At 38.2% G+C, this 71,439-nt stretch overlaps 5 protein-coding genes across 11 annotated transcripts; all 5 read right to left on the bottom strand.

Moving 5' to 3' along the window:
- Positions 1-10,872: 10,872 nt before the first annotated feature.
- On the bottom strand, positions 10,873-13,296 carry LOC122000744 (FCS-Like Zinc finger 10-like). 3 transcript variants are annotated; one of them, XM_042555185.1, is made up of 3 exons: positions 13,066-13,296; positions 11,449-12,495; positions 10,873-11,354 (listed from the first exon to the last, which is right to left on the bottom strand). In XM_042555185.1, the coding sequence occupies exons 2-3, from the start codon at positions 12,438-12,440 to the stop codon at positions 11,195-11,197; spliced, it is 1,152 nt and encodes a 383-aa protein (XP_042411119.1). In that variant the 5' UTR covers positions 12,441-12,495; positions 13,066-13,296; the 3' UTR covers positions 10,873-11,194. The 3 variants fall into 3 exon arrangements, with proteins under 3 accessions (XP_042411119.1, XP_042411120.1, XP_042411121.1); XM_042555186.1 differs by having other exon boundaries at positions 12,971-13,296; XM_042555187.1 differs by having other exon boundaries at positions 11,228-11,368.
- Positions 13,297-36,566: 23,270 nt separating this feature from the next.
- LOC122000746 (aldehyde dehydrogenase family 2 member C4-like) lies at positions 36,567-40,951 on the bottom strand. Of its 2 annotated transcripts, none has more exons than XM_042555193.1 (11): positions 40,777-40,951; positions 39,584-40,192; positions 38,766-38,965; positions 38,525-38,667; positions 38,041-38,424; positions 37,881-37,970; positions 37,639-37,812; positions 37,424-37,564; positions 37,199-37,336; positions 37,064-37,125; positions 36,567-36,979 (listed from the first exon to the last, which is right to left on the bottom strand). In XM_042555193.1, the coding sequence occupies exons 3-11, from the start codon at positions 38,842-38,844 to the stop codon at positions 36,706-36,708; spliced, it is 1,485 nt and encodes a 494-aa protein (XP_042411127.1). In that variant the 5' UTR covers positions 38,845-38,965; positions 39,584-40,192; positions 40,777-40,951; the 3' UTR covers positions 36,567-36,705. The 2 variants fall into 2 exon arrangements, with proteins under 2 accessions (XP_042411127.1, XP_042411128.1); XM_042555194.1 differs by having other exon boundaries at positions 37,427-37,564; positions 40,777-40,949.
- On the bottom strand, positions 39,350-40,029 carry LOC122001965. The gene is made up of 2 exons (XM_042556959.1): positions 39,584-40,029; positions 39,350-39,416 (listed from the first exon to the last, which is right to left on the bottom strand). Exons 1-2 carry the CDS (start codon positions 40,027-40,029, stop codon positions 39,350-39,352), a joined length of 513 nt encoding a protein of 170 aa, XP_042412893.1.
- An 803-nt stretch (positions 40,952-41,754) lies between the features above and the next one.
- Positions 41,755-50,353, bottom strand: LOC122000745 (protein GIGANTEA-like). Of its 4 annotated transcripts, XM_042555191.1 has the most exons (16): positions 50,170-50,353; positions 49,544-49,671; positions 49,232-49,393; positions 48,439-48,510; positions 48,279-48,333; positions 48,026-48,168; positions 47,656-47,927; positions 47,126-47,184; positions 46,471-46,711; positions 46,248-46,398; positions 44,995-45,192; positions 43,265-44,761; positions 43,000-43,068; positions 42,650-42,868; positions 42,346-42,438; positions 41,755-42,248 (listed from the first exon to the last, which is right to left on the bottom strand). In XM_042555191.1, exons 3-16 carry the CDS (start codon positions 49,316-49,318, stop codon positions 41,946-41,948), a joined length of 3,459 nt encoding a protein of 1,152 aa, XP_042411125.1. In that variant the 5' UTR covers positions 49,319-49,393; positions 49,544-49,671; positions 50,170-50,353; the 3' UTR covers positions 41,755-41,945. The 4 variants fall into 4 exon arrangements, with proteins under 4 accessions (XP_042411125.1, XP_042411126.1, XP_042411124.1 ...); XM_042555192.1 differs by lacking the exon at positions 49,544-49,671 and having other exon boundaries at positions 49,232-49,352; XM_042555190.1 differs by lacking the exon at positions 49,544-49,671.
- Positions 50,354-51,525: 1,172 nt separating this feature from the next.
- LOC122000747 (probable WRKY transcription factor 48) lies at positions 51,526-55,547 on the bottom strand. The gene is made up of 3 exons (XM_042555195.1): positions 55,134-55,547; positions 54,704-54,976; positions 51,526-51,856 (listed from the first exon to the last, which is right to left on the bottom strand). The coding sequence occupies exons 1-3, from the start codon at positions 55,367-55,369 to the stop codon at positions 51,685-51,687; spliced, it is 681 nt and encodes a 226-aa protein (XP_042411129.1). The 5' UTR covers positions 55,370-55,547; the 3' UTR covers positions 51,526-51,684.
- Between the last annotated feature and the right edge of the window lie 15,892 nt (positions 55,548-71,439).

Here is a 71,439-nt window from a genome sequence, read left to right on the forward strand (position 1 = left end):
ATAACCTGAAATAGATCTTCTACTATCCAAGCATCCAGCAAAATCGGAGTCTGAATATCCAATCACCTCCAGATGATCTGATCTCCGATACGTGAGCATATGTCCTTTAGTTCTTTGCAAATACCGTATCACTCTCTTTACCGCTTTCCAGTGTGATGGTCCTGAGTTACTAATATATCTGCTTAATATCCCCACTATAAATATTATATCTGGTCAAGTATAAACTTGTGCATACATGAGACTTCCCACTGCTGACGCATATGGAAATTACTCCATCTCCTTTATTTCAAGTTCAAGCTGTGGACACTGCTACAAGCTGAACTTGTTACCTCTTGACACAGGTGTGTCACCGGGTATACAGTTTTGCATACCATACCTTATAAGCACCTTTTCAATATAGACTTGTTGTGAAAGTCCAAGAATGCTTCTTGAACGATCACGATAGATCTGTATGCCTAAAATAAAGGATGCTTCACCAAGATCTTTCATTTCAAAATTACCAGATAGGAATGACTTAGTTTGAAGCAACATATCCTTATTAATGCTTGTAAGTAATATATCATCCATATACAAAACAAGTATAACAAAGTTGCTCCCACTGAACTTGACATATATGCACTGATCAACGGGGTTCTCTTTAAATCTAAATGAGATAACCACTTGATCAAATTTTCTGTACCACTGATGGAGCGCCTGCTTTAAACCATAAATGGACTTCTTTAATCTACATACTAGGTGCTTTGAGTCCTTAGACTCAAAGTTCTCTGGTTATACTATATATATAGACTCCTCTATGTCTCTATTGAGGAATGCAGTCTTTACGTCCATTTGATGTAGCTCTAAATCATAATGAGCTACAAGTGTCATGATTACCCTAAGGGAGTCTTTCATCGACACAGGAGAGAAAGTCTTCTTATAATCAATGGTTTCTTTCTGAGTGAATCCCTTAGCAACAATACGAGTCTTATACTTTTTGACGTTGCCCCTTGAATCCTGCTTGGTTTTAAATATCCATTTACAGCCAATGGACTTATTTCCTTCAGGCAATTCGATAAGTTCCCAAACGTCATTGTCCGCCATAGACTTCAACTCTTCTTGCATGGCGTTGATCCACCTTTCAAGATTAGAGCATTGTTTAACTTCTTTGAAAGATGTAAGATTACTCTCCAACCATGTGTCAAAATCGTGCTCTTTGAGATAAATATAATCACAAGAATTCATGGTTCTCCGTTCCCTTGTGGATCGCTTTAAAGGTACTTGTGTTTGAGGTGGTTGAGGTACTTGCTCATCAATATGAGGCAATACTTCAATTTCAGTGGCAGGTTCCTCCAATTGCATTGAAGATGTCATGAGAATATCTTGGTTCACTATGCTCACTGGATGTGTGATACCTATAATATGCGGTATGATAATCATACCGCTACTGATCGCACTAGTAGTAACTATAGGAAGATTGCCAATGCTTTCCTCAAAAGATACTTTCCTGATTTTATTACTTCCACTGTCTTCAATAAACTTGGCATTTTCCATTTCGAAGAAGAATCTATTAGAGGAATCATAAAATTTATACCCTCTTAACTTCTTAGAGTATCCTACAAAATTACAGCTAACCGTTCTTGAGTCTAATTTTCTTTCATTAGACTTGTAAGGCCTAGCTTCAGTTGGGCAACCTTAGACATGTAAGTACCTAATGCTAGGTTTCTTACCTGTCCACATCTCGAATGAGATTTTAGTTACTGTCTTACTAGGTACTCTATTAAGTAAGTAAACTACAGTCTTGAGTGTTTCACCCCACAAGGATTCTGGTAGAGAAGTTAAAACTATCATACTTCTTACCATGTCTTTTAGGGTTCGATTGTAATGCTCAGTTACACCATTCTGACTGGGTGTACGAGGCATGGTATACTAAGGCACAATTTCACACTCAGCAAGGTAATTCGCAAAAGGTCCTGCACGTTGTTCACCTGATCCATCATATCGACCATAATATTCACTTCCACGGTCGGATCAGATAGCTTTAATTTTCTTACTTAGTTGAAGTTCAACTTCGGCTTTGAAAATTTTGAACATGTCGAAAGATTGTGATTTCTCATGAATAAGGTACAGATAACCAAATCTGGAATAGTCATCTATGAAGCTAATAAAATATGTGTGTCCATTCCAAGATGCCTTAGGGAATGATCCACATATATCCGTATGTATTAGCTCCACAACATCACTATAATGGTTAGCCCCCTTATTTATTTTGTTAGTAGTCTTCCCCTTGATACACTCTATGCAAACATCAAAGTCTAACATGTCAAGGGAATCAAGAATTTCATGTGACATTAACCTTTCTAGGCGTTGTTTGGATATATGTCTTAAATGTCTATGCCACAACATGGAAGAATTCTCGTCGGAGTACCTATACTATGCATTATTACATTGTCAACTGTAAGAGTAAAATTGTTTAATTTATAAAGCTTATCAACTAAGGAACCATGTCAGCTAACATTGAATTAAAGAAAATATTGAAAATTCCATTTCTAAATGAACAAGAATAACTTGATTTATCCAAACAAAAAATTGAAATTAAATTCCATCAAGAAGACGGTATAATAAATGTATTTTCTAAATCTATAAAAACATTGGTTCCTAAACAAAGTCTAAAATTAAACACCAATCGACTTGACTTTAGTCTTCTTTCCATTTCCTATATAGATGTATCTTTCACCATCAAGCGAAAATCGTCTCCTGAGACAACTTTATATAGTGGCACTTATGTGAGTAGCAGCACCGGTATCTATCCATTAAGTGTCAGTGGGTACTATAACTAAATTAACTTCCGAACTAACAAAATTTTGAATACTTCCAGAATCTGCAGTCTGCTTTCCTTTTCCTTTATTGATCCTCTTTCTCTTCTTGCTTGAACCTTGAGATCTAGATGCTAGGTGAGCACTTTCAGGTGTCTCAAGCCTCAGTCTCTCCCTTATGTTTCCTTTTCTAGTATACCACATGGTTACCAACTTCGTAAGAAGTGTGGTAGTCTCGATCTTTTCATTTGGGGTGAATCGATTTGTCAATTGATCCAAGAAACTCCTAGCATCTCCTCCCTCGGTTATTGAGCCATTTATTGGTGTCGGTATGGAGAGCTTCATGATACTCAGACATATGCAATTTGATTTTTCCCACAGCTGAAATTCAACCCTCTGCTATATAGTGCTAGCACTGGTCAGAGGTGCGAGATGATCATTTCTTAATGCATAGTCTAAGTTCATGTAGCCTAAGACTACGGTCACGTATTCTTTCCATTCAGTAAAATTTGAACCAGTTGGTGTTGGATGTTATTAATGTTGACAGTTACAGATTGTACTGAAATTAAATAGAGAAATTTATGTAAACTCACGATTTAACTTAAGCCAAGAACATATAAGTAATATAAAATTATGCAAATAAAATAAAATTTTAAATGCATATAAATGAGCTCTTTATAAGATACTAAGTACAACATAATGTGTCTTCTTTTGGGCCGACACATTATTTATTAGCGATACTCTCTAATATAACTCAAATTTTAATTGGCCACACAATGTGTCTTTCTTTAGGACGACTCATTGTGCGCATAATATGATAGATATTTTATATGACTTATATTTTGGTCCATAACTCACAGTAACCTTAATCGGTCACATAACATGTCTTCCTTTGGGTTGACATATTTTGTGCATGATCTGAACAAAATAATATTTTGTTCTATAGTTGTAAGCTACTTTATGCATATATCTGACATAAAAGTAACATTTCTTTAGGCCGATTACTTTTAGCATAGATATACGTCTACCAACACAAAATGCTCTAAACCTACCTAAGGTGTCTTCCTTTGGGCCGATATATTATTTCAACTTAGTAGCACTTTGTGTGAATAGACTCAAGAAAATTCTAGAAACTTAATTCGAACAGAAATTACTTAATCAACCTTAACAAATCTAAATTAGACTTATCAATCGATTGATATCACATGACAATCGATTAGTTTTATTCAATCGGTTATCACAATCTATTTAAAAGTCTAAAATATACGACTACATGATTATATATAGAACCCTTCCTTGCGAACATAAAGTTTTTCTTTATGTTCTATAATGAAATAGTATATATTACTATTCAATATTTTAATCACAGAGCCGTAACTTCCATAAGGCTAGAGAGGCAACCGCCTCAGGGCCCATCCCAATAAAGGGCCCATTTTTTTTAATTATACCTAAAACAAAATGAGAGGCATAGACCCTAAATGGTCGTTAAACCTATTCTCACGCCTTCGAGGCACGCACCGATGCATGACTCTTCTTTGAATGCAATTTCTTCTCTAGTGTTGCTCTTCTTTGCATATGATTTCTTCTCCAGTGTTCTTTTCTACCAATGCATGGATTCACTAAATAAGAGGTAATTCTAATCTTCTTCTTTGACCATCTTCTTCGTCTTGCAAGACGCGTCACCACTTGTATCCTAATCGTGCAACAATAGTCGTTTGTGCGACCTAATCACGTCAATTCTCACCGTGGCTATCTCATGCAACACAAGCTGGTGGTTGGCTTTTGCTTGTGTAACCTAGTTGCACGGCGTGGTGGTTGTTGCACGCTACCCCGGTCGCTTGTGCGAACGACAACCTAATTGCATGGTGGTTACTGCTTGTCGTCTTGCTACTACCAGCCACTGCATTGGTCTCAGTGTTACATGATACACTAAATGAACTATCAATATTATAGATTGAGAAAGAAATAGTCCGACAATTAGATTATTCAGATTTTATAAATATTTTTATCTCTAAAATAGCTAAACAAGTAGTGTTTATAATAATATATTATTTTTGATTTATTTATGTATTTAGTATATTTATTATTTGTAAATTGAATTTTATCATTATTTATCGTAATAAAAAGATCATTTTTTATATGTGTTTCAGGCCTGTCGAATACAGATACGGCTCTGAATTAATCATTGCATTAAAATTTTTTTAATGAAATTGTTTTTTAAATTATTGACATACTGTTTCGTTAAAATAGTTTTTTTAACAATAAATCTGATTTTAAAAAAACGTTTAATTATAGAAAAAGCACACTGTTTCAACGTTTTTTTTATTATTTTGTTTGTTTCATGGTGAAATATTATGGCAATTTTTTTAAAATTTTATTTATGAAACATTAATTTTTTCCCATTAAATAGAAAATTTACTGTTTCATAACGAAACATTAAAAAAAACTTAATTAATTAAAAACAATCTCAATCGATTAAAATTGACGTAGTCGCGAGTTTGAGGTTGTTTATCTATTGAATTTTCATTTCTGTTCAAAATTTTAATCTAGACAATCGATTGTTCGACCAAAACAATCGATTGAATCATCACAATTTTATCTAAAATTAGATTAAACAATGTTGATTTTTTTTCGTTGTTCTTCGTAAAAACACGAAAACTTTGAAAAACAAATCTATCTTATTTTTCTCTTATATAATTTTTGATGATTAAAAATTTATATTAACTAGAAAAAACTTGATCTAGCATACAAACAACAAATCGACGAAAAACTTAAACTTTATTGTCTATGAAAACGACTAAAAAGAACTTGTGGCTCTTATACCAATTGATAGTTCTGACAAAAACCTAAGCCGCATGAATTTTAGACAATCAAAATAAGAATTCCAATAGGAAAACCAAGAACATATGAGCATAGATCTTTGTTTCATCGAGAACATACATAAGAAAGTAAATACTGTAATTACAAACAACCTAAATGCAGCGGAATTGTCATTGTTCTTCATGTAGAGCTCGTCGATCCAACAATCCTGCGGAAGAAGAAGAAGGAGAAGAAAGTTGACCTTCCGGAAGAGTTAGGGTTGACGGCGTCGAATCCTCTTCGTCAATGGGGAACGAAGCGACATCTCAAAGATGCCCTAATCCTCTGGAGATTAACCCATTATATAGTGCACATCTATTATCAGCCCATAGATAATTATAGATGTGGGACTATTAGTCCATATATATACTGAACATTTATTATCAACAAATAGATGAATATAGATGTGAGACTATAGGTTCTACACATATGAGATTCACATCGAATTACCCGAAACCCACTAGACATAAGTTAGATCACTTTAAAGGGTTCAGATCGTATTCACGTGTGTAACTTACAAATAAATCCATCTAATAGAAATAATTATATCCAACTTGTAAATCCAAGAGGTAGCCTAGAGTACCTAATTGGACGATTTGTAGGATTTTTCTTCAAAAATGGAAAGCCAGAGGACTTCATAGTTAAACCATTAGAAATGGCTCCCGATGGCAATATAGTGTCAACTGCAGATGGCAACACTACATCTATAGTTGTAATCTGAATGGAGAATATGTTGTCGATATCCATATTAACAGAAGTTCACAATATATGTGAGAACGATTGAGGTTGCAAGATACTTGAGCTTTCTTGCAATACCTGCTTATTCAAATGCCCATTTTCTATTATATTCATATTCTTAATACCATTTGATAGGCATGCTTCTTGTTTTGAGAACCATTTGTTATTTGGTAGTGCTGGCACATGAATTCGACCAAAATTTGGAGAAAAATGTCTAGCTAGCATGCCCTGATCATACAGAAAAGATTCTTGTAAGGGGTTGATTAAATTAAAAGCAGTTAACTTACTATCTGCATACTTCTCAGGGGTAGTAAGCTTGAACACAATTTATTCGTAAGCCTAAGGTATCTTCCTTTGAAACCAGTAAGCATCAATGACTTGGACACTGATAGTTATAACCCTCATTAATTTCATCCATGTGGATGTCATTAATTCCACTCATATGCATATCACTAGCAATTTGTTCTTGAATATCATCATCATCTTTTGATTCCTCTAGTTCTGGGTCATATTCACTTTCTTCTTGAAGATACATATCAACTTTATCAATTTCATCATTATCATAAATTAGATCACCAAATATTTCAATCTTATTGTCAACATTGCCATCATACTTAATGTTGTCAAGAACTGCATTCTCAGGGTTGTCTTTGCCACCCAAGAGGAATGAGGACATAGAGGCGCTGCAGGGCCGACGTTCTCTCAAAGTTGTAGGTGACGGGGTGATTGATCTCAAATCTCTCGACATCAAACTTGTGCTTTGACATCTCTTCTTAATTGGAAATTAAGGATGTTTCAAAAGGGGAATAAAATAACATATGATCTTTATGATCATGTACTGCTAGACACTGGGATAACTCCGTAACTTGTCTCTATAGATCTTCAAGTATTTCGTCTTGGGTGCTACGATCATAGTGCAAGAATTGCTCAGCCGGAACCTACCTTTCACGATTATGACCATGACTACGACAACTTCCATTAGAACTAAGACTCTGATACCAACTAACATAGGGGAGAAAATCTCTGTCTGTGACATTTCAATAGAGGTTCTATAGAAAGCGCAAGAAGAGGGGGGGGGGGGGGTTCACCAACAAAGAAAAGTCACTTCTAGGTTTAAACGAAAAAAAAGGATAAAATCTAAACTAATTTTTAGAAAAGAAAACTAATCCTAAAATTTAAAAAATAAATAAATGAAAAAGTTAAAAGGCCAAATCTAGAGTTCGTCAAAAGACATAGCGTAACACGTATGTATTAGGGGGCATGGGTTGGTCATGTCGGCTACTAGAAAGGTGATTCCACCTCGTCCGGACTCCGAATAGAATTCAATCGCATTAGGTGGCCACGGGCTAGTCATCTTCCTTATCAGTAGTCTTGATCCTCCTTCTTGAAAATCCAAAAGGTATGCTGGTAGTCTCGTTTTCTTCTCGTCATAGCTCAAAGATGAACATAGCCTTATCGTAAGACATAAATTGGTCATGCTGCTAGATGTTCCTATATCAGAAGACTAACTTCCCTCAGTGGGAACTTAGATATGATCAAACGGGCTCAGTATATGCATCCTCGCGATTAAAGGACAGGTTTTTGATCATATCTTAGTCTCAGAGGATTCATCTCAATCTCAAACTATCTCTCAATTTCGGCGTTAGACTCCTCCTTAGTCTTAGACTCCGTCTCAGCCTCAATCTTCCTCACGACAACAGATTCCCTCTCAGTCTCGATAGTACACTCCACCTCAGTTTTAGACTCCCTTTTAGTATCGACATCAGACTCCCCCTTAGTCTTAGACTATCTCTCAGTCTCGGTAACATACTCCATCTCAGTCTTAGACTCCCTTTCGGCAATAGATTCCCTCTTAGTCTTGATAGTACACTCTATCTCAGTCTCAGACTAACTCTCAGTTTCAAACTACCTCTCAGTCTCGATAGCTAACTCACCCTTAGTTTCAGACTCTGTCTCAGACTTCCTCATGATAACAAATTCCCTCTCAATTTTGGCGGTACACTTCATCTCAGTCTCAAACTCTCTCTGAGTCTCAAACTCCATCTCAGGCTTAGACTCAGTCTTAGCAACAAGTTTCTTTCTAGTCCCTATCTCAATCATCAAAATCACCCCTATCTTAGCTTAGTTGCCAATGGTCTCCCTCAAAGGCAGATCCCAACATCATCTCAGTCTTGATCTTCGACCCTAACTTCAAATATTTCCTAAGTCACTCTACATTGATGTCACCCTTTTTCATCTTAGAGACATGCCTATGTCTTATATAGACTCGTCAATAGTGACTGTGAATATTCTAAGACGTGTGGTATCCTGAGAATAGAGGAACAATTACAAGGTTGTCAGACTTGATCTCATAGATACCTCCTACTGACACGTGGCGGTTTATGAATGAGAAGATAACCAACGATAGTCAAATCTGATCCCCTCCTCAATCCCTACAGTGATGATATTCTTGTTGATGTGAAGATACTTTTGATAAGACCATATAACCACTTACAAAGGTAATGACAAGGGTTCCAATTTCTCTCCAACTCCGCCATGTTCTACCTTTCTTCTTCACATTCGTTCTTCAACATACCACCTCACGTAAATCCTAACTTGAGCATCGGAGCAGTCCCAGAATTCATCCCTCACTAGTCTAACACTCCATTTGAGTGTGTCTCGGGTTCTTTCATCCCCTTCACTGACGATCTCCAGAACTCACATGCGTCAATAAATTCGTTAACTGGTGACTTAACCATCAATAATATTTGACTGAACAATCCTAAAGAATTTGGTTACAACTTTTATTACAAAGCTGGAGAAGGCCAGAGATTATAAAATACACAGGATTGTTTGAAGAATAAAAGATTTAATAGGGAATTATCTTTATTTTTTTATTAAATTTTAGTATGCTATTAGTGGTAATCTAAGCAAATTTTTACTAATTGAGATCACAGGAGTGAAACTACAGTACGTTAATTCCTTGCGATTTCACACTTCCAAACAGGCTAATGAGCTTTGGAAATTACTTATCCAGACAAACCAAGAGGAATCAGATGCTGCCATCTAATTGAGATGAACATTACGAAGAAGAAAAAGAAGAAAAGAAGAAAATACGACAGACAAGTGACTTCCAAGTCAAAGCGATGTGATCTATCCCACGACAAGAACCAATCCATGGACATGATAGTTGCTCATTCACGAGTCCTTTCAATTGAATATTGTAAGGCAATGTACATCAAATGATGCGAATAAGCAACCACTTGTTTTGTTTGTTTCCTACATCAATAATGAAATAAGCCTAGTTGCATCCATGAATTATTTCAAACATTAGTTCTTAAATGTACTATATCATCCAATAAGTAACATGTGACAGAAAGCAAAGCCATTTGGCTTCTGTAAGCTCCCACCGTAACATAAATTAGGTTACAATGATGATTGATTGGATGCCACTAAAATCGGAGTCTGCACTAGAAGACAAACTAAATTATTTGTAGCGTGGTACGTGGTGTCTAAAAACTAACTCGAATGAAATTACGGAAAACTGAGTTGAGGTAAGATTCATTGATATCTATAATTACTGATCTTGTCCGATAATTGAAGAAATGGAGACGGGAGACGGGAGACGGGACATTCTTGTCAACCTTCTAGAGACTTTGTTCTTGCCTACAACATAAGTAATGTTAGTATCGAGTCAAGAAAAAGATCTCCGTCGATGACCCTCTGACGCTTAAGTTAGTCTCCGACGACGCAAAAAGCAAAGGGAATTGTAGCGCAATTGTAGAGATCGCGAGAAAAATATACCTACGCTGATGCCTAGACCTCCATTTATATATGGCTCATGTAGCGTGTGTGCTTGCTTCTTAAAGCGGGCACACAATCCCAAACTTTCCCTGAAGAAATATGTCAGTAAAATGTCCCTGACACAGTACCTTAATGAATCGAGCATATTTCTGAAGTGACAGTGGAACTTTCCGCCGTACGATCCTCTGTCTGACCATGCCGTCCATCAACGATACTAACTCCTAAAAAGATGTCGAAAGATATCCTGTTATGTCTGTTATCTAGTCGAACGGACTGGCCACTCGATTGAAAAGTCCCTTGTTTAGATGTCGTCCGCTTCTAGGCCGAGCGGGATGATTGCTCAGCTAAAAGTCCCTTGTTCATGTGTCGTCTGTTTCTGGACCGAGCGAGAAAGTCGCTCGGCTTGGCCTGTACGCGTCCTTTGAGCGTCGATTTAATTACTTCATGTCGGAGATGATGGGTCGACGTTTAACCTCCGATCGAGCTGTCCCATCCGACCGGCCAAGACTCTCCGTCTATCGACCGTCTTGACTCTGACTTTTGTTAATCTCCACCGTGACAATAGGACGGGGCTGTTAAACTCCACCGTGACAATGGGATGGAACCCCTCCTGATTATCGTATCAATTGTATTTTATGGAATATGATACATTGTTCTTAAGGGACAGTCGACAAACAAACAATGTTTTGGCGCACATACATTAATTCGTTCGAGATCAGAATTGCTAACAAGGAAGCTGCAAAAAATGGCGAGCCATCATACTCTTGTCTTGCACCTTTTGTGATAGAAATTATTACAGAAGACCTTTCTTCAGAAAGAGGGTAACTTGCCTACTGTTTCCAATGCATCAATGGAGGCATGTACGCTGAGATCGAATCAGCAAACAAACGAATGTACATGGTGATCGCCCATGGCTGCTAAAGAACATTCACATGTACAGCTCTTGATAGACAAATGATCACAGACTGTTTTACCATAGCAATCTCGGCGTCGTTGATTGAGTGCGAGTTGCAAATTGAAAATCAACTGGCCCATTCGGCCATGGTCGTGCCTTCCAAAAACATCTCCTCGTGGAAGGAAGAACCCGTAGGAGAATATGAAGCGATAGGAGCCTTCTCCGACTCTTCATCGTTCAAAATTTCCTTTTCACGGCAGTCGCTGCTGCAGAAAGCTCTATCACCCCTGCAATATATATACTGAAGAATTCAGAAGGTTTGAATACCTCTTAGAGCATGAATGCTGAAAAAATAGTTATTTGAACAATTGTAGGACTGACCTGTACATGTAAATATCTTTCCCCTCTTCCAGCTTCTCCTTGCAATGGAAACAGAAGCTTAGAAAGTCATTGGAAGAGCAAGCAAAAGAATGTTCAGAGGGCTTCAAAACCCAGGCACAACGTTCTTGGTCTTTACCATTCTTATTCTTAAAATTCTCCGAAGGAAAACTGGGGCTTTCAATAATACAATCTCCAAAAATGTGGGTTGTTTTAGGATTTGGGCCATGGGATATAATGCGAGTGTAGTCTTCGGATTCCTCCATTTCGCTTGTAGAGAGGGACGTGATGGACCTAGAGTATTTGTCAAAATTTATATTCTCCATTGTGCTCTTTGAATCTAATGGAAATACTTCAGAATTGGAGAGCGGAGAGGATGATCCACTAATTTCTGCAGAGCAAGACCTCAACAATCCAAAACCCCTGCGTTCTGATTCAGCTCCTTTGGAGTCGATGCTCATCCTCGAGCTCCTACGGAGTTCGGTTGATTTATTGTAAAATTGTGAACGAATCCCGTAGTCCTTTGGCAAAGATTTGGGGGTTTCACCAGATGAGTTGGTGTGAGATTTGGAGCATGAAATGTTAATTCTCATCTGTGGACCAAACAGGATGTTCCCACTCGCTGACAGTCCCATGGCCTCCCCGGAAGACTTGGTCTCATCACTCAGAACGTCCACTAGACTCAGGCCTACCTTGTCGCTGCCCCAGCACTTGGGCTTCCAATCAAGGCTGGTTGATTTAGGGAAGCCGAGAAAAGAGCTGCCGAGGTTGGAGCAGTTCTTGAAGTCCAAGGGGGAAGTGGGGCTCTTGACTGATTCACAATCCGATAGGCCTTTGGTGTTGAACCCGACAAAGAGGCCAGGGACACTGAAGAGCGAGGTGTTCCTGGCCTTGTGCATCAGGCAATGAGAGGAGAAGCGAAAGTCTGGGAAGGAATCAGAAGATAGCTGCCCTGTGCTCTGATCTTTATGGACCTTGTTCATTACCCTCAGCATTTCTCGAAGGCTCTTCTCTCTTGCTCTTCCCAGCTCTGCTTTCAAGACGATGATCCTGAATACAAATGAACCAAGGAGCTAGTTCAGTGAGCCATTCAAGAGTTCAAGAGGAAAAGATATCGATTTTTCAGAGAATATCTAAAAGAAACATCTTTCTTTTCTCGGGCAGTGAAAGTTGAATTTTTCTTCTTTTTTTTTCAAAAAAAAAATGTTCAAATGAAGGATAACCTGCAATCTTCCGCATCAACAAAGATCATTGAAATTTAGCCAAAATCTTTCGACGTAGTAGAAAATGAACAAAGATAAAGCAGAATATCAATCAGAGAGGAAAAGAAGAAAAGAAGCCCTTGATCAGATTAACAAGATCATGCCTATTTAGAGTTTCATTTTAACTGCAAAAGAAGAAGAAGAAGAAGAAGAAGAAGAAGATCATTCCAAAGAGAACATATACGTCAAATTAATAGTTGAAACAGAAGAAACTAGTGTATCTTCCTAAAATGCAACAAAATCAGCTCCCAACAAAACCATACTGATGTAAAATGCCCTGAGTTTATCCCGATCCTTCAAGAAACGCGCCGATTGAAATGAGAAACAAGTGCGTAAACGAGCAGGGGGAACATCCCACCTGTGTTTTGTTTCCTTCCCCCTTGTTCTTCCTCACGCAGAGTGGTCTCGTCTGGATGCAAGAGACTTCTCAGACGGACACGGTGACGGAGCGTGCAGAGAGGAGAAGGCAATAAAAATAGGCAGGAAGCAGCAAAGGCATCAATGCTAGCTTCCACTGTACACCTCTTCTCTCTCGTCCGGATTTGTCTGCATGCATCAAATCGAAGCAGTAGATCGAGCTGCGTGGCTTCGGGCATACTCATCCCATTCATCCACTGTTACAAAATACGCATCTGGCTACGCTCGATGCCACCGACGTAGAATAGTACGATCAGGAACGTGTCTCCCTCAGCTTCTCACAAATTACTTTTAAGAGCTAACAAAAAACATATACGAGATAAAAAAATACAATAAATTTCCTGTCAGTCCTGAGTGGATTCACTGCTTTTTGTAAGTCCTTCCAGAATAGAAAAAAGCAAGCGCAGTGAATACAAATAAAGGACGTTTACAAGCTTGTAAATAGGACGATTCCACTCACCTTAACCAAAAGATAGTTTGACACTTTACTAGGTCAAGAAAACAATGATGAGCCTTGTGCACTGAAGATTTCAAAGTTACCGTCTACTAGAATTATACAAGTTAAGACATACTTGGATTAACAATTTTGCTTTTTCTTTTTTTTTTTATGAAATAAATTTTGCTTTTTTCAAAATGATTAAAGGAAGAGAGAGAAGTAGCACAATCATAAGGAAGGACGGACTTTGGTATGAGCTTTAATCATGTCTTCACACGGACATGTGACTAGTCAGTCTTTGGTACATCAGCAGCATTCAGCAATGCCGGACCTTGTTTCGATTTATTTTTCCTTTTTTATCTTTTCTTTTAACTCCATTTTTTTTTTTAAAAAAAATATTTTTTACTTTTATTTTCGAGCTTTGATTTCCGCTTTAGTCACTTTCCGTGACTTTTGAGCCTTCACGATTTCAGTTTCTCGCCCAGCAGAGAGGAGGACAACCGACGAGGACGCCAATCACGAGGCGAATCCAACGTCTTCCGTCGTAGATTCCTTGGACGTTACTGGCAACTGGACGGCTGGGATCTGCGGATTCAGAAGGCACCATCACTGGCCCAGGGGCTGTCGGGCCCAACCCGCACGTGCGTAGCACCGGCGGATCGGGGTTTGCGTTCGAGGGATCAAATGGACGGCCTTGATCATCCGATAATTTAATCGTGGTATTTGAGTTTATTTTTCTCTTTTATATTTTATTTTATTGGAAAAAAAAGGAAGTAATAATTACCGCGAGGTGGCCCGCTTCACGGGACACGAGATATTCCTACGTATTTAAAGGCGGATTCATTTTTCTATAATTAGATTGAAACGTAGAGGAAAGTGAAGTTCCTATTTAATACGGCTTAACCTAATTATTAGATCAGTAGCTTAGTAACTAAATTTTGGAATAGGTTTTGAAAAATATTTATTATATTATTCATACGTGAAAATTTATTTCTAAACAAATCAGGCCTAATTATACTCGACCACTTGAGCTGACTTGATTCAGCTGGCATAAACTTTAGGTGGGCCGACCAATTAGCTAGATGGAGAAGATGGAGAATAGACAGGAGATTTATAAGATAAACAAAAGGCCATCTAGAAAGCATTGCAAGTGAGAGTGTGTTTTTTGAATCGAACAGTGAGCTCAAGAACTCTTACTTACTGCATCGTTTAACCTACTGCTGCATCCTTTGACTGGCAGTTGCTGCATGCAACGTCGACGACGGGTTTGTGCAGTCCCGTCACTGAAGTTTCTTGCAAACCAAGACTAGCGATAGCTAGCTCCAGCAGCAGGTTTGCATTGAAAGATTAGGTTGTTGTTGCCGGGGAAAAGATACAGACAAGTTCTGCAGCTGACCTCAGGATGACATGCAAATTCTTCGAAGGTATATGGGCATGGTATGCGAGCGTTCACAGTGAGTTACATTACTTTTCCGTAAGTATTTATGGTATCTATTTTTATATTACTTTTTAAATATCATATTATTTAAATATTTAAAATTTTATAATAAAATATTTTATCAATTAAATATTTATAAATCTCACCCATTAAATACCTTATTTTCAAATATCATCAACTTCACAATTAAATATTTTACCAATCAAATATTTATGGATCACACGACTATTTTATTAACTTACATCTAATTTTATATTTAAATAAAATTAATATATATTTTTAATATATAAAATTTACATTTTTTCCAAAAACTCTAAGAAAACGTTAATTAAATTTTTAAAAATAAAAGAAATGGTAATCCACTATTTGATGGCCCCCATACAAGAGAAATCACTAGGTATAAATTTTGTTTGGTCATTTTTAATCATCCTATGAAATATCCCCTCCAATAAGGGATATTTGAGAGGGGGATATTTGAAGAAATATCCCCTATAAATACCTCCATTGGAGATGCTCTGAGAAATGATGCGCAGAGAGAATAAGTATGAGTCAACATATCCCATGTGAATAAAAAAAGAAAAAATATAAATTATTATGATCTGAACATAACATAAAGAGAATGGTCGTTTTCTCCGAACCTAACCTAAAGAGAATCATCGCTTCTCCCTTCTCCTCCACCCACGTCCACAGGACCTCCTCCACAGGCGCACGAAGTAGAGAAGCAACGCCGCAAAGCTCCTCCACCTCGCCACTTCTCCCTTCTCTTCCACAAGCGCATGAAACAGAGAAACGACGCTGTGAAGCTCCTCCACCTCACTGTTTCTCCCTTCTCCTCTACCTCGCCACTTCTCCCTTCTCCTCCACGGGCGCACGAAGCAGAGAAGTGATGTCGCAAATTAAAGCTCCTCCACCTTGCCGCTTCTCCCTTCTCCTCCACCTCACCGCTTCTCCCTTCTCCTCCACCCACGACCACAGGAACTCCACGAGCGCATGAAGCAGAGAAGCGAGGCCATGAAGCTCCTCCACGGCCTAAGCCCTAAAACTCCTCCACCAGCAAAACTCCTCAACGATAATTTTGTTTGTATGATATTGAAATGGGAATATGAAATGATTAAGCTATATATGAGATGATTGACTTGGGTTTTGAACTTAATGTGACTCATATCACTAATGTTAAGCTTTTGTGTGAAATGTGATGAATAATAAGCACATAATATGCTTGATAAGACTCATATCACTAATTTTGGCTAACAACAATTGCCAACCAAATATGTTTGTTATATTCTCATCTTCAGTTTGTTTTCCAATGATGTTCTTAAACATTTCTTTGTGCTATTGTTTATTTATATTTGCTAATAAATATTTTGTTTGAATTTAGGTTGTAAAATTGTTGTGAAACAAGAACTATTAATTGAGGATGATGTGCAAGGGTGATTCTTCAAGCTCAAATGCAATTGATACTCCATAAGTTGGGATGTATTTTCATATGAAGAAGAAGTTCGTGATTTTTACAAATCTTATGCCCAAGGTCTTGATTTTAGTATTTCAAAATTGGATTCCAAAAAAAGAGATGATGGCCAAATGAAGTATTTTTCGTTCGGATGCTCTAAAAATGATAAGACCGGTCCTAGAGTGAAAAATTCCTTTTATACTAGACCTTATAGAAAAACGGATTGAAAACTAAAAAAATTAATATTACAGTTCAAAATGATGAATTATATGTCATTACTAGTATTCAACTAAAACACAATCATGCATTAAGTCCAATGAAGTCAAGACAAGTTAGATGTAATAAAGTGTTAGATTCTTAAACTAAAAGGAAATTAGAGTTAAATGATCAAACAAGAATAACTTTGAGTAAAAGTTTTCAATCATTTGTTGTTGAAACTGGTGGCTATGAAAATTTATCATTTGATGATAGAAAGTGTAGAAATTATGTGGCTGGAGCACGGAGATTAAGACTTGGGAATGGTGATGCAGAAGTATTGAATAATTACTTTTGTCGTATGTAAAGTAGAAATTCAAATTTCTTTTATGTGATTGACGCAGATAAAGATTCTCGTATAACACTACAAAAATATCTGCTATTAACTACTGAATATTCCGTAGGTATTCCGTCGGTATTTGACATTACCGACGGAATTCAGGGTATCGGGAGTCATTTGGTCGGCAATTCAATTTACCGACGGAAATAGATAAAGATTCTCGTATAACACTACAAAAATATCTGCTATTAACTACTGAATATTCCGTAGGTATTCCGTCGATATTTGACATTACCGACGGAATTCAGGGTATCGGGAGTCATTTGGTCGGCAATTCAATTTACCGATGAAAATATATTTCCGTCGGTATTTCCCGACTGAATAACATCTTTCGTCGGTACATTAACGACTGAATATTTGCCCTGTTGGTAAGAAAAGTAAACGGCAGGTAACGGACATTTCCGACCGGATATAATTCAGTCGAAATATTCCCGACGGAAACATGTATTCTGTCGGGAATCACCGACGGAATACATGTTTCCGTCGGGAATCACCGACGGAATTAAGGATTCCGTCGGTAATATTCCGACTGAATACTTAATTCCGTCGGAGATTCCCGACGGAATCGTTAATTCCGTCGAAGATTCTTGACAGATTACCTTAATTCCATCAGGAATCTATTGCAGAAATCATTGTTTTGTCGATATTTTACCAAGAGAATTGTGCTTTTCGTCGGTAAAAAACTGGAAAAAAAATAAAAATCTGCTCCTGTTTTGCTCATTTCCCATATACAATTTTAATATAAATACAAGTCGTCACAGGCGATGGCATCACAAACACAATTCATGCATATATCACAATCCACACAATCTATACTCACAACATACAACAACAAGATCACTATAAATCAATCCACAATCTCCAAAATACAACGTACAATATACTACATAATCATAAGTGCTCGCAAATACAAAATCTCCAAAATTTAATAAATCCAAGTGTCAAGTACTCCTAATCATTAGTATCTAAAAGTATATAAGTGAACGACGAATACAAAATATCCAAAATACATACCATGATACATCACCTATACATATTTCCAAATATAATCATGTAAAAGTCAAATACAAGAGATTATGATTAGAATGAATCGATGCAAATGTAATATAACTCAAACATTGTAATATATAACTAATTTTACATGTAAAAAAAATATCTGAATTATATTTTGGATAATCAATAATAGTGGTGATGGTGAATGTATTAATATGAACTCCTGAAAAATGTAAAACACTTTAAGATAAATATCTAATAATATCATAATAGAATAAATATATTTGACTTAATTAATTTCTAAGAAATTCTAAAAAAAATCAAGTTATAGTTGAACTTACCTTAAAAAAATCTAATAAGCCGCGGGGTCTGATGGGTCTGGGGTCTCCTCTGACTGGGGTTGTTGTGATGGATCCCATCTAGCAATGATTGCTTGCATCTGGGCCAATGTCTGCTCCTGAGCAGCCCACTTCTTCTCCCACCTCTGATCCATGGTAGTCATCTGAGTCTTCAATTCTTGGTTTTCTTTTTTTAATGACTCCACCTCAGAAGAAGAAGAAGAAGAAGAAGAGGAACTCGCACGGCCCCTAGGAGTCCTCAAGCAATCAAAAACCACCTTGGTTTGGGAGCCGAGGCCGTAGAGGGAGGAATTCTTTGTCCTTCCACCCACAGCATCATAATAAATTTCATTTATTTCCTGGGTGGATAGATCCTGTGACTCCCCTCTCTCTACCGGTGGCTGAGATGCCTGAGCAACCCTGTTTGCCATTTCCTCTTGTGTAGAAAAAATATACAATTTATATCTTATACACAATTATTAAAGCTAATTAATCATTATTAAAGATTAAATATAAATTGCAAGTTAATAATTCAAACCCCAATGTTCTTTGATCGAGTATCAACATATGTATCATCCTTTCTCTGGTGAGTCTTGAGAAAGATTTCCAGACAAGTGGGTTGTCTTTCTAAAGAACGCTCCTGTATGGAAAAATAAATTTGGCTAAAATTATACAAGTTTATTAATACATAAAAATTTGATTTATATAACTTTAAATTAAAATCACCAGATCCATAGCGTGCTCAACAATGGATCAAGATCCTGATGTATGCCGAGCAGATCCGGTACTCGGGCCACCTGGCTCTGTATTCCTATTCGCTCGAGCTTTTAAAGCCTTTATCTGCCATCTTTCTGCAGACCAAGTGGTCGTCCATGCACTCCAGATCTCGTCGGATATATAAGCTGGTCGTGTGTCATCCTTTCTCACATAGTATAATAGGTCTTTGTACAACTTGGCATAATAAATGTTCCAAGTTACTACAAATTCTGCCTCGGGCCCATCCTCCCACGTATATTTTTTCTGCAATTAAAAAATAAAATTTTAGTATATTAAAGGATAAATACATTATACACATTCAATTTACTTACCATAAATTCTTGATAATAAAAATCCTTAGTTGCGGCATCTACATGTATCCATGTAGTACCAGATATACAGACTCTTTCCTTAAATTTCCGTGTAATATATGTCGATACTTGATGGCCGTCGGGAGTAAACCTATATATAAACAATATTAAGACATAATATATATGTTATAAATAAAGAACTTGAATTACTAATAATAAAAAAATACTTACGACTCTCCAACAACCCTAAGGACGGTGGATCCACGGAGTGGTGCTGGAAGATCTGCCATGATACCTTATATCTACAAAAAAAAAATATTACAACACATCATAATAAGTCTTTAATAACATGATAAATAAGCAACAAAACATGATTGAAGCATAACTTACTAGATGAATAATAATACTAAAATTTAATCAATGCTAGACTCTGGAAGCATTTCTACTCAACATTAACAGTTTGTAAGTCGTCGTCGCTAGACTCTGTTAGTTCAGCAAAATCCTCACTGCTGGATTTCTCTCCATCATCTATCTCCTCGTCAGTGACATTACCATCTACAAGTAATTGTGATGTAGATTGGAGTTGTGAATCAACCGAATGTTTCTCTACTTCGTCATTCTGGAATGCATCATGGTTTTGAGCAGTAATGGTGTTCGACATTTCTATGGTCGAACGAGGCTTCAATCGACAAATAGACAACCATTCACTAGCTCTTCTTCTCTTCGTAGGATATTCAAGATAAACAACTTGACCCGCTTGTATTGCAAAAATGAAATGTTCAAACTTATTGAACCTTCTGTTTGCATTAACCTCTACTAAATTATACTTTGGATGTATTCTGGTACTTATTCTTGGGGTTGGATTATACCATGAACATTTGAACAACGCACACCTTTTTATCGGTAATGCAGGATATTCAACCTCTATAATTTTCTCAAGTCTACCATAGTAATCAAACTCAGTGTTATTGGCGTTGATAGATCCTTTAACGCAAACACCAGAATTAAAAGTTAATCTCTGTGAATCTCATTGTGCCACATGGAATTTGAGACTATTAACATAGTTGTTGGTGCAATCAACCTCCAAGGTTTAAGTATGGAGCTTGATCTAGGGAAGTCCTAGTTGTAGGCTAGGCAAGGGAAGTCCTAATTGGAGGCTAGGCAAGGAGAAAAATCTCAGTATATCGTGGAAGCCATGTGGATAGGTCTGGAGGACTTGATCCCTAGGTAGCCGAATACTGAGTCCTAGTTGTAGACTAGGTAAGGGAAATCTCAGTATATCGTGGAAGTCAAGTGGATAGTGTTGGTTGCTACTCGGAAAACCTAACGGTTCCACTGTACAAAAATTTTGTACAAAGGTCTGAACCTTTTCCTAGCTACCATGTGTTCTTTTAAATTAAACTTGGATCGCCTGCGGAACTTAACATGTTTGATCCTAAGTTTAATTTATTTGTTCTTTTAGGTTTAGACTTGGATCTCCTGCGGAACTTAACACGTTCGATCCAAATCACCTAGGTCACGAAGATAATTAAATATCTATTTCCAAAATTGGCTTCCAGTACTGCATGGCGAGGCACATGGCATTCTTGGATATGGGAGCAACCACCACCGACTAGACAAAGCCTTTTAAGGAAATTAAATATTTAACCTTCCCATAGTAACCCTAGGTTAACCTCTAAGAACAATCAAATCACAAGGAAAAAAATAAAAGAACACAATTTTGAAAACTAATTCGAAAAACTAGAATCGCATGCCTCTTGTATTTGGTATTTTTACATGGAGATAAAACTAACATGATGCGGAAAACAATATTAGTTATACCTTTCTTAATAGATAATGACCTCTTGATCTTCTACCGTATTCCTCTTCTAATCTCAGACGTTGTGTGGGCAACGATCTTCCGAGACGAGAATCACCTAGCACCTTCTTCTTCTTCCTTCAAGTTTCGGCCAAGCAAGACTTCTAAAGGCTGAAGATCTTTTTCCACCAACCAAACTCCAAGGGATGCAAGCTTTCTCTCCTTCTTCACCAAGCTAGGATCCGGCCACCACTTGATCTCCAAGAGAGAAGAGAGTTTCGGCCACAAGGATGGAGAGAAGAGAAAGGGAAGAGCCGGCCACACCAAGGAAGAAAATAGGGAGAAAAAATAATAGAGGTTGTTCACTTTGAAGGCACCCAAAACCCCCTCTTTTATAATCCTTAGCTTTGGCAAATAAGGAAATTTAATTACAATAAAATTTCCTTAACTTTCCTTGACATGAATTAATTAATAAAAATTAAATAAAATTTCCTAATTACCCATGTCATGGCAGGCCACCTCAAGGAAGAGCAAATAAGGTAATTTTCAATCAACCAATTAAAATTCCTTATTTATTTTCGAAAATTTTAAAAAATAAAATTTCCTTTTAAAATCCCTTCATGGTTGATAAAAAGAAATTTCTATAATTTTAATTTTTCAACATGTGAATAATTTACAAAGAAAAAAAATAAAATATCCTTTCAATCTACAAATAAGGAAATAGATTTAATCTCTTTTCTTAATCTTTTGTAGAAACTTATAAAAGAGATATTTTAATTTTTAATCTCTCTTTTAAATTATATCTTCCACATAAGAAAAATTTAAAATTAAATTTTTTTTTATTTTAATAGGGCCAGCCACCCATGAACCAAGACATGGCCGGCCCTAGCTTGGTTCTCAAGCTAGCTTGGCTGGCCCCTACAACATGGGTATGAAGGTGGGTAAAGGTGGATATAGTACTCTATAAATAAGAGGCTACGATAGGGACCGAGAGGAGGAATTGGTTTTGGTCTCCCGATAAAATTAAGCATCCCGTGTTCGCCCCGAACACACAACTTAATTTTATCAATAATACTTCATTCCACTAGAGAACTATTATTGAACTATCGCACCAATCTCAAATTACATTTTTGGGCTCCTAATTATGAGTGTGTTAGTCTCCCTGTGTTTAAGATGTCGAATGTCCACTAATTAAGTGAGTTACTGACAACTCATTTAATTAATATCTTAGTCCAAGAGTAATACCACTCAACCTTATCATCATGTCCGACTAAGTCCACCTGCAGGGTTTAACATGACAATCCTTATGAGCTCCTCTTGGAGGCATTATCAACCTAGATCACTAGGACACAGTTTCCTTCTATAATCAACAACACACACTAAAAGTGATATCATTTTCCAACTTATCGGGCTTATTGATTTATCGAACTAAATCTCACCCATTGATAAATTAAAGAAATAAATATCAAATATATGTGCTTGTTATTATATTAGGATTAAGAGCACACACTTCCATAATAACTGAGGTCTTGTTCTTTTATAAAGTCAGTATAAAAGAAACGACCTCTGATGGTCCTACTCAATACACTCTAAGTGTACTAATATAATTATATAGTTAAGATAAACTAATACCTAATTACACTACGACCTTCCAATGGTTTGTTCCTTTCCATTTTGGTCGTGAGCTACTGTTTATAATTTATAAGGTACTGATAACATTATCTTCTGTATGTGACATCACATACTATGTTATCTACAATATAAATTAATTGAACAACTATAAACAAATGTAGATAATTTGACCAAATGTGATTCTTTATTCAAAATAAATGTTTACAAAAGCTTAGGCTTTCAGTATACACTCTAACAGATAGGTCTGGAGGACTTGCTCCCTGGGTATCCGAATACTGAGTCTTGGTGAGTGAAGCCAAGTGGAGAAAATCCTAGGGGGTGGTAACCTTAGGTAACGAGAAGTCTTGGAGGAGTGAACTCCAAGCAAGGTTGATCGGATGATTTTCGGTTGACTGCGCGCGGTCGATCGGACCAGCGGATCTCGGTAAATCTAGGTTTAGGTTTACCATTGTATTCTGTATAGCTATACAGGCAATTCCGAAAGCACAGAGACACTCTGGATCGATCGACCGATCGATCCAAAGCCTCCCCAATCGATTGGGAGCAATTCAATCGATTGGGATCCGACCGTTGGCGCAGGATATAGTCATTGTCGAGCTCTTTCTTCGCTATCGCTTGCACTGTTCATTCCCGATCTACACAGCGAACTTCAAGGGTTCTTCTCCAGAGCTCACCGCCAGTTCTTGAAGCTTCTTGGAGCAGCGTTTCCAAGGTCAAGAGGCATCCCAAGCAAGAGGAAGAAGCTTGCTAGGGTTTATTGTACACAATCTTGTAAGATTTACTTGTATTTGCTTCTTCTTCTCTTCTTGTTTGTTGTGAGAGTTTGTAAAGGCGTAAAGGAGTGTTTTCATAGTGGAGAGTGCTCGTGTGTGTGGATCCTTGGATTAGTCACCTCATCTTGAGGTGGATACCAAGTAAATCCTTTGTGTTAGCGTTGTATGTTTTGTTTCTTGTATTTCTTCTGCATATCATTGAAGAAACAAGCAACGAAGAACACGAGGAGCGCGACGAGCTATTCACCCCCCCCCCCCCTCTAGCTACATTTTGGTCCTAACATATATTACTCATGCATTATATTATTGTGCTAATAGTTGTCTTGCAGGAATATTGTTTAACTCTGTTTTGCAGATTCAGCCTGATCGGTCGATCGAACAAGAGGATCGGTCGATCGAACCAGCTTGACTCAGACCAGAGATCAGTTCAGACCAAAGCGAAGCACAGTCTGATCGAAGCTTGATCGGTCGACCGAACCAGGGATTGGTCGACCGATCCAATCAGCATTAAACAACATTAAAAAAAAGATTTCTGGTAGATTTTGACGAACAAGGAAAAGGCTTGTTCGGTCGACCGAAAAGATGGTTCGGTCGACAGAACCATTAAAGATCAGTTAATGCAGATTTCCGAGCCAGCGTCAGACTCCAGCAAGGAAGGAAGGAGAGAGCGGGTTTGGTCGACCGAACAATGGGATCGGTCGACCGAACGCCCAAGGCCTATAATGAGAAAAATTAGGCCTTGGGCATTCGATCTCTAACTGCGATCTTTCACCTATCAAAATAGTAATGAGAAAAATTATGACCGAACTTCATTTAATAAAGAATTATGAAAATATCTCTAACTCACATATATTTAAAACCATAATGCAAATTCGGTCTCTAACTTTTCAACAACCTCACTTGCAGTCATTGATGGATTTTGTAGATATAATTGTTGTTCATACAAGCTTTGAAAGAAGGTAATTATAAGAAAATTAAGATATCAAGCAAATAAGTACAACGAAATCAAAGCTTGATTGGAGAAGTTAACTTACTTTATGTATGGTTTGACCTCATCACAGTTTAAGAGTATGTATGTTCTTGCAGCATGATATGCTTGTTGAGTTAACATCTAGAAACAGATGCACCCATTGGTTTACCAGAAAATTTGAAAATAGAAAGCATCGATGGGTTTATATTCTAAGTATCATCGGAATTTCTAGGACATTTGCGATGTATGGTTTTAACATTATCAGCAAAATAATAAGAGCAGAAAGAAGATTATTCCTCAACCAGATAAGCATTACATATTGACCCTTCAACTCTTACTTTATTACGAACATTATTTTTTAATTTTCTCAAAAACCTTTCAAATGAATACATCCATCTGAACTACACAGGACCAGCTATTCGTGCCTCATATGGTAAATGTACCGGTAGATGTTCCATTGAATCAAAAAAACTAGGTGGAAATATGCACTCCAACTTACAAAGTATGAGAGAAATGTGAGTCTCTAGCTGAATCATAACGACCGTCATAATACACCTTGCTGTCAAATCTCTGAAAAAAAGACTCAACTCTGTAAGTGCTTGCCAAACATTAGTGGAAAGTAAATCATGAAAAGCTATTGGAATAAGTCTTTGCATGAGCACACGGCAATCATGACTCTTCATTCCAAACATCTTTAATTTGTTCATGTCAACGCATCAAGCCATATTCGAAGTATATCCATTTGGAAATTTGATTTCTTTTAACCAACTACATAAAGCTTGTTTACCATCTTTGACCAATGTATAACAATCTTTTGGAAATTTATTGGTTGTTTCATTCTGATGCAACTCTGGTCTATTGACTAGTTCTTTTAATTCCTCACGTGATTTTGCAGTGTCCTTAGTTCTTCCAGGTACATTCATCACAGTGTTGAAGATATTATTGTTGGAACCCCAAGGTTGTTTTGGTGTAATCAACAAGTTAAGTTAGGTCCTGTGTTGTTTTGACCTTATGTCTAAGTGTGCAGGAGCTTAGGAGCACAAGTACTCGAGCAGAAGACGCAGCTAGCGAGAAGGACGGCACGCGGTGCGTCCGAGGGACGAGGTGCTGCGAAAGAGTACCTCGGTAGACGAGAAGGAAGCGTGCGGTGGTTCCGAGGGACGAAAGTCGGAGCGGAAGATTGCTCGGGGAGCAAGAGATGCAGCTAGCGAGAAGGTTGGTACGGGGTGTGACCGAGGGATGAAGACTGTGGATGAGTACGCTGGTGGACGAGAAGGAAACACACGGCGATTTTGAGGGACGAGAAGCCGGAGCGAAAGGCTGCTCGAGAAGACCGGAAGTTGGGTTCGGGTGAGCCCCTTAATTTCCGGATGACAGAGATCACCCAAGCGAGTGGATCCGGAGTAGAAGACCTAGACCGAGCCGAACCGAACCAGAGCAGTGGTCCCGGATGAAAAAGTCAACACGGGTTGACTTTACTGGTCCGGGGCGCTCGGAACAGTCCGGGGCGCCCGGAACCGTTCCGGGCGCCCGGACCAGCCTTTTGTCCAGGATCGAGTTTTGACTCGATCTGATCATTGGGGGGATAAAATTTATCCCCCCCCCCCAGGGCGCCCGGAACCCTTCGAGGTGCCCCGACCAAGGTTATAAATATAGCCTTGGTCCAGAAGCTTTTTAATGAACTCAGAACTGTAAATCCAACGATTGTGCGCTTTAGAGTTTTAGTTGAACTTCTTTTTTTTTGTACGTCAACGCTGTAAGAGGCTTCTCCACCTGAAGGAGATTGATATTGGACTTAATCTTCCTTGGATTAATAACCACATCAGTTGTAACCAAGTAAACACTCGTGTCTCTTATTTTATGCTTTTAATTTACTGCTTAATCTATTTATGCAAGTGTTAGCTTAAAAAGTTCGAGGAAGGTTGTTTTCATTTTTGATTTTGCAGAACTAACCAACAACCCCCTCCTAGTCGACCCAATGGTTCTACAAGTGGGATCAGAGCTGAGACGCCTCAGAAGGACTAACCGTCGTCTGAAACAACAAAACGATGGCCGAAGCTAGCGTCTACCCACCAGCGTTCGAGGGGGAGTTTGATTCTTGGAGGCAAAGAATGGAGGTATACCTAAACTCAGATATTGGCATTTTTCTAATAATGAAAATAGGTTATGAAGCACCAAAGAACACGAACGGAGAAAAAATCGACATACGCCTCTGGAACGAGAAGCAACGTGACGAGTCCATGGCAAATGCTCGGGCAAAGTTTCACATTCTAAGCTCAATACCAACTAAAGATTTCGACAGAGTCAGAGAGTACAAAAGCATTTAAGAACTTTGGGAAAAGTTCTTAAAGCTCTACGAAGAACCGGTTGAAGCCGTCTCCTCAATAGACATCGAGCCATCATCAGAAGAATCCGAGACGGAAGAAATTACCGAGACAACCCCAACAGCCGAAGTACATCCCGAGGACACAGAAAGCCCCTCGTCAATCAGCATCGATGGAGAGGAAGAATCTTCAGAAGAAAGTAATTCAATAGGGGGAGAACCAACAACCAACGAGGTAAGTAAGGTATGGCTTCTACCTTCTGAACAATTAGTTAAAACAATTGAAAAATTACCTAAAAATTTTTTCGAATTAGAAATTATGTTACCAAAAGATTCTTGTGAATCCAAAATTTTTTTCGAATCACAAAATCTATTGTCGAACGAGTCTTGCAAACTACAAAATATTCTTTCGAACGAATCTTGCACATTGCCGAAAGAATTTTTTATATTGTCGAAAAATTTTATCAAGTTAGAATCTATGCTATTGAAATATTTTTGTGAAGTTGAAATTCAAAAAATAATAGAAATTAACATGATACAAATTGTTGCATGTTTAATATTTGTGGCTTTAAATCTAAAAAAGTGTAATTTAAGAAGTTATGAAAAATTAAAATGAAAATTTAAAACTTTCTGGTAAAAGCATTAAAACTAAAAAATAAAAATAATAAATAATAAATAAATAATAAATAAATAATTTAGAAAAATTCTCAAAAAGTCATTTTTGCTTAAGTTAAAAAGTTTTTTCTGAAATTAGAAATTTCTACTTAAATGACTTAGAAAATTTATCAATTTTTTTTACTTAAGTCATTTCGGTTTAAATTACTAAGAAAATCTTCAAAAGTTTCTTAAAATTTTACTGAGAATTTTTTTTAAGACTATTTCTGTGAAAATTTTTGCAAAACTTAAACTTGTGTTACTTAAGTTTTATTGATGCAATACTTAGAAATTTAACAACAGGTCTTTTACTTAGAAATTCTGTTAAATTGAAATCAGTTTCAAAATTTTCTAAGTTTTAAACCCTTAAATTTCTTCTTACAAACCCCAATTTTTTATATGATCAAAGGGGGAGAAGGAAAATATAAGTATAGGGGGAGGTAGACAATTTAAATTTTCTATCTTTTTGCACTTAAATGCAAATTTTTATTACTATTAATTTATGTTGGTTTCCCTAGCTTAACTTGGGTTGATCACATCAAAAAGGGGGAGATTGTTGGAACCCCAAGGTTGTTTTGGTGTGATCAACAAGTTATGTCCTGTGTTGTTTTAACCATGTGTCTAAATGTGCAGAAGCTTAGGAGCACAGGTACTCGAGCGGAAGACGCAACTAGCGAGAAGGACGGCACGCGGTGCGTCCGAGGGACGAGGTGCTGCGGAAGAGTACCCTGGTGGACGAGAAGAAAGCGTGCGGTGGTTCCGAGGGACGAAAGTCGGAGCGAAAGATTTCTCGGGGAGCAAGAGACGCAGCTAGCGAGAAGGTTGGCACGGGGTGCGACCGAGGAACGAAGACTGCGGATGAGTACACTGGTGGACGAGAAGGAAACACACGGTGATTCCGAGGGACGAGAAGCCGGAGCGGAAGGCTGCTCAAGAAGACCGGAAATTGGGTTCGGGTGAGCCCCTTTCCGGATGGCAGAGATCACCCAAACAAGCGAATCAGGAGTAGAAGACCTGGACCGAGCTGAACCGAACTAGAGCAGTGGTCCCGGATGAAAAAGTTAACACGGGTTGACTTTACTGGTTCGAGGTGCCCGGAACATTCTGGGGTGCCCGGAACCCTTCCGGACGCCCGGACCAGCCTTTTGACTAGGATCGAGTTTTGACTCGATCTGATCATTGGGGGATAAAATCTATCCCCCCCAGGGCGTCCGGAACTCTTCGGGGTGCCCCGACCAAGGCTATAAATATAGCCTTAGTCCAGAAGCTTTTCAACGAACTCAGAATTGTAAATCCAACGCTTGTGCGCTTTAGAGTTTTAGTTGAGCTTCTATCTTTTTGTACGTTAACGTTGTAAGAGGCTTCTCCGCCTGAAAGAGATTGATATTGAGCTTAATCTTTCTTGGATTAACAACCACATCGGTTGTAACCAAGTAAACACTCGTGCCTCTTATTTTATGCTTTTAATTTACTGCTTAATCTATGTATGCAAGTGTTAGCTTAAAGAGTTCAAGGAAGGTTGTTTTCGTTTTTGATTTTGCAGGACTAACCAACAACCCCCTCCTAGTCGGCCCAACGGTCCTACAATTATCAAAGAATTTTTTCTCAACATGCATCACATCTATATTATGTCGAATGAGTAGATACATCCAATAAGGCAGCTCCCAGAATATGCTCCTTTTCTTCCAACTACATTTGCACATCCGAACAAGATATTTATTTATCTCATCAAAATTAGGTTGAGATACTGGGAGAAATTCATAACTATCTATTTGTTCAATTATTTCTTTACTTGAAGCATGGACTGCAGGGGGAGGTTTCTAACTACAACATTCTTTAGTAAATTTTTCTTATTTCGCCTAAAAGGGTGATCCAGTGGTAGAAATTTACGATGATTATCAAACCAAGATACCTTCCCACTGCAAGGCAATGAAAATGCATCGGACTCTGTCATGCAATGTGGGCATGCTAATTTACCAGTCGTGCTCCATCCCAACAACATTGAGTATGCTGGAAAATCACTGATCGTCCATAATAAGGTAGCAAGCAGTGTAAAATTTGTTTTACTTGCAATATCATGAGTCACCGACCCTACATTCCATAATTCATTCAGCTCGGCAATTAGAGGTTGCAAGAAAACATCTATCTTATCTTTTGGATTGGCTGGACCAGGAATAAGCACGATAAGAAACATAAATTCATCTTTTATGCACATCCATGGTGGTAAGTTGTACGGTGTTAATATAACTAGCCAAGATGAATATTGTTGTCCCGATTGACCAAATGGTTGAAATCCATCTGCAGAAAGTCCCAATCTCACATTTCGTGGTTCCATTGAAAAGGAGGGTAACACGATATCAAGATGTTTCCATGCAAGAGAATCACAAGGATGACACATTATACCTCCTTCGTGCTCATGCTCATGCTCATGATGCCACAACATGTGGCTAGTTGTAGCTGCAGATGCATACAAGCGTTGAAGTCTAGCAGTTAAGGGAAAATAATACATCACTTTCCAAGCAATATTTTTCCTCTTCTTCCCTGGTATGCGAGTATGATGCTTAAAACGAGGGTGAGTACAGATTTTACATTCATTCAAATCACTGTCTTCATTCCAAAATATCATGCAGTTGTTTATACAACAATCAATCTTCTCTACAAGCAAACCTAGACCTTTGATCAATTTCTTTGTTTCATAGAAGCTATCAGTCATTATATTATCAGCAGGGAGCAACTCTGACATCAATTGACAAATGTCATTGTAACATCTTTCTGAGAAATGATGTTCTGCTTTCATATTCAATAACCTTGCTATAGCTGATAGTTGAGAATGACCAGAAGGAATGTCTTCCCACACTTCTCTTTCACTAGCCTTTAACATTTCATATAGTTGCTGATATTCAAGGGTTGGTATTTCATCTATATTTGAATAATCAACTGCATTCATCGCATCTTGAACCATTGAGTGAATTGAAATATCAATATTATTTGATGCTTCAGGAGCGGTAACAGTAGTCCCAGAAGACGAACCACCAGAAGGCCCAATTGGTTCATATAAATAAGGCTCTCAATGACAGTACCAATTGTAGTAATTTGGCATAAAACCATTTCTACATATGTACATTTTTACAGTATCCTCATCACGAAATGCTCTATTTTGACATTTTTTTTTATTGCACGGATTGGATGACTTTTAGCAAAGTTCATAAACTGTTCAACTTCAGCAATAAAATCATCTCTAATAAAACCATTATCTAATCGATTGTCCATCCAAGCTTTGTTCATATACATTGTTACCTAATGAAAATATAATTTGAAACATTATTAAACTTGTATCACTTTAAATAAGCTTAAATAAGACATTATGTGCATAATTTCATCTCACGATCATCGTATTATATTACCGAAAATCTCCTTTGCACTAATACAAATGTGAACATGCTAAGCTACAACAATGAATTCATAAAACCACAATATAAGCATTTTAACCTAATCTAATCTAGGTGCATTCCAACCAAATAACCATCATCACTCACTCACACTCAGCAAAACGGGACATAACAAGACTTTAACATAAAGAAATTGCAAGAATTTGAAGCAATATAAGGAACATTTCATCAAACATAATGTCATTATGAATCAACTAAGCCCAAGTGAATGCAATCCTAACAAGGGAATGATAATTCTAAAATAAGAATTAGATGTCAACACTCTACAATAACAATCAACAACAAACAAAAATCATCAAGCATCATAACATATGAAAAATTAACTAAACGCAAAGAACTCTTGCTGTAGATAAATGGAGGATCATACCATGAATGTTGCGAATTCGCTGATCGGAGATGAACGAAGGCTATGGACGCTGCAGGCCTATGGCGGATGGCCTGTTTCCAGCGGCATGCCGTGAGCAGTTGCTGCGGCGACAGGCCTGCCGCGAGAAGCCGCGACTGGCCTGCCGCGAGAAGCCGCGACTGGCCTGCCGCGAGAAGCCGCGACTGGCCTTCCGCGGCTAGCCTGCCGCGAGCAGCTGCCTGCGGCGGCATGCCTGCCACGAGAAGTCGCCAGCAGCGGCCCGCCGGCAGCGAGCAGGCTGTGAGCAGGTCGCGACAGCCACCGTCCGTCTGAAAACGAAGAAACGACAGTAGAGAGGAGCATACCTGAGTCGTTGGTTGCAGATCGCGGTGAACGGAAGAGGGCACGAGGCTGCAGGACACAGAGGAGATCGCCGAATCGCCAGAAAAATTGCCGAGAGAGGAAAATCTGCACGGGTCGCGCGAAGAGGAAAGGGTTTCGTGCCTTAATTATATTCAGCCTTACCGACGGAATCATATTTCCATCGGTATTTACCAACGGAATAATAATTCAGTCGGTAGCTACCGACGAAATTTATAATTCCGTCGATAAATACTCCAGGTAATGGGTACACGTTAACCGGTTGTAAACCTAACGGGTGCGGGCGAAAATGTTACCGACGAAATTTTTTTCCGTCAGTAAATACCGACAGAATTAATAATTCGGTCGGTATATTACTTCTGTTAACGGGTGTCCGTTAACTGGGTTTAAACCTAACAGGTGCAGGCGGAGCCGTTATCGACGGAAAGTAAGTTCCGTCGGTAATATTTTCCACCCGTACCCGTTAAATCGAAAATCGGTTAACATTTACCCGTTAACCGGATGCCCTACCGATGGAAAAAATGAATCCGTCGGGAAATACCGATGGAACTATACTTCTGTCGGGAATCACCGACCGAACTACATTCCGTCGGCAAACAACGACGGAAATAAGCATCCGTTGGTAATCCCGTCGTTAATTATAGCCATTTTTGTAGTGTAAGAAATATATTTTAGGCTGATACAAGATATAAGGTTGCATGTGATTATTTTTCTGATGTCGTTACAAGTGATGCTACATATCTTACCAATAGTTATGATATGACATTTACTCTGTTTGTTGGAGTAAATCATCATGGTGAATTCATATTACTTGGTTGTAGTTTGATATCTAAAGAAGATTCGAAAACTTTAATTTGGTTATTTAAATCATGGTTGACATGCATATGAGGACAAGCTCCATGAGCTATTATTACGGATCAATGCAAAGTCATAGAAATTACAATTCTTGAGGTATTTACGGACTCTCATCATCGTTTATGTCTTTGACATATTATGAAAAAACTTCTAGCAAAATTTAGTAGTCATGTCAACCATAAGTTGATAAAGAGAAACTTGAAGAATATTGTTTATAATTCTTTGACATCTAAAGAATGTGATAGCAACTAGAAAAAATTGATCGAAGAATTTAACTTGGAGAAAAATGATTGATTGAATTCTTTAGATGAAATTTGTCATAAGTGGATGTCTATGTATGTGATTCAAGATAAATTTTAGACAGAGATGTCGATAAGTCAAAGAAGTAAGAGTATGAATGCATTTTTTGATGATTATATTCATTCAAAAATAACTTTAAAGTAATTTGTTGAATAATATGACAATACTTTGAAAAGCAAGATTGAAAAGGAAGATAATTTTGATTTTACATCTTTCAATTCAATCATTTTGATCATTAGTGGAGATTCAATTGAAAAGCAATTTCAAAGTGTTTCCATTAACAAGATATTCATGTTGTTTCCAGATGAATTGCGAAGTTTGATGTTTTGTAACACTTCATTTGTGAAGCAAGAAAGGTCAATACTCTTTTTTGAGGTGATGAAAACTGTATGTGGAAAAGAAAGAGCAACTCCAAAAGATGTTTCCTTTTGGGTATAATATAGTGAGCTACAATGTCAGATGAAGTGTTTGCATTGTCTCTTTGAGTTTCGTGGAATTGTGTATAGACATTTGATGTCTATTTTGGTGAAAAGGAATGTCACTATAGTTCTAGAAACTTATATTTTAGAATAATGGCGCAAAGGCATTAAGCATGGATATCAAGGAATCACCAATATTCATGATGATTTTTGTCATCATGCAGAGGAAAGATGAAGATATAATAATCTTCAATCATTATTATAGGAAGTGGGATAACTTAGGTCAAAAAATGATGGAGGTACTTTGTTTTAATTGGGATATTGAAAGAAGCCAAAAAAAGGTTTATAAATATCAATATTGGTGATTTATTGGATGGTGATCAAAATAGCAACATAATACATGAGAAATCAAGAAATAAGAGTAAAAAATTTCACAGCCCATTGAAAGTAAGGTCTCGTGGACGGACTGACGAAAAGAAAATAATCTAAAATTGAGCAAATTGAGAAAAGGGTGAAGATAAAGTCTCAGAAAAAGTTTGGTTTGTATATTTTGTGCAATTTGCTACTTTGGTATTATGTTTTGATGATAATTGATTTTACTTTTGTTATTTGTTAACATGGAAAATAAGTACAACTATCTGCAAGATTCTATAGTTGATAGAAAACAAGATGAGTTACTAAACATTGAATAAATTGATAAATTTCCATATTTGATTGCAGATTCTTCATTTACTGTATTTCTAGTTATTTTTTAAAATCTAAGTGGTGATTCTATTCTTACAAGGAGTCGAAGATTGTTCAGGTAGGATAAAGAACTATTGGTTCCTAATGATGATGTTCATGTACCTTTGTCAATCATCATTGGTTCTCTTAAGCTCGAACCAAATGCATGTAATTTAGTTCATGTTCTCGACTGGAATGCATATTATGAATCGAGATGAAGTGTTTCAGGAAGGCAAAAGTGAAAGGATGGTTTTTGAGATTAATGATTATCTATAATTAAGTGTCAATGATTGTGATACTCTCTAACCACCAAAGCAAAAAACTATTCTCAGTTCGATTAAGAGTTAAAATGTTGTTACAAAAACTATAGAATATTGTAATGCAATTATGTTTAGAGTAACAGAGTTGTTCAACTTTATAGTAACTATGCAATTTGTTGATGCAATTAGGGAAATCGTAGACTGATGTATATGTGTTAGAGGAATGTGTTATTTTGTTACTGGAATGTGTTATTGGAATATGTTAATTTGAACTTTTAAATTCTGTGTGTTACTGGAATGTGTTATTTTATTACTAGAATGTGTTAGTTTGAACTTCTAAATTCTCTGTGTTATTGGAATGTATTGGTTTGTTACTAGAATGTGTTATTTTGTTACCGGACTTCAAACACTTTATGATGCATAAAACTCTATACTAATTTATGTATTCATGGAATCACAATCACAATATCTTACATGATGTTGTAAGATGATTCATGTATTTATGGAATCACAATTCAAATATCAAATGTAACTCATCACCATAACTGCTAAGAAAAGTCACTCAGAAATCCTTGAAACTGCAGATGGAGCTGATCGACAATTGTTTGAATCATTTCTGTATCGACCCAGAGAGTGTGGTGAGGAACACATGACACTTGACTCCATCAGTGTATTGATGGAGCGTGGCTATATTATTGAATTTGAGTAGATGGTCCTCGAGATCAGTCGACCATGTACACTCTCTGATTGTTAGAGGCCTAAAGTGAGGTGGCAACTGATCGTCGAGAATTTCTTGGGAGAATTGCATGTTGATCCACTTAGGAGAGTCGTTGAGTCAGGACTTTGCCTTTCTGCCCATCCTGGACGAGCGTGTTCTCAGAAGATGATCCTTATGTCCTTTCGGTTTGGCCATGCTCCTCCGAGGGCGTGCAGAATAATGCCTTGTGGTACAGGATCAACTGTTGAATGATTACTGGAAGGCGCCTATTGGCTGGTGGTTCGGCCTGCGGCCAGTAGGGCCTTCTGCTCAAGTTCTTTGGTTGGCTCATTGACCCATGGTCGATAAAGCTAGGTCATTCAACGCTTAGCAGTCGACTACTATCTCTTGTTGTTGTTGCACTATCTTTACAGCTCAGATATTTATTAGTATCTCTAACTCTTCTTGGATTAATGTCATGGTGGTTAGTCGTCCAATGTCTTCTATCTTCACGTTTCGGATGCAGGCGAAGTTTCCACAGACGACACCAAATATGATTATGTCCGAAAGCTGAGAAGACGGCTATCTGGGAACGTGACTCTGGTGTTGATTTAAAGAAAATTCCGCGTTGTCCTGCAAAACTAGGAGCGTAAGTACCAGACCAGGGAAGGGGCCCCCGGCATTGACCCTTCGACACTCAAGTCAGTGATCCGTATATGAGAAGAAGAAGAACCGTAGAAAGATTGTATCAATGGGCGTGTTCAAATATGAAGCATTACATACCTCCACTTATAGATGGACACCCCTTTATAGTATCATTGTAGCGTCTGTGCATACATTCTAAAGTATATACATGTTTTCAAAAGCTTCCTAAGAAAAGCCAAATCGAAAAGTGTCTCTGACACCTTTCCTGAAGCGAAGATGGAAATCTCTGTGATGTGACAGGTTAAAAACTTTTAAAGTACTATTTGTCTACTGGACATTCTCTATTGTCGGCGGCACAAACTTTCAAAAGAGTATGGTGAGATATGCATTAGGTCCCGTTGTAGGCCGACCGGGGGCCGCTCGATCGGGATGTCACAAGCTCGGCCTTACAAATGGAGCTCTCGACCTATTCTTCACTCGGTCTTATTGTTATCGGAGAAGTGTATTGCGTCCGATTGAACATAAGGTTCGATTTGCAAGGTCATTGGATCAGATAACTTGGTATTTGGCTCTTAACCTCGGCTGCAAAAAGAATGAATGACTGCTCGAACGATCTGGTCAACCCTTCATATTCGACAGACTCTCAGTGCCCTCTCGGCCAACATTACCTGATCCACAGTTCGTGTTCTCATAGTTAACCTGACATTATAATTTTGGTCATTTAACTTTGATTTCCACGTCAACCCATCTGTGACCCACTTTTAGGAGTGACTATCTTCTTCACCGTATTGAGTAATTCGTGCTTAGCATTCCCTCTGCTTATCATTTCTCGTATGGACACAACGCGAACTACCGAGCACTAATAAAAAGCATATAATTTACACCGACAAAACTCCAGGATGTTGAAGTCGAACGCCTTTATTTTGGTTGATAATAGATCAGGCAGGCAGCAATTAAACTGACCGGATACATCGATCGTCAGAATTAAACATGTAGCTAGCACAATCTTTAACTTCTCCAATCGATGTTCAGTCTTTGACTACAGCCAAGGAGAATCGTGAAGTCGTGTGACAACAGATTTAACTTGGAGATATTTTTCAATCGAATGCATCCCCAGATCCTTCCCAAATCCACTCATTTTGAAGCCGCCGAAAGGACAGTCACTGTCAAATGCAGAGTAGCAGTTGATCCAGATGCTGCCCGCGTGAATTGATCTCGCCATCCTGTTTGCTATGTCCAAGTTCTTCGTCACAACCCCCGCAGCCAATCCATATCTTGTATTATTCGCTCTCTCGATCGCCTCCTCCATCGTCCTAGCACATATTAAAGCACGTAAACATAATAATTAAGAACTCCTAGTTCATCTCTCGTTAATTAAACATGCATGGCGACTTAACTTGAACTTCATGAGGGACATGACTGGTCCAAATATTTCCTCCTTGGCTATCACCATGTCCTCCTGTTGACATTGTTTCCTGATAGTAAACTAATGCACACTAGATCATGACAGAAGAAGAAGAAGAGAGTTTTACCTTGACATCTACAAAGATTGTGGGTTCAATGTAGTAACCATTTTCACCACAGGGTTTGCCTCCAGCAACAATGGTAGCTCCTTCTCTTTTGCCATGCTCGATATATCTGAGGACCTTCTCGAATTGCTCCTTGTCCACCTTCATATCACAGTGGGGCACATCCAGTTAATTAACGCAACTTGAAATAGAAGAAAAAACATTGCGGACATGAACGAAGAGTAGTACTACTTGAGGCCCCTGATGAACATGTGGATCGAAAGGGTCACCGACAATCCAGTCACCCACAGTCTCCACCGCCTTCTTCATGAAGTCGTCGTAAATTCCTTCTTGTACGTAGATTCGCGATGCGGCCACGCACACTTCTCCCTGGGTTCATCGAAACACCACCACTTCACATGACGCAGATTACGAACGAGAATTGGAAATAGGAGCTTGCATGCCTTGTTGTAGAACACTGCCCTTTGAGCGAGTTTAACGGCCATGTTGATATCTGCATCGTCGAAGATGATTAATGGTGATTTCCCACCCAATTCGAGTGATACGGGCTTCAAGTTGCTTCTCGCAGCTGCCTCCATGATCAAACGTCCTACTTCAGTGGATCCTGTGAAACTAACCTGAAATAGACAAGATTTAGCCTAGTACATCCACAATAATTAACCATGCTATTATGTTGCAGAATTACTTGGTTGATGTCCATGTGAGAAGCAATGGCAGCTCCGGCAGTTGGGCCAAAACCGGTCACGACATTCAGAACGCCATCTGGAATGCCTGCCTGCGGATATGCAAAATTTAATAAATGAGCATTTTGTTTGATCAAAACGGATAAAGCAACAATCATCAACCTGCTTAGCCAAGAAAGCATAGTAAAGTGCAGAGAGCGAGCTCTGCTCTGCCGGTTTGACAACCATGGTGCAGCCCGCAGCCAAAGCAGGGGAGACCTTGAAGAAGAACATGACGGTCGGGAAATTCCAAGGTATTATATGCCCGACCACCCCAATGGGCTCCTTGAGCGTGTATCCATGGAACGGTCCGCCCATCTTTAGTGTTTCGCCGTGGATCTTATCGGCGGCGCCGGCGAAGTACCGGAGCATCCGGGTAGCCGAGGGGATGTCAGCCAGCTTGTTGTGGGAGAACAGCTTCCCCACTTCTAAGCTGTCGAGTGTGGCTAATTCCTCGATGTGCTGGTCGATCAAGTCTGCGAACTTGATCATAATCTGTCCTCTTTGCTGCATATATATATTTTTTTTTTAACGGCAAGGGAAATTTGGTCAGTTGATCAAATGGATTTGAAGAAATGACGGAAGGAAGGCAAAGCGGTGGGCATACAAATCCAGACATGCGAGGCCATTGGCCATGGTCAAAAGCTTCTCTTGCTGCCTTCACTGCTAAATCCACGTCGTCTTTTTCGCCCTCTGCCACCATCGTTATCACCTCCCCTGAGCGCGGATCTGTCGTTGCAAATGTCTTCCCTGACGGATTCAATGAACACACCACACCACATACGAATCTCTAAATATTCCATATTAATAACAAAAAAAAATCGATGGTATATTATTATTATTATTACCTGAGACGGCGTCGACGAAGCTGCCATTAATGAAGAGCTTAGTGAACTTGATTTCCGGCATCTTCAATCCACAGGCCATTGAATCGCTGGGTACAGAGCGACTATTTGAAGGAGAGACTGACTGACTGAGTCAAGGGTGTTGAGAAAGGGTGCATGCTCAGTGGACCCTTTTCTGGGTGGTGGAAGGTGGGTGAGAGAATCTGAGGATGAGTCCAACAAAATTCATATAGAAAAGAGTCTTTTAAAATTGTTGAACAAACTTTATAATTTTTTCAACTATCTCAAATAAGGAATTCTATTATCATATGATTTAAATGTTTTATTTTTTATTGCACATTCCATTAACTATCTCAACAAAAGAATCTCATAGTTGTTGGAGAAAACAGATTGCATTCAGACCTTCAAGTTGAAGTTTTTTTTATTACCAAATGACAATCTAAGAAAACAAATCGAATATACATTAGAGTTTGTCCCTCCTTAATCAGAACAAATAATTCACAAATACAGTAGGAACAGTTTGTGCTTGCAAATGATCATTATTTGCCTTGTGTCCCGATCCTTTGGTCCATAATGAATATTGACATTTACAGTATGACACAGTTGCATTTATCACTGCCATGCCCGAAGTCATCATCTGATAAATCACCTTCGCTGCAATATAGAAAATGAGAAATCTTGGAAGAACGAAGGAGTGATCGCAAAAGGAAGCTCAAGCTCAACATAAAAATGTGCACGTCGATGTGGAGCAAACAATCAACTGAAGAATTATGTTTGAATCATCTTTCACCTTAATTATATCAACTGATATAGCATCATACCTGAGTTGGAACTCCTTAATTTCGAAAAGTTCCTTCCCACATGCATCGGTCCACTGCACTTTCCTTGTTTTGCCAAATCCTGCGGTGCTGCTTGGTGATTCTATCGACAAATCGACAGTGTTGTCTAGTATCGCAGGAATAAAACAATCTGCAAGTGGTTTCTTCATATTGCTCTTGTTGCATATCTCTTTTTCAGCCTCATGGACTACATCATCTGTAATAGATTCCTTGCCGCTATCGGTTGAGGAAGATTCTGAGGAAGTTTCAGAATCATGTAGCAGGGCTGCATCAGGAGGTGATGTTGCATTTTCAAGTGTGGATGCACAGTTGAAGTAAGGGAAGGAAGTACATCCACATGAGACTTGTTCTTTTGGGGAAGCCAGTTGAATTTGATAACTAGTTTCGTGTTTTACCAACTGATATTGGTTTGAAGGTGAAACTCTCATGGGTTCTGTTACTATAGTGAGATACGCTGAGACCAAATAAAGCACCCCGTGGCCCGTTCTATCATCAAGATCAACAAGTTGATCGTATTTCGAGTTTACTCAAATCTTAGCTGCCCCTTTTCGATGTCATGGAGTAGCTTCTCATAGAAACTATCACCTCAGGCTGCAGAAATCACAAAAAAAAATTGCAACAGTGCAAAATTGATAATGGATATTAGATAGTATCATGAACTAAATTGACATGGGCAGTGTTCCGATCATTCCAGATGGTCACAAAAGCTGAATGGGTGGCGTATTGCCACAGGGAATATGAAGTTTGTGAACATTGCTAATAGAGCATGGCAAGATTTCATAGATTCACTGAAAGTGGAAAATAGAAAATTTATAACAGATTAATGTCTATGTATAAACTTACCAATTGCAAAAATATTCTTCCTTAGATTAACAGTAAGAACAATATCCTGAAGAATAAAAAAATTCGTTTTTTCAACACTCAAAAAAAAAAAAATACAGCTGTGCGAACAAAAGAAAAGATCTTAAAACTTCAAATCAAAGTAGAGGTTGTGCCATTGAAGTTCCAGTCTAATCACTCACATCTATTCCTATCCCAAAAAAAAAAAACAATCACATTTTCCAGAGTGAATTTATACTTCCAGTTCTGCCAAAAAAAAAAAAAGGAGATTTTTTACACGAAAGAAATTACACCAAAGAAGTAAAAGAAAGGGGTGGAATTGGAAGAGACGAGACCTGGAAGTTGATCTTGTAATTCCTTAGGAACAAGCTCTAAGGAATTGGGCGATCCAGAGGCCTCGGTGTCGGGAGCTTGAGATTAGGGCGAAGGCGAACAGAGAAGCCAGGAGCGGGAGACAGCCGACGTCTTAGCACCGGCGTCTCACCCCTTCTGTCGCATCAAGGATCGTGCCCTTCATGATCGATGAAAAAGGACGGATCCTGATCAGGAAGAGATCACTATTGACGGTCCAGATCAGTTACTGACAGCTGAAGCGGATGATGATTAGGAATCGGGCCCACGTTGGGAGAGTGGGAACTTTCCGTGGCGGCCCCGCCAAAATCAATCAATTCAACGTGTCGTTGTCGATGTGTTTTACCCAATTCTATAAATTTACCATGTGTGTCATCATCGCTATTGCTATGTGTTTTCATGATTGGTGGGTTTTTGCTTAACAACAGCACTATACCATAACCATATGAATAGGATGTGCGGGCTACTGGTAGTATAAAAACGTCAAATTATCATCTAAATATTTATTATTTAATCTCAATTATAATATATTTATATAGATTTTTTTTCAAAATAGAATGTATAATAATATGTTAGATTTTTAAACCGCCCATGACAAACATTTACCAATTTATACCAGATCGATCGCCCAAGATTTAGTCTTACCTAGTTCAACATACGAATAGGATGTATGGGCATGAACCAAATTGATCACTTATTAGGTTTTTTTCGACTAAGATAAATGAACGGATAAATTTTTCAAACAAGTGCAAGTAAAATGCATCCGATGCTTGAATAATTTTATCAATCATGATAGTTGAGAGATAAAAAGGAAGAAACCCGTGAAAGTGATACTTAAATTACTTACCGTGTTAGGCTTATGGTCCATCCGTCCATGTGTACTTTCTATCGATCACTTTCGATGAATAACGATCACTTTCGATTAACACTGACTAGAATCATATAACTCTTAGTCATCAATATAAACAATGCAATAATCTCTAGTGACTCAAATCATACAGTGTTTTCTTATCTGAAACAAAAAAGATTGCTGCTCTCTGAACCAAAGTAACACCGAATAATCTGAGGAAAGAACCACTCGGATGATAAAATAAATGTTTCATCCATTAGCAACTGTGTTAGAGACTGAACGATTATGGAGACTAATATGTCCTCAACACGAAATAGGGCAGCCTAATTCGTTGGCAGCCGAGTGAAGGAAAGCCAGAGTCAAACCAGTTGCAAGCCTGCTATGAGCCTCCCATTTCAAGCATTTCTCGATGTCCGCAAACCAGTTAACAGTTCCTAGATTCAAGCACCGGTAAGTTGAGTCAGAGAAACCTTGTCTGTCTTCATGAATACAATCGCTCGGATTGATTTTGCTGATTTGGAGGATATCCCGAAGAACTGATGTACTCAGAGCTCGTACAAGGGCGCTTGGGTGTGAAAGGCAGCAGATTGTGGTCGGCAAGCGAGACTGAATGCGCATGCTTGGTTAGTCATAACATAAAATAGAAAGGCATTTGCAGAATCGCACGGCTAAATGTTAATTGAGGGTGGCATGAGATGATTACCTTCAACAGATTTGCGAGGCCATCTGCAACTGTAAGGCCTGACTCCCCTCGTAGGGTGACAAGTCCAACTGCTCTTGCTGTTACTTCCAGGAGCTGCTCGTAGGTAGATAAGGAACGCAAAATACGAGAATAAAAAAGTATGTTAAGTAATCTGATCTGTAAAAACTAGATCGAAACAAAAATGAAAATACTGCAATATGATTATCAGATATCAAACTGTAAAGATTTTATAGTGCAGTAACTCTGAGTACTGACAGAAATAGATAAACTTATTCTCTTCTTCAAGGTAGTTATCTAACATTACCTCCAATTGTGGCAAGGTGCATGCTTCTCCGTCAATCAGCATTCCATCTGTGGCACGTAACAGAATATCTGAGGCCCCTGCTAGAATCATCAATGCCTCGGGTCTGTCATGATTCCTCATAAGTTCTACAATCAATTTGGTAATTCGCTGGTTGATTCTCCACATTCTCTGTCCACGTTCATCATCTCTTGCAATCCAAGGCTGCAAATCCTTTTCAGCCTGTGCACCAAGTAACTCGTCAGATTAAAAATTGGTACTGGAGTTACACTGTATCCATGCAGCTTAGTTATTGGTAACTTCGTTTTCGAAAAAGAAAGTATTGCGGTAGCTTAATTGACTTAGTTATGAACCTGTAGAACAATTGCTGTTACTGCTTTGACCGGTGAGGCTGAGACAACATCACATATTGCATCAACCACCTATTTAAAAGGGAAATTTGTGTCAAATGCCTTTGCAAGCAGAATGTAATAGATGAATCTAAGAATATATATACCTCTGTCTGAACTTAAATATTTTAAAATCTGTCTTTTTCCATTTAGCAAAAAAAAAATTAAATTATATGCCTTTTGCCCTTGAGAAACTGAAAATAAAAATTCAGGTGACAAAACGTCCTACCTGCCTCCAACCTTGCTGAGCAGATGTACTTTCTGCATCCATTTTTGTTTCAGGAGCTGCAATTAATTTGTGCCACAACAACGAAACAACAGAGAAACATAGTTCCTGTTTCTCTGCAAGCACAGACCTTAGAAAAGCTTGTGCACTCAAGTTGTTACCAACATTCCTATCCAGTGTAAGAAAAGTTGCCAAAGCTGGAGCATCCAAGACTGTGATATTTTTTTGTGATGACCATACCACAGAATCATCTTTTGAAGTTACATCTTCAAGCCTGGAGAAAGTTTCTAACGCATTGGTGCAAGATTCTGGGCTTGAACTGTGCTTATTATCATTTCTACTGCTTTTCCTTCCACTAGAAGAAGCTTTATCATCCTTCCATATCAATTGTGCTTCAAGGGGCTCAGCCTTGTGAACAATAGAGGCAACAATTTTACCATGCATGTCGATGAGCTGATAAAGAGAGGATGCCCTGGTAGAAATTTCTGCATCCCACTTGCATCTCATCAGAACAGACAATGCATTCATGCAAGCCTTTGACCTTCCAAATAATTCAGCAACATGAGCAGCAACCATAGCAGCAGCTATTATCTCATTCGAACTGTAGCTCCATGATGTACCAATAGATGAAGGCTTCAAAGAGAAAAGAGCTTCAAGAATATAAAGTATTCGACGTGTGTGACATACAGCAGAGGCAATACTCTTATCAAACTCATGTGAAGCTCTATTGGTCTTAGCAACTTTTGCCATTCTTGTGGAATCTTGAGATTCAGAGCATGGATGATTTTTTGAAATCAAGGGAAACAACTGAAGTTCATAAGCCAATGCACAAACAGCTGCTAGAACATAAGAATCAAATGTTGCAACTGGCCCCTTTTTTCTTCCATTCTTATTTCTTGTAGATGCTTTTCCATTTAGTGTTTGTGGCTCCTCAATCTCATCTGCTAAATCTCCACCATAGCCTGTTGGTCTTTTGCTCCCATTAGGCAAAGCGTCATGACTTACACAAACAGTTAGCATGACAAATAACAAGCGTGAAGCAAGTTCCATTGATGCACAAGATTCCAGAAAGAGAGAATGTATCATTGTGTGAAGTTCAGCGACAACTAAGTTCTTAGTGGCAGACCAGATACTGCTATGAGCTCTTGCTTTTTTGGATTTCTCAGAATTTTCTTGCGGAAAGGTTCTCTGGAGCACTGCCTCCACAGTGGCCACAAAGATTCTCACAAGGCATGCTTCAGATGGACTTCCTCGAGGAAGATACTCTAAGACATTGATTAATGGCAAAAACAAATTCCATGACAGAGGAGGTGGTTGCAAAGGGGTTGCAACTACTATTTCAGGTAAATCAACAACTGAGGAACTCAGTGGAAGTAAGCCATAGGCAGCTTCCCAAATAGTACAGATTCGCCATTCAACATCAGGGCCATGTGTGCATAACATTGATGCAATTCCTTGAGCAGTTGCCTCAATCGTAGACACGGAAATAGTATCCACTACCTAGTTAAATTTAAATTCAAAGAAATGTGTAAACATGACAGAAAGAGCAAAGTTGGATAACTACACTTTCCTAAAAAAACGATAGTAACTAAAAGAATAAATTGGGCAGATGGATTGCCTTCAGAATCAACATTAAGACATTCATGGGACTGAATTGCTAGAAGGATTGATAGCTAGTGACTTGTAACATGTGAACCTTCACTGATTTCACTAGTGAAAATATTTTGAATTACCTGGCTCTTATAAACATCGAAAAGTTCATTCTGGAATTTGATTCCATCAGCATGTCTCAGTGGGGGAAAGAGTAATGCAGGCTGAGAAAATATGCGGAAAAGCAAAGCAGCTGCTGCATCTGCAGCTATGCCAACTTTCATGGACATTGCTATGCCGATTGCACGTAGGAAGTGCAAATGCATCCAGTTTCTTGGAAGCTGTGGAAGAATTACAAGAAAGTTAGCAATTGCACTCTTAAAAAGAGAATCCATATAATTATCCTAATTAAATGATTATGTGAAAATGTTTGGCAAAGAAAATTCAATCAAAGTCTCTGAGTTGATTTGGTAGCGATCAAAAGGTTCAATGATTTGCAACCCAATAAAAAACATGCATCTAAAGGATGCACCAGAGTAACATTTTATGTAATACAGCTCAACTAGATAGATGTCGTGAATAAGAAATCCTAGTCCCTATAACAGATTTCTCCTATAATAAATAAAATCGTGCTAATCATTGACTATGGTGAATTCACATGCCATTTTTTTGTTGTTTCTTTCTCAAACCATACAATTACCATTATAAAGAGCAAATTTTGCATCAGGAGAAGAGAATGAACAATCTTCATGCAGGGGATTTATGTAAAAGTTGCTATGATCCTGAATATCCATTCTTTTTGTATTGTAGTTGTTTCTTTTTGGCATGGCAACATTAGAAGGCATACAATTGAAAGTTAAGCATGATGTAGCATACAGCAAAATTGTTCAGCATACTTCTTTCCTACCTGATACAGACAGAAAATATGGCTTAATGTAGATCAACTATTTCATCCTGTTTCATTATGTTAATAACATAAAGCAAGAAGTAAACTCTATTTTGATCACTCACTGGGTAATTAAGAACAGTAAGAGAATGGTTTCGTGCAATGATCATGTCTTCGAATATGAATAGTGTATTTGAATAGATAATTATTAATCACTTATTTTACAATTTTGGCTTGGTTTATTTTTCATAAATCTTAACACGTTACTTCTGGGAAGCATGAAACTGAATCTAACACACAATATGCAAGATGTCCACATTTCCAAAGAATAACATTTGTATTTTACAACAGTTATAGTGAAAGACAGAAAACATAATGAGGTAGATTTAGCAAATTGAATGCACCACAATAGTTACTTAGCAATTGGCTATAGGATCTAACAAGTTGACTCTGTGGAGGCGATAGCAAAAATATTAATGATGATAATAATTTAATCTGATCAAATTGTACCCTCACGCCAGATGCATACTCCTCAGCTGCCCTCAGGAGTTCAACTAGTTGTACTGCAGCATCAAGTGCATCAGGTGCCCATGATGGTGGAGCTTCAAGAAGTCCGAGCAGCAGCCTTTGAGTCGCACTAGGTGTAGCAATGGCATAGTACCTGTTTAATATTACGAAGTCAAAATAGTGTACCATATGGCATATGTAAAATCTAGCCAAAGTAGGCATCCACCTATGAAACAACCGAGCATAAGGCTCAAGAGCAGGTAGTGTGGCAACAAGATGTTCATCCAAGGCATTTTTAGGGGGAGGAAGCAAAAGTGCAGGAACAGCAGCAGCTGTCAAATTTGCAGTCTCATAACGAGCTACTTCCTCATCACAAACACTCAGTATAACTCCAGCTCCATTGGCAACCGCCCATCTAGGAGTGGATGGCATAAGTTGAGGATGCTTTCCAGCTCCACGAGAACAAGCTATGCAATAAATACTTGTTAGGTCTTTCAAGAAGATAACAAGTTAACAATGTAATAAGTATATAAAAAAAACAATTTTTCCAACATGGAAAGAGTAAAGACAATGGTATTTGACCTTGTGGATGAAATTAAAAAATAATAACATACAAAACTTGAAAGACATCTTCTGAAAGCAGGGGCAACCGCAAGGATCAATCAGACATCTTCCGAAAGTAAAAAATTGAATACATGAAAAATACCAAAGTACAAGCACAATGAAGAACTAATATTGCATTATTTTTTGTTCAATTTCACATAGATTAATGTATTTCCTGGCTTTTGGCTTTTACATCTCATAAAATAAGATGTGCTTCAGTGATTATAAGATGAAAAGCTTTAAGCATACAATTGAACAAGATGTAAACAATCAGATACCTGTTGTCGGAGGCTTCAAGTCACCACCTGCAGCATATTTTCCCATGATCCCAGCACACCTAGTTGCAAAGATGAAGAATAGCTTCAAAGAATAGCAAAATAATTTTGAAAAGAAAGTACCAGCTGGAGAACTAATTAATGAAAAAAAAAGTTAAATGATTGACTAAAAGGGCTCAACACTGCTTCAATACTATTTTCGAACTGCACTGGATACCTTCATTTTATAGATTTTAAGAGATCCTCCATTCATAAAAAAAATTCATTCCTAGTTAGATGTTTCTTTCCACATTACAACCTTGAAGCACTTATATTCATTATAATGGAATGGAAGTTTAAAGGAATTATTGAAATGATGAACATGCATAAAAAGTGGCTTTGAAATAATGAAAATGAAATTGAAAACCCAACAAAGGCTTACAAGGAATGAAAACATAACCTCACCTAACATAGGAAGGAAATCAAGTTATGATTCCCAAACATTTTTTTGATTATTGGAGACAAATTTTTAAAAGGGATACTATATTTCTTACCATCTAAAATAATCACTTCTAATTCCCAATGGTGCAGCAAGCAAAATATCTGTAATCCAAGCTGATAATGGACGCAATTGTTTCCTATCTTCCTGTTGTAGAGTATGATTGGCTTCTGTCTTGCTTATCTTGCTTGTAGTTGCATGGTTGCCACTGTTGCTCCTTTCAATTTGTGAATTACAGTTCTCAACCTTGTGAATTGGCCTATTGTAGTGGGTCAAAACCCGCAAAATTTCTCCACATGCTAAAGCCCACTGTTCTGAATATTCTTTCTGCAAAAGTAATAGTTGGTATTCTACTTCAGTATTCAGAAGAAAATCATTGAACAATAACATTTGTCATCGAAAATTCATAATTTCAGAATCCAAACCTCAGAGTTATGGCTGAATAGATTGATGAAGGATAAAAATGGAGAAGCATTCCTGTTGTACACTAGTGTCCCATCAATTATAAGTGAAAGAATAGGATGAATAACAGCATGGCCATGTTCGGGATGGTGCAAAACAAATGTAGCTGGAATACAACAAATTAGCAGTTAGTAACTTCTTCTGTCTAGGTTTATCTAGAAAATAGCTTACAATGAGGACAAAGTATGGAATTGGAAGGAGTATAGATTGCCATACCCAAAACTTCATCCAAAAGTTGCTCATTTTTCGAAGGATAATGACTTTCAATTAGCTGCACATGAGAAGATCCAAGTAGCAGAGCAAGTAAAATATAATTTCCTTTTTCTAGAGTTAAATATGATACAATACCCTTGACCAGAATGAACAATTATCATACCTGGCCTATATCTTCTGGAAATTCCTCAGAGGTGAACTGGGCAAAATATTCAACATAGGCTGCAACTTGTTCCTTTGAGAAAGTTAGAAGTGTGTTAGTACCGAAGGAAAAAAGAAAACATAACAAGACAGACATGAAAGATAAATTACAAATTAACATTCAAGCAAAGGTCTGAATCACTAGTTATGATTGTTCCATCGCAACAATCTAATTAATAACTTTGCAAAATAAAATTTGTGCTGTAGTAAGTTTCATTCATTATACAGTATAAAATTTCATGTGAAGAATAAATTAAAATTGCAAAAGGTATTCAGGGCTACAAACTTTTACTACAGTTCATAGAGTACATTTTGATTCTGTGCTTAAAAGAAGCCATGAGTAAAATTCAAACGAGCAGATCATTACTATGGTCAATCAAGTTATACAACAAAGAACCAATGTGGTCCTACCATAAGGTAATTTCCGTTGAAACAAGGACAATCAAGCGGAAAGAACAGAAGCAGTACTTGGCAATTTACATAATATCAAGTTATCAACAACCTAGAAACAGAATATGAAGATCTAAGGTTAGTTCTAGCAATTGCTGTTGTCAGTCAGGATTGCTTGCTGATCTGCACAAGAGAGATCAGTGTGAAAAAATGTCATAAGCACGTCAATCAACAAAACAAGGTTTAGCCATCCCGGAAAGGCATTGGGACATAAAATATCTTTTTATTCATCTAAAGTACAACCAAAGCAGGAAAAGTTTTGGACAGAATTATAAAATATTGATGCATGAACTCTCATAGTTTACCTTCCTTTGCTGTTCATCATGAGGTGGAGGCCAGAACAGGGACGAGAACTGCAGTCCATCGGTCCACTTCTCTAGAGAGGCAGACATTCGATGCCCCTACTCTGTTTGCCTTTTCTCAAACCTCACAACGCAACCAAACCAAAGTCAAAATCCGGAACTTACCTACCAAGAATCAGATCACAGATCACTAGTATAGTCTTTGATTCACCAGCCAGATTATCAAGAGAACCCAACGAAACCTAATAGACGGATCAAGTTGGTGGCCAAAAACGAAATCGATCTCAGGCACCAACAGAATCAATTTTACTCAACTTGTAAGAACTGGTAAGAAACCGAAGTATTCAATTTGCCCTTGAACTTTTTCGAGGTTGTTCCACTTGCTAAAAAAAATTTAGCAAATATCTGGAACAATCTTAAAATCACCACACACGTCCAAATATCTGCAGCAAAAATTTTTTTAAAAAAACATGTTCAATCATCTTTTTTTCATTTATTCGTTGCATTCTTCTCCATTCAAAACATAGGAAGACAGCAAACACGGCGAGAAATAGAAATTTTAGTCAGAAAACTCAAAAGGCGCGCAGAAAAATTCAGCAAAAAGTAAAGAGTTGAACCTAGCAAACTTTTTCTAGCATCTGAAACTCGTGATTTTTTTCCCAAAAAAAAAAAATTAGCAACCGGAAAGGACTAAATTTCCCATGGAATCAAGCAACATATATCTAACAAAAACTAACCTAGCAAACTTTTTCCAGCATCTCAAACTCGAGAATTTTTTCCCCCAAAAAATAAAAGAAATCTAAATTAGCAACCGGACAGAACTAAATTTCCCATGGAATCAAGCGACATATATCTAACAAAAACTAATAATCCAAATAGCAAAAAAATAAAGAAGAACAAAAAAGATCCCAAAAGATAAAGATTGGATCTCGCTCTAGTACCGATTGCACGAGGCGAGACGGAGGAAATCGCTTGGCCAAGGGGAGGATACCGAAACGGAGGCTGGAATTTTCTAAAGGTTTTCCGGTTTTCCTTCTCCTATATGAAGTGGCGAGTAAAAGAAAGAGGAAAGATAGTTTTAACTTATAAGCGAGCGACCAGAAGCGAGGAAAAGATACTTTGCGCTTGTGGAGGAGTGGCCAGGCTTCGCCCTCCTGATATCCACGATGACGTGGCCTTGATATTTTGTAGCATGCCTCGCCACTGTGCCCATGGACATGGCCACCATGTCCTCATGGATGCTGCCATGAACCATCCGGGCCGTCTATTATAATCTCAAGGAGCATAAAAATCGTCCGTCCAATTTTCAATCTACACCGTCCATTTAAATACATGTTCAACCTAAAAAATCGAAGAAACCAATTTGAACGGCTGCTTCAGCGTCCAAGCTAACGCCGCGCCCATCACATGCTCACCAGCTACGTGGCCTCGTCCTCCGCCATTCAACCCGTGCCGTATGATCGACCGCTGCCCGAAGCTTTAAAGGACGTGGTTCGCAGCCAATGGGCAGCTCGGAGGGGCAGCGGAACTGCCCGCCGTCCACGCGCGTGTCGATAGAGGGCCGTTGAAGGAAAAACACGAGGCGGATGATGGGAGGGCCAGCCCAGAGGAGCGCAGCCAATGGGCTGCTTGGCAGGGGCAGTGGAACTGCCCGGCGTCGTGTCGGTAGAGGACCGGTCGAAGGGCAGGTCGGAACGCGAAGAAGGACACGAGGCAGTTGGCGGGAGGCCAGCCAATAGAAGGAGGCGTAAAGATGCGTTCAGATCTTTCCTTAGGCATCATGCCATGCATGATCAGAATGACCATGAATGACACGATGATGTATAACTTTAATTTATCGAAAATAAAAAACATAAATCAGGACCGAAAGGCAACAAGTCTTCTCGAGTATGAAACCTGAAAAATATATATAAACGACTTTACAAAAGATGACCTTTCTGATCTGCTCACGCACGATGAGAACTGGATGATCTATGATCCATAAGCTCTCGGTATATGCTGCTGTGAGTTCATCATCTTGCAGTGTGTAGGAGTCGAGGAGGAAGAGAAGAGAAGAGAAGAGAAGATGAGATATTTCAGTGTTAGAAGATATTTGTATTACTTTGGTTCAATGGATTCGATCGAGTTGGCAGTGCCCAGTTAGAAATTGATGGCTCACTCCCTTCTTGTCTCGCGTCGATCCGGAAGTCTCGTTAGGTTTTACATTCGAGCCACGAGGCAGAATTTCCACATCGAGCTTACCAGTTAGACGTTAGGTACTGGATATTTTATTGCCCGATATTCCAGTGTGCTTGTGATTAATTAAACTAAGTCGTAAATCTTAATTTAGAATAATAATTATTCGAAGTTTAATCGCAAACTGAGATAATTAAGGTAGTGCATTACAGACGCGCGCACAAGTTTAATTATGTGAGTAATTAACGACGACGACGGCGGCGGTCTTCAGTTGAGTGGCGCTACCAAAAGAGAGTACTGACTTTGGACGGAGCTTGTGAATCCTCCTCGTCGTGCGACGGAGAATGCACGTGTCGGCCTTCGTACGTCGTGATCACCATCCGCGGGTCCTCCGCCAACCGTTCGATCCGCTTCTTCACCCGGCAGTTCTCCTGGGTGCATCTATAGTAGCTCCTGTTTATTCAACACAACCATGGATTAATTAAAGACTGAATAACAATATTAACGCGGGGTTAATCAAGAAGAAGAAGAAGAAGAAGACGACAACAACTGAACCCGGTCGGATTTCAGATATTTAGTCCTTCGCAAGGGCAAAACACTGGGTTGGGCCACCACGGGAAAAAAGGAATGATTGTAATCTCAATCATCACTCTTTTCTCATGTAGTACTGGTAGTAGTGCAAGCTGAGACAGAGAAAGAGAGGCCAATTGGGGCTCAGTGGGAATCATGAAACAGCAGTCGTCTGTGATCAGAAAAAGACTATTTGCTGGGAGCAAGCCAGACACAAGTGCTTGCTTCTCGCTATCTACAGACTGTTGACACAGTCCATACTTTCATCCACCATCTACTGTATATGACATACAAATCTAGTGCGTCTTTAATCAATCTTTAATTATGCATGAGTGCAGACTAAAGTCGGCAACCTTAATCCTCCTTTTTGAGTCTTACTGGTGTATCAGAAGGCCACAGTAGAAGTAATGTGTTTTTATTATTCATTTGATGGATTATTGTCACAGATATCATGAAACTCCCATGATACTTATACATATCTAAGAAGGTCTCAGTCAACTATGTGGGACTACAAGATAGAGATGTTGTCAAAAAAAAAAACTAAAGAGAGAAAGCGATGTTCTTTAATTTGAGTTAAAACACTTTTGAAAAAGTGTAGAAAAATCTATGTGAAATACTGAATTGAAAATATCTAGAGAAGAGGAGCAAAGGCTGCGGCTAAAAAGCACATCTCTAGAATCTTTATAAAGCAATCCTAAATAAGGGATTTGCATGGGCATCGAAAACTAGCATTTCTGCACATCAGAAAAGGCTTAAATATTCTTCAAGGTTATAAATTAAGGGATTTGCATGCATCTATGGCTTGACTATTCTTCAAGGCATGTGAAAAATGATTACTGATCTAGATAAAGACAACGAGCAGAGTCGTTCAAAAAACATCAATCAATCCTCCATGAGTTAAGCTTAGTACTGATCCAAATATGAAAAATCTGCAAGAACATTGTTTTTCTTTTAATTCCTATCCGACTTGTATATATGTTTGGTTTTGAGATTCATTGTTCTTGTAGCTTTGAATTAATCGATTAATCCAAGTACATTTGCTGGATGTCCTCTTGTATTTAATTAAATATTCTTCCAGCATCTAATCATGTACCTTTGTTACCTGCTGTTTTGTCGTATCACACTCCTCAAACTCAACAAATATATATGGCAAAACAAAGTTGATTTGATAAACTCTCAATAGATGAGAAATTGATAGAAGATATAGCTAGATTGAGTTGGTAAGGACATATTACATAGCCAATAAATTCTTAAAGAATTGAATTTATCAGAGTGTGATGTGAGGATGGTGTAAGGAGTATAGAAGAGAATGCAAAGAGAGTATATATGATCATTGTAAATTAATCTAGTTTGATTGATCATGGAAATAGAATCCCTACTCAGTGAGTATGATGCATACATGTAGACCTTGAATGAAACACCAAAAATGATATATGTGCTAATCTTTTCCCTTGCATGTAAATCAAAGTAGAGAGGTAATTAAATGATGGTGCTTCACTCTAGATCTGACTGTGGGTCTCCAATCCTCATCATTTCTCATGATCTTGCCCAATCCAAAGAGGGCCCTACCACCCAGCTTTTTTCGCTTGCAATGATCAAAACACTTGAAGCCTTTCCGAAACCTGAACTCGACTCCATTATAACATCCTGATAGATCAATTTGCTTGCATCCCTGCCCTCTCCACACCAATTAACATTTACTTTTCCCTTTCTGTTTGTCATATGTGATTGCTTAATTATTCATCTACAGAACCGCCCTTGAAATGAGATGCATGATAGTTCCAGGGAAATTGCTGACATATAATTAATGTTCTCGCTACTTCGCATCTAGGATTATCTACATGCAATCTGCATGTCTTGTGGCTTATAATTGTTTTAGAAAAATGAAAATGAATAGAGTAGCTAAAATGTTACAAAGCATCAGGATTAAAGAACAATGATCTCTAATTTAAAGTCCTATCAATTCATGTAGATGCCGAGAGAAAGCCCACTTCAATTAATTCCTAAAGTAAAATTTAATGTATAAGTTACGATAAGTACTTGTTTTTATTCAGTTTTTGCTGTTTATATTAAGATGCTACAATGTCTGGTTATACATTTCTCTTGGTTTAATACAAATAACTGCGTGTGTTTAGGCCTGTTGGATCCTAATTATCTAATAATATGCTCTCTATATCCAAGAAAAAAACTGCGATTAGAAGGCTTGCAAGGTGTAATATACATAATTTCATTCATGTTATATACTAATTAACAAAAGGGGATATAAAACAGCAGTTCATCCTAAAACATATCCAGGAAAATTCTCTGGCTAAATATGTATGTGAAGCATTATTTCTATCTGAGGGCACTCTGATATGTTCACTCTTTATCATTTTCTAAAAAATATATATGTATAAATACACAGGAAGATAGGCAGATAAGTTAATATAATCTGCATTTACTTAATTATTTAATACATACAAGCTGACTGTTTTGTTGTCTTATTATCAGGATGTGCCTTTGACTAAACTTATGTCTTTACTATATATCTTCTCTTGTCCATTTTATTCTCAAATTTTCTGAGTTCATCCAAGTTCAATCTTCACTACAATGCTGTTCTAGAAACCTAATTCAGAGATTCAACACATAACTTTAACTTGGCATTCGTATAAGAGAAAAACATGAGATTTTGAGCGTAAAATAATTAAGCAATTATACAAACAATATATATAATTTAATTAAAATAATTACCTTGGATGTTGTGTGTTCTTGACAACCTTCTGGCCATATTTCCTCCACTTGTAGCCATCATCTAACACATCTACCTCGCTCATCGTCTTGAAGCAAAACCTCGGCTCCCTCATCTTCCTCCTCGCCCCCTTGACCTTCTTCTTCATCATCGTCCTCATCGACATCGAACCGACCCCCAGCCCACCATCCGGCTTACCATTATTCTTGCTACTGATCATGCTACCATGATTAATCTGCACTGCTCCAACTTCCTTCGATGCTCTATCTGGTGACCTAATTGTTATTAATCACAAATCAAGCAAGCCTTGATTAATTGGTGTAAAGAAGGAATATTTGATAAAGAAATATATGATATATTCTGTATGGCAAGGGAGGAAATGAATAAGAACTATATATATAGACAGATAAAACAAGAGGAAAACTGATTTACCATAAATCAATATTGTTTGATGGCCTAATAAAGTGATGACCATCGTCGTCTCCATGTGTGGGAACAAGATCTCCCCCTCCTCCTCCTCCTCCTCCTCCAACCATAGCGTAGGGAGAAGAGCTTAAAGGAAGAAGTGAAGTCTGGAAATTGAAGCTGCTGATTATAGGGTTTTCCACCAAACCTATTTGCTGGTTCATCTTCACTGCAGTAGTACTGGAAGTGGCCGAAGGAAACATCGATCTCTCTCCCTTATTAATCACACTCAGCTTGATCCTTCACCTATCTCTTTCTGGCTCTATCCCTATTTCTTGTGTTTCTCAAATTAAGGACAGGAATTTGGTGAAAGGTACCTCAAGACCCAAGTCAATTATGTGAAAAGGAAGTTATATAGCGAAGCAATCGCCCAATAGTTTTGGCACCAATACTTGCAATTAGTCCTTATCTTCTTTATGCTTTTAACCACTGTGGTGCCTGGTTATATGTCAGTCGGTACTTGGATGCTGTGTGAAATATATGTATATATATATATATATATATATATATATATATATATATCGAAGGGAATTCTAAAACTATTTGACATGAAATTCCACAACAAAAAGTTGTGTTAATTTTTCATGTCAATTTAACAGATTATTTAGCTCTGTGGAAATTAAAAGACAACTTTTTCATAACGGAAAGAAAAGTCAACTCTGTTCCACTTGGAAGATCACTTTTTACGACCATATTAATTGCTAGTTTTTTTGAAATCATTCAATCGATCATTTGAGTAGATTTTCATAGAAGAAAGTTTTTTCCCCTCGATTTCTGCATTTGAAGCAATTAGTGATTCCGCGTGCCATCCTCTGTATGTGGAATATTTAATCATTGGCAATTGGATCATATATATATATATACGAGATAGTCCTTTTATTCATCAACGAAAAAATAATTTTTTTAATATAGAGACACCAATAATATATGTACATACACACACAGGAGATCAGATCTCATGCGAATCTGTTAGCAGTTTTCATGCCGAATGTTTGCGATCAGATCCTCTGTTAGCAGTTTTCGTGGATTGGCGATAGAACGCAAATCCACGAGTTAATTACTATTTAGGTTAGTAATTAACATGGTGCAATGCGTGCTTACACATGAGATCATAATTAATCGAGGGGATTGACGTTGCCAATTAATCATGGCATGCACAATAAACATTATTCTAATTATTTTATTTTATTTTCCAGCATTGGGAAAGGTGACTTTTAGGAATTCCTTTACTTTGAGTGATTAAGAGCCCTATAAATGTTTTAATTAATTTCCAGTGTATAGTATTAGGTCGTCAAACACTACCCCCTCGAACTCATCTCTGAGCATCTAAAGAGTAATTTCACTTCCTAGAAAAACGAGAAGAAAGGCGGTGAGTAGGGTCAATCATGTTCTCCTGCCACCTACAATGATAACATCTCCACCATCTCATTCAATTCATTCAGTCATTCGTTTGTTCGTTCATTCTCCCTCCATCTTTTCAGTCTTCCGTGTGGCTCATCAGACAATGTCTCTGCCTTCCTCATCATGAATTTGTTTGTGATTAATATTATAGTACAATAATTAAGAGCATGTCTCGACTAAATTCATTTATTTGGATATATATACATACTGATTAGCTCGTGTCTTTATATCACATATATTTCTCTGGACCAAACAACTGCAGCAATTTTACAGCAGTGGTCCAGATTACTAAAAAAATAATAATTAATTAAGTCAGATAACGTGTGATAAATTGGGAAAATACACAAATACATGTGAAGGTACATCCTTATAGCCATCATTCTTATATCTATAATTTATTAAGAAAATTTCCTAAGAATACACTGTAGTTGGTCCAGATTGATATAAATATATACGTATAGCTAAATTAGACACGATTAAAAAAATTCATTAAAATGAGAGAGTATGTCGATTTGATAGAGGTCCATCTTCAATTTTAAGAGAAATTTTGAATAATTTGGAAAGGAATTGCAAACTTGATAATAGTGACAGTGATGTACAAAGGGGACCATGTTCATCCGCACCTCCACTATCTGCCCTAAGATAATGAACTTAGGAGATTCGAACTTTATGCTGTGTTATATCATGTAAGTATCAACGTAGTTAAGTCCATGCGGACTTAAACTAATGTAAAATATGATATCGATCCGATGATGAGATGAATAGAGATAAATCAAATACCGAGCACCTCCTAAATGGGAGGATTATTTGTCACAGCCGTGACTCAAACTCTTACCCATTGATACGAGTCTATTATTTGGATATCAATTCAGCTACGCCATAAGGCGTAAATTTGATAACAGTTGACAGTAAAAGGTAAAATCATCTCCTCGATGACTCCTCTAGAGTGATGCCCCACTGTCTGAAAAGGAGGTAAATTATGGAAGGTTTCGTCCAACAACAATAGCGTATGCAAGGAGAAGTTGAGACAACCATCAAGGCATTTTAGATCCGTTGGAAATCGACCTTAGGCCTATTGACAGCAATATCCTTGCATGAACCAATTTGACCGATAAGGGGTTGTAAATTTGATAACAATTTTTGCAAAAGATCATATGTCAATCCTAGATGTCCCGCATGGCTGACCCCATGACCATTTGTAAAGAGGTAAATTAGGAAATCGACCAAGTCACTACGTGGAAGGGTATTTTACTTTGACTTCGCCAAGAATCGACCCTTGCCCTATAAATTTGATAACAATTGTAGCAAAAATGATTACGCTTATCTCAGGTACCTTTCATAGTCTATCCCAAATTATGTGAAGAGAGGTAAATCATGTGGTGAACTTATAGCCAACCACCAAGTGACTAGGTATTAACCCCTTAACTTGGTGGCATGGCTAAACACAAGGATTGGGTGTTGCTCCTTTGATCCGGCCAATTGGACATGTGTGTGGGGGTACACGACATGCTAAGCAGTGAAGATTTTGGACAGTACATAGGGGTTTTCCAAGCCCAAGTCTTGCAGGAGGTAGACTTGGCAAATATCTGAGGCGTGGCATGAGCGCAATGCATGCCAAGTGGAGTGACAGTGTAGGGTTGTACAAGCTCATGTTTGTGTTGGAATGTATACTAAAAGCCTAGTTTTTTGTATAAACATTTACTAAGAAATAAGAATCATATTGGTCAAATATCTACAAGTTAAGTGTAGTTGTTTGATTAATTTATATTGTAGATAACATGATGTGTGGTGTCACACACAGAAGATCATGTTATTAATTTCTTATAAATTATAAACAGTAGTTCACGATTAAGATGGTTAGGAACAAATCATTGGAATAGTCGTAGTGTAATTTGATATTAGTTTATCTTAATTATAAAATTACACTAGTACACTCTGAGTGTATTGAGCAGGACCATTTGAAGTAGTTTCGTTTTATACTGACTAAATAAAAGAACAATACCTCTGTTATTATGGAAGTGTGTGCTTTTAATCCTAATATAATAACAAGCACATATACTTAATATTTATTTCTTTGATTTATCAAAAGGTGTGATTTAGCTCGATAAATCAATAAGCCCGATAAGTTGGGAAATGATATTATTTATAGTGTGTGTTGTTGATTATAGAATGAATCTGTGTCTGTGTCCTAATAATCTAGGTTGATAATGTCCCCAAGAGGAGCTCATAAGGATTGCCATGTTAAACCCTGTAGGTGGACTTAGTCCGACACGACAATAAGCTTGAGTGATACTACTCTTGGACTAAGATATTAATTAAAATAAGTTGTCAGTAACTCAATTAATTAGTGGACATCCAACATCTTAAACACAGGGAGACTAACACACTCATGATAAGAAGGAACTCATAATGTAATTTGGGATTGGTGCGGTAGTACAATAATAACTCTCTAGTGGAATGAGTTATTATTGATGAACTTGAGTTGTGTGTTCGGGGCGAACACGGGATACTTGAGTTCATCAGGAGGTCAAAACCAATTTCTCCTCTAGGTCCCTGTCGTAGCCTCATATCCACCCATGAAAAGCTCATCTTGGTGTCCAAGAAGGGGTCGGCCCATGGCTTGGTGACCAAACCAAAGGGGTTGGCCATATTCTCCTTAAGGTGGTCGGCCATATACTTCATGAAGGGGCCGACCACATAATTCAAAGTATGAGGGGTGTTTTGAATTTTTAAAATCTTCTCTTTGTAGACATCTACAAGTTTTAAAAGAGAGATTTTAAAATTATAAAACTTTCCTTATTTGAATTAGGTCATATGGTTTAAAAGAAAGTTTTAAAACATTTTTTTTAATCATCCTCATGTTTTTTTAAAAGAGAGTTTTAAATTTGAAACTTTCCTTTTTTGTAACCATGATAAAAAAGGAAATTTTAGAAGAGATGTTTTAAATTTTTAAACTTGATTTTAATTTTAGAACTTTCCTTTTTTAAACATCCACATTAAGAAATTAAAAGAGAGTTTATAAAATTTTATAAGAGCTTTCCTTCTTTGCTTATAAAATTTTTACAAAATATTTTTCTCCCTCTTTATAGGGGTCGGCCACCCTTGCTTGGTGTCCAAGCAAGGGGCCGGCCATTAAGAGTATAAAAGAGGAGAAAAGGAAAAATAAAAGGGGGAAAGGAAATCAAGAGGAAGATTTTAAATTTTTGTAAAAGTCTTTCCTTATTTGCCTTGGGCAAGTATTATAAAAGAAGGGGAGGAGAGGCCTCATAGGGGATTCTATTCTTTTCTCTCTTCTCTCTAGTCTTCTCCTAAGGGTCGGCCCTTGCTTCTCTTCATGCTAGGGTCGGGCACCTCTTGTGGTTGCTTTGTGTGGCCGGATACAAAGAGAAGGAGAAGAAGAGGAGAAGTAGGGATTGCATTAATTCCTATTCTCTTGTGGTCGGCCCTCTCCCCTTCCCTTTCCCCTTGCTCTCTTTTGTTCCTTGGTGGTGGTGGTGGCCGAATCTTAGAGAAGGAGGAGCTTTTGGGTGGTGTTCATCTTGAAGGATCGTCGTTCACACGACGTCCAAGAGGAGACGAGGAATACGGCAGAAGATCAAGATGTTATTGCTTACAAAGAAAGGTATAACTACTAATTATTTTTCGCATCATACTAGTTCTTCTTTGTATGAATTCCAAACACAAGAGGCATATGATTCTAGAGTTTCGAATTTGCGATTCGAGTTTGTGTTTTTTTTATTTTTCAAATTTATGATTCGATTGTTCTTTTTGGTTAAACTTAGAGTTATATAAGGAAATTAAATATTAGATTTCTTTAAAAGGCTTTGTCAAGGCGATGGTGGATGATCCCATACCCAAGAAGGACTAGTGCCTCGCTATGCAGTCCTGAAATATGTTAAGCATCGTTTGCGATCCAAATCTAAACCATTAAGAACAGATAAGTTAAATTTGGAATCAATAATGTTAAGTTCCGTTTGCGATTCCTAATTTAATTTCTAAATAACACAATAGGTTGTTTAGGAAAGGTTCGATACTTGTACAAAAATTTTGTACAGTAGAACCAGTACGATCTTCCTAGGACCAACTAACAGTTTGTAGGAGGCAAACTTGGCAAACAAGTAGGCGTGGCATGTGCGCAAGACATGCCAAAAAGCCAGTGGAGCGGCAGCATGGGGCTGCCTAAGCCCAAGTCATGTAGAAGACAAAGACTTGGCAATATAGCGAGCTTGACATGCGCGCAAGGCATGCCAACCAATGAGCGGCAGCGTGGGACTTTCCAAGCCCAAGTCTTGCAGAAGAAAGACTTGACAATGATCCAGGCGTGGCTTATGCACAAGGCACACCAAAGTAGCGAATACAGTAATGCGCGGGTTGCTACCCAAGCCTAAGTCATGCACATGACAGACTTGGTAATCATGTGAGCAGGGCATGAGTGCAAAGCATGCCAAGCAGCAACAAAGGTGTGACATCATGGATGACTCTTTAACCCTAAGTCATACAGGGGCAAGACTTGGATTGTGTCGAACAGGTGCAAGGATTGGATGTGCTGGGTCCAAACACTTAGTCAAGCGGGCTTGTAGGAAAAGTGAGCTATGGCATATGGCAAGCCCATGCAATACGGATGGAGCAACAAGGGCTATTTCACCCAAGTTCGTGGTGGATAACTTGGGTCATGCACAAGGTGTGCATATAAACTTTGGCACGGTGCCAAAGAGTCGGAGCCATCGACAGAACACTGGGCATGCAGACAGACTTTAGCATGGTGTCAAAGATGCAGAACCGTGGTCAAGCACAAAGCATTTAAACTAACATTTGGCATGGGCTAATGCAACAGAACCATGGGGTAAAAGCGCAAGCGGTGAAAACTAACACTTGGCATGGGCTAAGTGAAGCAAGATAATGGGGCAAAGCACAAGATGTGCATGTTGCTATTTGGGACGGTGACAATGCAACTAAGTCATGTGGATAAAACAGTATTGATAAGTTGAGTTAATTTTGTACATGCGACACAAGTGGTTAGTGCAACTATCATGTAACCTCTATTATAACTACCGTCTATGCATGATAAATAGACACAGAGAGTGCAAAAGTATGCAAATTCATAGGAAATTTGTAAGTGAATCGGGTGAAGAATTATGAGTAAATCATGATGGATTTGTATAGGTGAATCATGAGTGATTTATAAGCGATTTTGTATTATTCCACTTGTATTCCTTTGTTATTGGGATAATAAAGGTTGGAAGTTTTCCTATATATACTTGTGTGTGTTGCTTGTTGTGGCTTTCTTGTGGCTTCTGTGGTGCCTTTGCATTGGGATTTTTTGTACCTCGGTGGTGCATTTGTTGGTAGGCTGAATCAAGTGCGGGACTTGATCGCCGCGATGAAAATATGGAATTAGTCCGATATGACGGTAAGGTTGAGTGGTACTACTCTTGTAAAATCCGGCAATTAAATAATAGAGGTTATTGGACGAATAATCTTAACAAAATTTTTAGAAATTTTCTGGGAATTAATTGGAGTTCGTATGAGGTACGTTAAGGGGATCAATTATTGGGCCAAAGAAAAGTCTGTTTAAGTTACCCGATTTAAACGAGGAAATGTTTAATTTCCTTAAATGTTTTTCTTTTCCTTCTCTTTAAAAAAAAACTCGCCGTGCCCTAACCATATGAAAAATGCTGATCCTCTTCCTCCCTCAACCTCTCGCGATGCCGCCCGAACCCCTCTTCCCCCACACCCGCGCGCGCCGCTCCCTCTCGTGAAGCCACAGTCGCCTCTCCTTTCTTCTCTCTCGGTTCCGGCCGCCCCATTGCCGGACCTCTTCCCTTCCGAGCCAACGCCGTCGACGCCGAACCTCTCCTCTCTTGCATCACCGCCGACCGCCTTGGCCCGACACCGATCGCCGGCCACCCATGCGCCGAACCTCCTTCCCTCTCCCTCGTGTGCTCCCGAGACAGGAGTCGACCTCTTCCCTGTCCTCGCGCGCCAGCACCACAGCAAGCCGACGATCCTCCTCATGCGGGCACCAGCCGTCGAGCCAAGGCAGCCGACCCCTCTTCCTCACATGGAGGTATGCCCTAACTGATCCGACAATTAGTTCCTTCATTGATAGGTATGGATGGGTAGGCTACAGTGACGTTTGGGTGTTGATTTTGTATCCGTGCAAGGTTTTCGCTTGATTTCCAAATGGGTTTTGAAGGATTCGGTTGGGCTGGTTGGTGTTTGTTCCTTCCCTTAGTTTTGAAAAGCTTGGATAGTTTGTTGAGGTTTATGCTTTGATTGTTAATCTTTTTTTACTGCTTCCTGGTTGCTTTGAAGAGGTTGAATGAATTTGGGAATGTGTAGGTTCGATTCGATGATGTGTCGTTTCTTCGATAAATTGTGGTTTCTCTGTGGATTTAATTCAAAGGTGTACTGCTTTATTGCATAACTTGGGATGATTAGGAGTTGTGGTTTGACTTTGTGAATATTGATCTTGCTACCTTGCGTTGTCTTTGGATTTTTGAACTCTGTGATAGATATGAATAGGTTGGCATGATTTCAATTGTTTCTGTGGGAAGCTTAAACTGGGCATGCTCCAAATGAAGCTGCCACATGTGTTAGATTTGAGAGCTTGTAAATGGTTTTAGGTTTCTAGAGTTACTCTTTTCAAAGGTTTCTTCCATTGTTGATCGAATTGGATAGAGGGATTGTAGTTTTGGTGAACCAATTTAATAGGTTTTCATTCCTTTTGATGGTTTCAAATTCGTTTGGACAGACTTAAGAGTTGTGAATTGATCTTGACGATAACTTTGGATTTCTAAGCAGATTTGTATATCCCGAACACATGTCAATATTGTTTTGGTTTCGGCAAATAACCTTGAATTCTGGATAGTTTTGGATGAATCGAGGTTCATAGTTGGATTAGGAGTTTTCCCTAATTAAATTGGGTTTCTGTTTAACTAGTGTCGTTATGAAATTAGCTAAATTGTACATCACGTGATTTGCAGGACGTTGATTGAAGACGATTGACATGATCTGCATATAAAGGCGGGTACTTCTTACTTTGATTCTCTAGTTCTTCGAACTTAGTGCATGAGCTATTTTGGATAAGAATTGCTTTACCTTGACTCCACTCGTAATTTTTCCTATGCTTGATACTTCCAATCAAAACCTTTGAATTACTCGTTTTTATATCCATACAGTCTCTTGTTGTTGTCCATGATCAGTAGCAGATGCTAGATACCATGTTTGTATGTTTTGACTGTTGCTTATTTATGTATGATATTGAGCATGCTGGCTTCATGTAGCATACCTGTTTCTGCTTATATATATATATATATATATATATATATATATATGACGAAGCTCTCCTACGGTGTTTTGCATGCGGTTTCGTGCGGTGAAGGACAGCTGGATGCCTCGTCAAATGCAGTAAGTGGGTAGGAAGTAAGCTGACCAGAAGCTCGCTTAACCTCTCCAGAAAAAAACCCTAGCGCTCGCCTCTCCTCTCTCGCCGAAGCAAGTCTTTCGCTGCGATCTCCCCGCCGCACCTCTCTCTCTCGACTACGTTTACTGCGGAGATCTCCCTCGCTCGTTCGCTCGCCTATCTCGCCGCATATCAGCCCGCAGGTCAACCGCAGCACATCCATCTCTCGCAGAGAATACTGCGTCGGGGTATATATCCTTGGTTTATTACCTCTCACTGAAGTTATGAGCAGTATGATAGCAGATTAGTATCGGTTCTGACTTACTATGCCTAGCCTAGGATATGGTTTTAGGTATGAGCGTTTATTTTGGTTATATTATAGTATCTGCTATTTCTTTTATGAGACTGTATACGTTTGACACTTTCTATCTGTATGTTATGTTCATGCACTATCTCTTTCCTTACCCGCTGAGTTCCAACACTCGCCACCCCGTAAAATGGTTTTCTTTCGCCAGGTAACAGGTAGATGAGTCATAGATGCATGGAGAGTCTCGGCTGCCGGTCCCACGTCACACTCGAGGATAGTTCTTTTTCTGGTTTTAGTTTCCAACGCTATTTATGTTTTGGTTTTGTGAACTTGGTATTGTATGCTTCGATATGGTTCATGGAGTCTAGTCTGGTGGTTGCAGACATTTTTTTTTAGTGCCGTTGTTGGTTTTACGTTCGTATTATTTTGTGTCTTCCGCTGTGCATGTTTCCAGTCATGTGGGTTGTTATTAATTGCGTGGTTATATTATTTCTATTGTGTATATATTCCAGCCGAGTGTGGCTGATGTATATTTGTATGTAGTAATGTTTCATATTGTCACCCGTACAGGGGAGGTGCTGTCGAAATTTCTTCGGACAGAGACCCCCCCTCCCCCCCGGGGCGTGACAACTCTTGAACTAAGATATTAATTAAAAAGAGTTGTCAGTAACTCATTTAATTAGTAGACATTTGACATCTTAAACACGGGGAGAATAACACACTCATGATAAGAAGAAACCCATAATGTAATTTGGGATTGGTGCGGTAGTGCAATAATAACTCTCTAGTGGAATGAGTTATTATTGATGAATTTGAGTTGTGTGTTCGGGGCGAACACGGGATACTCGAGCTCGTCGGGAGGCCAATACCAATTTCTCCTCTAGGTCCCTGTCGTAGCCTCATTAATGCCTCATATCCACTCATGAAAAGCTCATATTGGTGTCCAAGAGGAGGCCGACCCATGACTTGGTGACCAAGCCATGGGGTCGGCCACTTCCTCCTCAAAGAGGGCCGGCCTCTTGCTTGGTGCCCAAGCAAGAAGGGGGTCAGCCACATAATTCAAATTAAAAGGGGTGTTTTGAATTTTTAAAATTTTCTCTTTGTAGACATCTACAAGTTTTTAAAAGAGAGATTTTAAAATTATAAAACTTTCCTTATTTGAATTAGGCCACATGGTTTAAAAGAAAATTTTAAAAGTTTTAAAAATTTCCCTTTTTAATCATTCTCATGTTTTTTAAAAAGATAATTTTAAATTTGAAATTTTCCTTTTTTGTAACAATGTTAAAAAAGGAAATTTTAGAAGAGATGTTTTAAATTTTAAAACTTAGTTTTAATTTTTAGAACTTTCTTTCTTTAAACATCCACATTAAGAAATTAAAAGAGAGCTTATAAATTTTTATAATAGCATTCCTTCTTTGCTTATAAAAGTTTTACAAAATATTTATCTCCTTCTTTATAGGGGCCGGTCACCCTTGCTTGGTGTCCAAGCAAGGGGCCGACCATTAAGAGAATAAAAGAGGAGGAAAAGAAAAATAAAAGGAGGAAAGAAAATCAATAGGAAAATTTTAATTTTTTGTAAAAAAATCTTTCCTTATTTACCTTGGGCAAGTATTATAAAAGAAGGGGAGGAGAGACCTCATGATGTATCAATTCTTATTCTCTTGTTTGTGCTCTCTCTTGTGGTTGGCCCTTTCCCATTCCCTTTCCCCTTGCTCTCTTTTATTCCTTAGTGGTGGTTGTGGCCGAAATTTAGAGAAGGAGGAGGAGCTTTTGGGCGGTGTTCATCTTGGAGGTTCGTCGCCCACACGACGTCCAAGAGGAGACGAGGAATACGACAGAAGATCAAGAGGTCGTTGCATACAAAGAAAAGTATAACCAGTAATTATTTTCTGCATTATGCCAGTTTTTCTTTGTATGAATTCCAAACACAAGAGGCATATAATTCTAAAGTTTCGAATTTGTGATTCGAGTTTGTGTTTTTTTTTTCGAATTTATGATTCGATTGTTCTTTTTGGCTAAACTTAGAGTTATATAAGGAAATTAAATATTAAATTTCTTTAAAAGGCTTTGTCTAGGGGGTGGTGGATGATCTCATACCCAAGAAGGACTAGTGTCTCGCCATGCAGTCCTGGAAGCCAATTTTGGAAATTAATATTTAATTGAATTTATAACATATGTGGATTTGAATCAATAATGTTAAGTATCGTTTGCGATCCAAATCTAAACCATTAAAAACAGATAAGTTAAATTTGAAATCAATAATATTAAGTTCCGTTTGCGATTCCTAATTTAATTTCTAAAGAACACAATAGGTTGTTTAGGAAAGGTTCGACACTTGTACAAAATTTTTGTACAGTAGAACCGGTATGATCTTCCTAGGACCAACCAACAGGTAGTGATGCGAAGTTATGGTGGAGAATGCGCATGGTGGATGATGCCAATGCTGGTCGGGAAAAAAATTAACACTTTGGCTTAGTTGAAGAGGGAATTAAAGGCACAATTTCTTTCAAGCAATGTCTTATAGATGACACGAGATGGGCTGAAACGTCTCAAATAGAAGGGCTCCAACATGTCCGAGGAGGACAAATTATATAACTTTCTGTACAGATTGCAATCGTCGGTACAAATTAAACTTCGAAGGCAGAATGTGAGGAATTTTCTCAGTGCTATTGTTGCTGCTGATGCCTTGACCAATTTTCATTCCAACAAAGAGAGTTGGGATGTTTCATCACCTTCCAAATTCATGAAGAATCTAAAAGAGAAGGAGGCGGAATAGAAGAAAGATTCGGCTGATAATTGACGGAATGACAAGAAGGATAATTTTGCAACCCAAGGAAGCAAATTGAAAAGCCAAGGTTGTTTCCTATGCAATGAGCCTTACTTGACAAGGGATTCTCCCAAGCGAGAAAAGTTGAATGTTCTCTTATCAAAAGAGGATGATGAATGCCATGAACAAGAAGTTGTTTTTCTTATTAGTCCTTTACAGTTGTTGACTTCAATTGTTGGTATTGATGCTAACGGAAATGAATTTAACGTGTAGGTTTATGAAGAGTTTACTAGCAAAGTCATGGGAACTGTGCTGGAGAAGGAGGCTTGCATACGGAAGCGTTTGATGAAGGCGTTGAATTATTTTAGTGGGGTGCTTTATTAGCCCCCTAACTTGGTAGCATGACTAGATACGAGGATTGGACGTTGTTTCTTTGATCCAGCCTATTGGGTATGTGTGCGAGGCACGCGACATGCTAAGCAGTGAATATTTAGACAATGCATGAAGGTTGTCCAAGCCCAAGCCTTGTAGGAGATAGACTTGGCAAATGTTCGAGGTGTGACATGCACACAAGGCATGCTAAGCGAAGCGATGACGTGGGACTGTCCAAGCCCAAGTTTGTAGGAGATAGACTTGGCAAACAAAGAGGCATAACATGTGTGCAAGACATGCCAAACATTTAGTGCAGTGGGAACGTGGGGTTGCCTAAGCCCAAGTCATATAGATGATAGAGACTTGGCAATCCAGCGAGCTTGGCATGTGTACATGACATGTCAAGCAATGAAGTGACATCGTGCGGCTTTCCAAGCCCAAGTCTTACAGAAGAAAGACTTGGCAATGCTCTAGGTTTGGCTTGTGCACAAGGCGCGCCAAAGTAGCAGATAAGGTAGTGCGTGGGGTGCTGCCCAAACCCAAGTCATGCACATAACTGAGTTGACAATCATGCGAGTAGGGCATGTGTGCAGGGCATGCCAAGCAGTAACAAAGGTGTGGCAGCATGTAGGGCTATCTAACCCCAAGTCATGCAGAGGCAAGACTTGGATTATGACAAACATGTGCAATGATTGGATGTGCTGGGTCCAAGTACTTAGCCAAGCGGGTTTGCAGGAAAAGTGAACCATGGCATGTGGCGGACACATGCAATACAGATGGATTAGTAGGACAGTTTCACCCAAGTTCGTGGTGCAGAACTTGGGTCATGCACAAGGTGTGCATACAGATTTTAGTGCGATGCCAAAGAAGCGGAGCCATGTATCGTACACTGGGTGTGCAAACAGACTTTGACATGGTGCCAAAGATGTAGAACCGTGCTCAAGCACAAGGCATGCAGACTGACACTTGGTATGAGCCAATAGAGCAAGAACCATAGGATAAAACACAAGCAATGACTGACACTTGGCATGGGCTAAGTGAAGCAGGATGATGGGGCAAAGTACAAGGTGTGCAGGCTACCATTTGACTTGATGCCAATGTAGCCAAGATATGTGGACAAAACGATTTTGACAAGTTGAATTAATTTTGTACACGTGGTACAAGTGGTTGATGCAACCACCATGTAACCTCCATTATAACCACCGCATATGCATGATAAATATGTAAGATGGGTTATTAGCAAAGGAGGAGTGCAGAGAGTGCAAAAGTGTGTAAATTCGTGGGGAATTTATAGGCGCATCAGGTGAAGAATTGTGGGCAAATTGTGAGGGATTTGTATAGGCGAATCATGAGCGATTTGTAAGTGATTTTGTATTATTCCACTTGTATTCCTTTGTGATTGAGATAATAAAGGTCGAGAGTTTTTTTATACTTGTGTGTGTTGTTTGTTGTTTGTTGTGGCTTTATTGTGGCTTTTGTGGTGTCTTTACATTGAGATTCTTTGTATCTCGGTTGTGCATTTGTTGGTAGACTGAGTCAAGTATGGAACTTGATTACTGTGTAGGGTATTTTTGAAGGCAAAAATTTACCCCTGTAACACTAGGGGTGGAAGAAGTTTTTCCTTGAGGATATACATCCGTCGGGATTTAATCCTTATTTCATTGTAATAAATCTGACATCTCTAATCAATTGGGTACCTTACACATAAATTTGATAATAATTATAATAAAGATAATTATAATTATCTAGATAGGAAAAAATAAAAAAAAATGCATCATCGTAAACAAGATGAATCGAATCCCTACAAAAGTGAGGCTCGTGAAGAAAAAAAGAGTCCACTCAATTATAGACAAGGGTGTAGCGACTTGAGGCAGGAGGGCATGATCATCCCCTGAAATTTTACATGAAATATTTCATACATAAAAGAAAATAATTTAAAAAAGATTAAATTATAAATTTTAAATCTTTATAGACGTTTCCACAAAAATTTAATTAAAAAGGTCGAGCATTTTATTTTCTCTCTCCCATATTTTATTTTTACCCTCTCTTTTATTTTTTTTCTCCTTAGAGCAACCACAGTGGACTGGGTGAAAAACCTCCCTCCCATAGTGGAGGGAGGTTTTTTGATTAAAACGAAGAAGCGGCTTTGTCGCTGTAGAGCCGCTTCTTCGTCTTTTCATTTATTTAAAATTTTTTTTAATAATTAAAAAAAAACAAAAAACCTGGTAATTAAAATATGCTTCTCATTTCAATGAGAACAATCGTTGTATGCCGTTGAGCAACGGCTAATTTTTAGCCGTTGTTCAACGGTTATAATTAATTTTTTTTAATTTATTTTTTTTTATAAATACATGATCGGTTTCATATTTTTCATTCATCTCCTTGTTATCTTTACTTTCGATTTCTTTCCTCAATTTCTATATTTTTCAACCACAAAAATATCTTGATTTATTTCAAATGACTCAAAATCCAGACGATCTATGCTCCAGAATTCGGAGAAATGAATTCGCGGAAGATGCGGAGGATATAGATGAACGAAGAATGCTCCAACTATACGAGCAGCGACAAACGGACGTCAAAGATCTCAAAGTTCTTCCAGTAGAACACGAGGAGAAGGTATTTGAATCGGGATCGTGAAATTGGACATGCTTGCTTTTCAATGATTACTTTTCCGGTGATCCGGTATATCCCGATGGCATATTTCGACGCCGATTTCGAATGAAAAAGAGTTATTCCTTCGTATAGTTGATGTCGTGAAAATCATTCCAATATTTTCAATGGAAGGTCGACGCAATGGGGAAAAAGGTTTGTCACCACTTGAAATGCACAAAGACTATTCGTCAATCGACTATGGAGCCCTAGCCGATCATTACGATGAGTATCTACGGATTACTGAAACAACCGCCACCCATTGTTTATTCAACTTTTGTCGATGTGTAATTGAAGTGTTGGGGCCCAATATTTAAGAAGACCTAATCTGCCGATATCCAACACTTGCTTGAAATGCACGAGCAGAGACATGGTTTCCGACATGTTGGACAGCCTTGATTGTATGCATTCGCAATGGAAAATTTGCCCCGTCGCTTGGAAAGGTCAGTTTACTCGAGAAGATCATGGCGTCCCAACAATTGTGCTCGAAGTCGTTGCATCTTCGGACTTCTGGATACGACATGCCTTTTTTGGGATTGCAGGGTCACGCAATGATATCAATGTGCTTAATGAATCACCGTTATTCAACGACGCCTTACAAGGGAATGCACTCGAGGTTAATTTCACGATTAATAATACACAATATACAAAAGGATACTACCCGACCGATGGGATATATCCAGAATGAGCTACTTTCGCCAAGAGCTTTCCACGCCCCCAGGATCCCAAAAGAAAAATATTTGAGGAACGACAGGAGGTCTGCGAGAAAGGATGTCGAGAGGACATTTGGGATACTCCAATCACGATGGGCAATGATAAAAGGTCTAGGACGATTTTGGTACAAAGATAATTTGAAGGACATCATGTATACATGTATTATTTTGCACAACATGATTATTGAGAATGAGGGAGATGCAGTAGTCAATTGGTCGGACGATGAAGGAGATTCTCAATCACAAATATTTCAAGGCTCCACTCAAGAATTCCAAGCATATATCCATAGAAATTACGAGCTACGTGATAATCAGCTACATCATCAACTTCAAGTCGACTTAGTTGAGTATATCTGGACACACTATAATTGTAATCAGTGAAAAAAAAATTTATTAATTGCGATATATGTATTGTGATATTTATGTAATTTTTTTAATTATGAAAGTTATCTTATGTTAGTAATTTATGAATTTAAATTTTATTAAAATTTAATTATATAAAATGTAAATATGAAGAAGAGATAGTGAAATATATATAATGAAAAGTGTGGACCCATGAAAAAATTGTTGAGAAATTTTTTGATAGTGAAAAGAGATATAGAATTTTTAACTTTTGATGTGACACAGATATGACAACGAATGAACTCATAATGAATTTT

Source organism: Zingiber officinale, chromosome 7A, assembly GCF_018446385.1.
Source record: "Zingiber officinale cultivar Zhangliang chromosome 7A, Zo_v1.1, whole genome shotgun sequence".
Classification (NCBI taxonomy): Eukaryota; Viridiplantae; Streptophyta; class Magnoliopsida; order Zingiberales; family Zingiberaceae; genus Zingiber; species Zingiber officinale.

Excerpts from the sequence above, each read along its gene's own strand:
- LOC122000747 (XM_042555195.1), bottom strand. The coding sequence starts at position 55,369 with ATGTTTCCTTCGGCCACTTCCAGTACTACTGCAGTGAAGATGAACCAG. Across the intron at positions 54,977-55,133 it reads TCAAACAATATTGATTTATG|GTCACCAGATAGAGCATCGA; the intron begins GTAAATCAGTTT and ends AATAACAATTAG. Across the intron at positions 51,857-54,703 it reads AAGAACACACAACATCCAAG|GAGCTACTATAGATGCACCC; the intron begins GTAATTATTTTA and ends TTGAATAAACAG.
- LOC122000746 (XM_042555193.1), bottom strand. The coding sequence starts at position 38,844 with ATGGCCTGTGGATTGAAGATGCCGGAAATCAAGTTCACTAAGCTCTTC. Across the intron at positions 38,425-38,524 it reads GGCCTCGCATGTCTGGATTT|CAAAGAGGACAGATTATGAT; the intron begins GTATGCCCACCG and ends ATATATATGCAG. Across the intron at positions 37,337-37,423 it reads TTCATCAGGGGCCTCAAGTA|GTGGACAAGGAGCAATTCGA; the intron begins GTACTACTCTTC and ends TGTGATATGAAG.
- LOC122000745 (XM_042555192.1), bottom strand. The coding sequence starts at position 49,318 with ATGTCTGCCTCTCTAGAGAAGTGGACCGATGGACTGCAGTTCTCGTCC. Across the intron at positions 48,169-48,278 it reads ACTTTTGGATGAAGTTTTGG|CTACATTTGTTTTGCACCAT; the intron begins GTATGGCAATCT and ends GTTGTATTCCAG. Across the intron at positions 45,193-46,247 it reads AGTATGCATCTGGCGTGAGG|CTTCCAAGAAACTGGATGCA; the intron begins GTACAATTTGAT and ends ATTCTTCCACAG.
- LOC122001965 (XM_042556959.1), bottom strand. The coding sequence starts at position 40,029 with ATGAGAGTTTCACCTTCAAACCAATATCAGTTGGTAAAACACGAAACT. Across the intron at positions 39,417-39,583 it reads ATTAAGGAGTTCCAACTCAG|CGAAGGTGATTTATCAGATG; the intron begins GTATGATGCTAT and ends TCTATATTGCAG.
- LOC122000744 (XM_042555185.1), bottom strand. The coding sequence starts at position 12,440 with ATGCTGAGGGTAATGAACAAGGTCCATAAAGATCAGAGCACAGGGCAG. Across the intron at positions 11,355-11,448 it reads AAAGATATTTACATGTACAG|GGGTGATAGAGCTTTCTGCA; the intron begins GTCAGTCCTACA and ends TATATATTGCAG.